At 52.4% G+C, this 69,863-nt stretch overlaps 4 protein-coding genes across 4 annotated transcripts; 2 read left to right on the forward strand and 2 right to left on the reverse strand.

The window, feature by feature from the left end:
- Nucleotides 1-3,711: 3,711 nt before the first annotated feature.
- On the forward strand, nt 3,712-13,074 carry LOC126913726 (olfactory receptor 14C36-like). The gene is made up of 2 exons (XM_050716823.1): nt 3,712-4,557; nt 12,946-13,074. The coding sequence occupies exons 1-2, from the start codon at nt 3,712-3,714 to the stop codon at nt 13,072-13,074; spliced, it is 975 nt and encodes a 324-aa protein (XP_050572780.1).
- A 148-nt stretch (nt 13,075-13,222) lies between these two features.
- On the reverse strand, nt 13,223-14,451 carry LOC126913727 (olfactory receptor 14C36-like). Its single transcript, XM_050716824.1, has 3 exons — nt 14,158-14,451; nt 13,611-14,069; nt 13,223-13,240 (listed from the first exon to the last, which is right to left on the reverse strand). Exons 1-3 carry the CDS (start codon nt 14,449-14,451, stop codon nt 13,223-13,225), a joined length of 771 nt encoding a protein of 256 aa, XP_050572781.1.
- Nucleotides 14,452-50,874: 36,423 nt separating this feature from the next.
- Nucleotides 50,875-54,101, forward strand: LOC126913728 (olfactory receptor 14J1-like). Its single transcript, XM_050716825.1, has 3 exons — nt 50,875-51,372; nt 51,574-51,578; nt 53,771-54,101. Exons 1-3 carry the CDS (start codon nt 50,875-50,877, stop codon nt 54,099-54,101), a joined length of 834 nt encoding a protein of 277 aa, XP_050572782.1.
- A 1,109-nt stretch (nt 54,102-55,210) lies between these two features.
- LOC126913729 (olfactory receptor 14J1-like) lies at nt 55,211-56,058 on the reverse strand (the record flags this gene model as incomplete). The annotated part of the gene is made up of 2 exons (XM_050716826.1): nt 55,211-55,228; nt 55,600-56,058. Coding segments are annotated over 2 exons (477 nt in total), but the record flags the coding sequence as incomplete, so codon positions are not given.
- Between the last annotated feature and the right edge of the window lie 13,805 nt (nt 56,059-69,863).

Raw genomic sequence — 69,863 nt, forward strand, 5'->3', positions numbered from 1 at the left:
TACCTATACTAGGGACTCCTTGTCCTCACTGCCTCTCACTTGAAACACAAAGCCATGAGCAGAACCAGACTCCGAGTCACCACAGCACTGCCCTTGGAGTGGTATTTCTTTCTCCTCGTCACCACGCCAGACCTCCAAAACAGCAGACTGTGGTGGCTTTCCTTTCTCATGTTCTTTCCCTCTACCCAAAATGGGCCATCATCTCTGAAAGCAGATTTCCAGCTCTCAGGAGCTCCTACAAGAATGCCCTGAGCCTGTGCTTCACCAGGCCTAGGAAGCGCAGGTCTCAGCCTCCTCACCCATGACCCATAGCCCCGGATTGGCACACCTGCTATGAAACCTTTATGAAACCTGCTATGAATTCCTTTAGAAAAGGAGCCCCACACCACGAAGTATTCTTCCAGTTAGGGCCACACCAGTGTGGAGTCATGGAAGATGATAATTGCCTTGCCTGCGTGAACAAACTCCTACTAGTGCAGCCCAAAGTGGACATGACCATATTCGTCTTTAGCACTGCCAGCTCATATGGCATCCCTGGTTGTGCCCAGGCTCTTCTCCTCCAGGTTGCTCTTCCTGAAGTCTGGTCCAAGCCTGCTGTGGTGTATGGAGCTGTTCTGACCCTGATGCAGAGCATCGCAAGATGGGAAAGAGGCTCTCTTCTCCTTGGAAGACGGAATGAGATTTATTCACCAAATCCTAGATTTTCACAAGTTCCTCTGCAAGGAAGACCTACCCTTGATGGACGCGTCTCAGGTTAGGAACCATGTAAAGAAACTGGGCATCCTGAAGTGCATGGGTCCTGATGGGATCCCCCACGAGTGCGGAGTGTGGTGGAGGAGCTCTTTCCCCAGCTCAGCTGTACTTCAGGGTTCACTCCTGTTTTGTTGTCCCTCTGTTGTCAGTGGGCAAAAGACATAACAGGTGAGAATGAAAAGACACTGCCTGATTGTGTCTTGGACCCTGTGACCTAGATCATAGCTTAATATCGGAAATACCAGAACTGCACATTCTGGAAGGTACCAGAATAGAACTGGTCATGGAGGTCATCTTCAAGCATGTGGAAGATATGTTGATCAGGAGTAGTCAGGATGGATTCCCCAAGGGGAAATCATGCTTAACCAATCCAATAGCCGTCTGTGATGAGATGACTAGCTGGGTAGATGAGGGGAGAGCGGTGAATGTGGTCTACGTTGACTTCAGCAAGGCTTTTGACACTATCTCCCATAACATCCTCATAGACAAGCTCAGGAAGCACAGCCTAGATGAGTGGACAGTGAGGTGGATTGAAAATTGACTGGATGGCAGAGCTCAGAGGGTTGTACTCAGTGGTGTGGAGTCTGGTTGGAGGCCTGTAGCTACCGGTGTTCCCCAGGGGTCAATACTGGGTCCAGTCTTATTCAACTTACTCATCAATGACTTCATTTTCTTTTGGCTCTGTATCAAGACCTGCCTTTGTCCCAGCAGCTGCGGTGCCTTCCGAGGGGCGGGGGCTGTGGTGGCCATGCCTCGAGCTCTACAGCAGCCTGTGGCAAGGCAACCGTGAGTGCAGCAGCCGTGAGCCCTGCCTGCCCTCCTCCTGCCACGCTCCGTCAGGCGGCTGCAGCAGAGGGGACCCACAGCCAGCCCCTGGCTGGGCTCTGCCACCCGCCTCTCCAGTTCCAATCCCTGCTGCCTTGGGGTGCTCTGTGACATACTGAGTGACCTCACAAGGCCTGCCGGCCAGCACATCTCCTGCGGGGCAACCAGGCCGCACAGCGGCAGGGACCTCACCACCGCCCTTCCAGCCCCCTCCCCTCCCCTCATCCCCGGCCTTTTCTCTGCTGGCAGGAGCGGCCTTGGGAGGCGCTTCCCAGCCTCCCCTCAATAGCGAGCTGAAAGGAAAAATGGTCTCTTCCTTGACAGAACAATGGAGTCAAATTTGAAAAGCTTCATTAGCAGATAGGTCAAACCTTTACTATATTTTGTTAGATAGAAGGAAGTTTAGAAACTTTGTATCCCTGATGTTACCTTAGTCACTAGTCAGCTTTATCTATGAGAGCCTACAGACTTGTATCTCAGAATGAGGGCAAGGTGACCCAGGCCTGGAGGATGTGCCAGAAGAAGATTAGGTGAGGAACTCATGTTGTGCATATGTCCTTGGATGTGCAACCGACTAAGCTTTGTATGCACGTCTAAGATGAAAGAATAAGAGAAGAAAGATTTAGATGATTTGAGCATGGACAAGAACTGGGTTCAACTAGCAAACATAGTGAGGAAGACTACCAATGACCACCAGAGAACCCTGAAAGACAGCGGAAACAAATGTGCATGTGTCAGAGTCATTTACATATTTTAATGAGTTACTGGAAATAGTATGAATATGTTAATCTTTTTTTTTTTTTGAAATCTGATTAATATGTATGTTTTGAATGTATATAACCCCTATAGCTTGAACAGTTCTGTATGCACACTAGGTGGAGTGATACTCAGTGTGTCCAGCACGGCAGTAAAAGAATGAATGCTTTCTAAACCTCCAAATTGAGTCTTAGAGAATTTCTTGACTGGCTCGTACAGTATCACCCTCGCCTCCTGCCAGCTGTTACCCACTCAGGCTCCTGGCACAAACATGGCCCCCCCACCAACACCACCACTCATGCTGCCTTTGCTGCTTTACCCTGACCTCTCCCTCAACTCTTTGTCTCTGCCAGGCCCCATGTTCCCCACCCAAATGCATCCCTTTGCTGTCACCACCCTGGCACTCATTCTCTAGGGCATTTGAGCCATTTCCTGGGGTTCCTGCTGGGCTGCAGCCTTCCTCCCGAATGACACAGCTCTCCCATGGCATCAGATTAGATATAAGGAAGAAATTCTCTCCTATGAGGGTGGTGAGGAACTGGGATAGGTTGTCCAGAGAAGTTGTGGTTGTCCCTTCCCCGGATTGTTTCAGGGATGAGGCCTTGGGGAACCTGGTCTAGTGGAAGGTGTCTTTGCCCATGGCAGGGGGTTGGAATTAGATGATCTTTAACGTCCCTTCCAACCCAAACCATTCTATGATTCTATTATTCTATGATCTCCATAGGATCTAGGAGTCCCAGGGACGTCTCAGATAAACTGCTGTATGTATGCATCTGCAACGATCCCCCTGTGTCCTTACCTAAGAGAAGAGAGGTGAGTTCCTTCTTGGGTAAAATGAGAGAGGGTGAGGAGTCTGTTGATCTGCATTTTGAAACTGTTCTGAGGGTCAGTCCCTTGGCCTCTCAACACCTTTCTTTTGAAGGTCAGCAGAACTGCCAAGGATTTCTGCCTAAAAAAAAAAAAAAAAAAAAAAAAAAGCCTCCTCTGTTATGGTGGGGAAAAAGGAGCAAAAGAAAAAATACAAAATCCCCATGGTCCTGCTCTGCAGTTGGTTGAATTGGGATGGCAAATGCTAAAGAGACCTTGAGTATCACGGGTGGATTTAATCTGAGATCAACCCTTGTTTCTATTTGCCTGTTGCTGTAGAGCGGCACTGACGCCTTCTGTGCCATTGGCAGAGTCCCCAGCTTCCTGTGTCTCCTTCTGCCAACACCGACCAGAGCTTCTGAAAGGGACCTGCCAAAGCCCTTCCTGAGAGAGAGCAAGTATTTTGGTGAGTTAGATGAGGAATGGAGTAGTTTTTATCTTAGAGAAGTCTGCTGGAAGTTCTCATTGCCTTTTCCTCCTTGAACAGGCTCTTGTGCCCAGTGGCACCAAATGTCCAAGGACAGCAGCTCCATCACCGAGTTCCTCCTCCTGGCATTCGCAGACACGCGGGAGCTGCAGCTCCTGCACTTCGGGCTCTTCCTGGGCATCTACCTGGCTGCCCTCCTGGGCAACGGCCTCATCATCACAGCCGTAGCCTGCGACCACCGCCTCCACACACCCATGTACTTCTTCCTCCTCAACCTCGCCCTCCTTGACCTGGGCAGCATCTCCACCTCTGTCCCCAAAGCCTTGACCAATTCCCTCTGGGACACCAGGGTCATTTCCTATGTAGGATGTGCTGCACAGGTCTTTCTCTTTCTCTTCTTCATTGGAGCTGAGTTTTATCTTCTCACTGTTATGGCCTATGACCGCTACGTCGCCATCTGCCAGCCCCTGCACTATGGGACCCTCCTGGGCAGCAGAGCCTGTGCCACCATGGCAGCAGCTGCCTGGGGCAGTGGCTTTCTCAATGCTGTCCTGCACACGGCCAATACATTTTCACTGCCTCTCTGCCAGGGCAATGCCCTAGACCAGCTCTTCTGTGAAATCCCCCAGATCCTCAAGCTCTCCTGCTCAGACTCCTACCTAAGGGAAGTTCGAGTTCTTGTTGTTAGTGCTTTTTTCTTTTGGGTGTGTTTTGTTTTCATTGTTCTGTCTTACGTGCAGATCTTCAGGGCCGTGCTGAGGATTCCCTCGCAGCAGGGACAGCACAAAGCCTTTGCCACGTGCCTCCCTCACATCGCTGTGGTCTCTCTGTTCCTCGGCACTGCCATGTTTGACCACCTGAAGCCCCCCTCCATCTCTTCTCCGTCTCTGGATCTGGCAGTGGCAGTTGTGTACGCGGTGGTGCCTCCAGCATTGAACCCCCTCATCTACAGCCTGAGGAACCAGGAGCTAAAGCATGCCCTCAGGATATTGATAACTAGTGTTTCAAAAAGAACAAGCTACTTATCTTGTTACAAGCCACAAAAATGGCTTGTAATGTAACTTATTACAGGACTACCTGTCTTCTGTTGGTATTGTAGTTGTCTTAATTCTTGATTTTGCTTTCCTTAGTTTTTGTTGTGGTTTAGCCCGGCTGGCAGCCAAACACCACACAGCCGTTCGCTCACCCTCCCCCCTCCCTCTCCGGGATGGGGGAGAGAAACGGGAAAGTGAAGCCTGTGAGTTGAGATAACGACAGTTTATTAAGACAGGAAAAATAATAACAATAATAATAATAATAATAATAATAGTAATAATGTGTACAAAATAAGTGATGCACAATGCAATTGCTCACCACCCGTTGACCGATGCCCAGCCTATCCCCGAGCAGCCGGCCCCCCCACCCCGGCTAGCCACCCCTATATATTGTTCAGCATGACGTCAGATGGTATGGAATACCCCTTTGGCCAGTTTGGGTCAGCTGTCCTGGGTCTGTCCCCTCCCAGCTCCTGCTGCACCCCCAGCCTGCTCACTAGCAGGACAGAGCGAGAAGCTGAAAAGTCCTTGGCTTGGTGTAAGCACTGCTCTACAACAATTAAAACATCAGCATGTTATCAGCGCTCTTCTCATCCTAATCCAAAACATAGCACCCTGCCAGCTACTAGGAGGAAAATTAACTCTGTCCTACCTGAAACCAGGACAGATATCCACCCCTTATTCCATACCATTTATGTCATGCTCAGGTTACACTCTTTCCAATACCTTCTAATTAGTCACCATTTTCATCTGTGATATATAGCAACCATGGTAGTGATGACATACAGTGTTATATGATAATTAACATACTACAATTCAACTCATGGGCTATTCTCACCCAGTATTAGGTCCCCTTGAGGTACACACCGAACCTCCCCATTCTTTTGCATTACCCACCAAGTGCATCCAGGTCCCTGGGCAAAAGCAATCCCACGAATGGGCTTGCCTTTTCCTGAGGCAGGAGTAGCCCAGACTGTCTTACCCAGCATGTTTCTTACGTGCACTACAGGAACTTTATCCCCTTCTACAGTGCGTAACAGGTTTGATTGGGCAGGTCCAGCTCGGTTGGCAGATCCTCTAGTATTGACTAACCAGGTGGCCTTTGCCAAATGTGTTTCCCAATTTTTGAATGTCCCAGCACCCATCGCTTTCAGTGTAGTCTTTAACAGTCCATTGTATCGTTCAACTTTCCCGGAGGCTGGTGCATGATAAGGGATGTGATACACCCACTCAATACCATGTTCTTTGGCCCAAGTGTCTATAAGGTTGTTTCGGAAATGAGTCCCATTGTCTGACTCAATTCTTTCTGGGGTGCCATGTCGCCATAGGACTTGCTTTTCAAGGCCCAGGATAGTGTTCCGGGCGGTGGCATGGGGCACAGGATATGTTTCCAGCCATCCGGTGGTTGCTTCCACCATTGTAAGTACGTGGCACTTGCCGTTGCGGGTTTGGGGGAGTGTGATGTAATCAATCTGCCAGGCCTCTCCATATTTGTATTTCAGCCATCGTCCTCCATACCAGAGAGGCTTTGACCGTTTGGCTTGTTTAATTGCAGCACATGTTTCACAATCATGAATAACCTGTGCTATAGTGTCCATGGTCAGGTCCACCCCTCGGTCACGAGCCCATCTATATGTTGCATCTCTACCTTGATGGCCTGAGGTGTCATGGGCCCATCGGGCTATAAATAATTCACCTTTATGTTGCCAGTCCAGGTCCACCTGAGCCACTTCAATCTTAGCAGCCTGATCCACCTGCTGGTTATTTTGATGTTCTTCAGTAGCCCGATTCTTGGGCACATGAGCATCTACATGGCGTACCTTTACAACCAGGTTCTCTACCCGGGCAGCAATATCTTGCCACAATGCAGCAGCCCAGATGGGTTTGCCCCGGCGTTCCCAGTTGTTCTGCTTCCATTGCTGTAGCCACCCCCACAGGGCATTTGCTACCATCCATGAATCAGTGTAGAGATAGAGAACTGGCCACTTTTCTCGTTCAGCAATATCTAAGGCCAGCTGAACGGCTTTCACTTCTGCAAACTGACTCGATTCACCTTCTCCCTCAGCAGCTTCTGCAACTCGTCGTGTAGGACTCCATACAGCAGCTTTCCATCTCCGATGCTTTCCCACCATACGACAGGACCCATCAGTGAACAGGGCGTATTTCTTCTCATTTTCTGGTAGCTTGTTGTACAGTGGGGCTTCTTCAGCACGGACCACCTCCTCCTCTGCTGATATCCCAAAGTACTTGCCTTCTGGCCAGTCCATAATCACTTCCAGGATTCCTGGGCGACTGGGGTTTCCTATTCGAGCCCGCTGAGTAATCAGTGCAACCCACTTGCTCCATGTAGCATCAGTTGCATGATGTGTAGAGGGGACCCTTCCTTTGAACATCCAACCCAGTACCGGCAGTCGGGGTACCAGAAGGAGCTGCGCTTCAGTACCGACCACTTCCGAAGCAGATCGAACTCCCTCATATGCTGCCAATATCTCCTTTTCGGTTGGAGTATAGCGGGCCTCAGATCCTCTGTATCCCCGACTCCAAAACCCCAGGGGTCGACCTCGAGTTTCCCCAGGTTCTTTCTGCCAGAGGCTCCAGGTGGGACCATTCTCCCCGGCTGCGGTGTAGAGCACATTCTTTACGTCTGGTCCTGTTTGGACTGGCCCAAGGGCTACTGCATGAACTATTTCCTGTTTAATTTGTTCAAAGGCTTGTCGTTGCTCAGGGCCCCATTCAAAAGCATTCTTCTTACGAGTTACTTGGTAGAGCGGGTTTACAATCAGACTGTAATTTGGAATATGCATTCTCCAAAACCCCACGACACCTAGGAAAGTTTGTGTTTCCTTTTTGCTAGTTGGTGGAGACATAGCTGTTATTTTGTTGATCACATCCATTGGGATTTGACGACGTCCATCTTGCCATTTTATTCCTAAAAACTGGATCTCTCGTGCAGGTCCTTTGACTTTATTTTGTTTTATGGCAAAACCGGCCTTCAGAAGGATTTGGACTATTTTCTTCCCTTTCTCGAAAACTTCCTCTGCCGTGTCACCCCACACAATGATGTCATCGATGTACTGCAGGTGTTCAGGAGCCTCCCCCTGCTCCAGCGCAGACTGGATCAGTCCATGGCAAATGGTAGGGCTATGTTTCCACCCCTGGGGCAGCCGATTCCAAGTGTATTGGACTCCCCTCCAAGTGAAAGCAAACTGTGGCCTGCACTGTGCTGCTAGAGGGATGGAGAAAAATGCATTAGCAATATCAATTGTGGCATACCACTTGGCTGCCTTTGATTCCAGTTCGTACTGGAGTTCTAGCATGTCCGGCACTGCAGCACTCAGTGGTGGCGTGACTTCGTTCAGGCCACGATAGTCCACTGTTAGTCTCCACTCACCATTAGACTTTCGCACTGGCCATATGGGACTATTAAAAGGTGAATGGGTCTTGCTGATCACTCCTTGGCTCTCCAGTTGACGAATTAGCTCGTGGATGGGAATCAGGGAGTCTCGGTTGGTGCGATATTGCCGCCGGTGCACAGTTGTGGTAGCGATTGGCACTTGCTGTTCTTCAACCCTCAGCAGCCCCACAACAGAAGGGTCCTCTGAGAGACCGGGCAAGGTAGACAACTGTTTAATGTCCTCTGTCTCTAAGGCAGCTATGCCAAAAGCCCAGCGGAACCCTTTTGGGTCCTTGAAATATCCTCTTCTAAGATAGTCTATGCCAAGGATGCACGGAGCATCCGGGCCAGTCACAATACGGTGCTTTTGCCACTCATTTCCAGTTAGACTCACTTCAGCTTCCAATACAGTTAACTGCTGGGATCCCCCTGTCACGCCATAAATACAGATGGGCTCTGGCCCTTTACAGCTTGATGGCATTAGAGTACATTGTGCACCGGTGTCTACTAAAGCCTTATACTTCTGTGCGTCAGACGTGCCAGGCCATCGAATCCACACAGTCCAATAAACTCGGTTGTCCCTTTCCTCCCCCTGGCTGGAGGCAGGGCCCCTCTAGTCCTGGTCAGAATCTGCGTTTCTGTGTTTAAAAGACTGCCTGCTAGAAGTTGGAGCAGCAAACTTTTCAGAGAACCCCTTTCTCCCGATTGTTTTCTTTTGCAACTCACGTACCCGTGCCTCTAGGGTCTCAGTAGATTTTCCATCCCATTTTCTCATGTCCTCTCCATGGTCACGTAGGTAGAACCACAGGGTGGCGCGGGGTGTGTACCCACCATATTGTCTTCTTTGCACGGATGCGCGTTTACCCCTAATAGCCGAGACGCTGGTTCGTACAGGTGGGGAAGAAAATACACTCTCTTTAAGTTGGTGGACCTCTTCAAAAAGTTTCTCCAAAGTATTCTCTTTTAGTTGGTGGCCACTGGTTCGTTCAGATGGGGGGGAATATAGATTCTCTTTAAGTTGGTGGACCTCTTCAAAAAGTTTCTCCAAAGTATTCTCTTTTAGTTGGTGGCCACTGGTTTGTTCAGGTGGAAAAAATAATAACAATAATAATAATAATAATAATAATAATAATAATAGTAATAATGTGTACAAAATAAGTGATGCACAATGCAATTGCTCACCACCCGTCGACCGATGCCCAGCCTATCCCCGAGCAGCCGGCCCCCCCACCCCGGCTAGCCACCCCTATATATTGTTCAGCATGACGTCAGATGGTATGGAATACCCCTTTGGCCAGTTTGGGTCAGCTGTCCTGGGTCTGTCCCCTCCCAGCTCCTGCTGCACCCCCAGCCTGCTCGCTAGCAGGACAGAGCGAGAAGCTGAAAAGTCCTTGGCTTGGTGTAAGCATTGCTCTACAACAATTAAAACATCAGCATGTTATCAGCGCTCTTCTCATCCTAATCCAAAACATAACACCCTGCCAGCTACTAGGAGGAAAATTAACTCTGTCCTACCTGAAACCAGGACAGTTTTGGTAAGTTTTCAATTATTGTTGGGATTTTTTTTTTATTTATTTTTGGTGGTGGTTTTTTTGTTTGTTTTTGTTTTGTTTTGTTTGTTTTTCCTTTCAATATATAGTTTTTTGATTCTCATAATGTTGCCCATTAAAATGTCATTATTCATCACACTCCCAGTTCAGTGTCTACCTGTCTAGAATAGCCCAGATGTTACTCTAAAAGAGGAGTCTTTGTGAAAATAAACAAAACTTGCATGGACTTGTTTGTCGGACATCCTTTTTGTGAGGCCATTTCTGTATCTGCAGGGACAGTGCCTATATGCAGAGGAGGAGGGGAAAAGAGTCGGGCCCAGCAGCACGGCCAGGGAGCACCAGCACTGGGTCCATGCAGAGCTGCTCCCTTGCCACTGCCACCCTCTCCTTCTGAGCCCTGCTGGTGGTGTAAGGCCTGGCTGCTCCTGCAGCTTGCTGCCAGTGCTGCTGTGTGGCCGTGCTGAAAATGACCGCAGGCAGGGACAGGCAGTGGGCACTGCAGTGACACACCTGGCCTACAGAGAATCATTTCTCTCCTAAAAGGGCCGTGCCTGAAGGCTCACGGCATCTTCTGGAGTTGCTGTCAGATCCGAACGTGCCCAAGGAAGAGCGTGCAAAGAGGCTCCTCACTCTGCCAGGCTGGGCACCTCTGAGCACCCCATGGCCACAGAAGAGCTGTGGGAGGTGGTCAGTGGCAGGGCCCCCACCAGCTGGCTCTGCCCCCCAGCCTGACCAGCACGGCCCTGCAAAGTGCCCCCGTGCCCTGGGCACCACAGCCCCCTCGCTCTGCAGAGCAGCACTGCCAGCTGGAGCTGTGGGGATCATGGCCAAGGGCTGCAGCAGTGGCTGGCCAGGCCAGCACAGACGTGCTCACCTGGGAGAGGCTCCCTGGGAGATGGGGTGGCTTAGAAGAAGAGCAGGGGCCTGTGTGTGTGCAGGGGAGACACGGGAACAGAAATCCTTTGCTGCTACTGCTGCCAGCAGGCAATTCGTATGTATGTGGAGAGAGGGAAATGAGTGAGCACAAAGGCCATCAGATATCCCTAGGGGTGTCATGAAGGTCAGTGGGGCAGACAGCGTCTTCAGGTCCCTTCATTGTAGCATAACAGCCACGGGGCTTCTGCCTGAATAACACAGAATAGTTCAGCTGGAAGGCGCCTTCAGAGACCGTCTAGTTCAAAGTGCAAGACCTGAATGCAGCTCTGCGATGTGCTTCCTTGAAACTCCAAGGTCCATGTGCCCAGTCCTCATGCCTTGGGGCATCCCAGAAGAGGGCAGAGCATGGCGATGCACCCACCACAGGGCTGAGGTGCCTCCCAGCCTCTGGCAGTGTTAGCGTACATGAAAACACATAATCCACAAAGTGATTATATGAAGGAGCTTTATTAGGCACCAGAAGTTAGGGGCATGCCTGCCCAAATCTAACTTTGTCCGATTTGTTCACTCAGTTCTCTTTTATCTCCTAAAATATTACATATGCATTAAGTTTCACAACACATCTATGCATATTCATTTCCTAGCTCCGCCTAGCCCCGCTTCGTATGCTAATTATCTTCTCAGTCCTTCTACGCTTGCGTATCACTCTCTGGTGGTCGTCCGGGTGGTCGTCGGGATGAAGTAAGATGTCTTCATCAGAGTTGAACTTTTCAACCTTTTCTTCTTACGCATGCTCTCTGAGCCCTTGGTCTCAGTCCAAACCACAAGGTTGGTTCGATCCAGTTCTCGGGGTCCGAGAGGCCTCAGTTATCTAGATGTCTTGCAATTTTGGCATTCTTTTAGTCCTCCTTACTCCTCATCATGAATCGGTGCATTCTCTCATGCTATCCTTGCACATATATTTTGTATCTTCCAAGCGCAGCCCCGGAACAGTACATCGCAAATGTAACACATTAAGCAATATTGTATTATTTCATCTTCTATTACCAACAGCAGTGGTACCAACTGCAGGAGCAGTTACCAACTGCAGGAGCCGGAGGGACCCTGCAAGTGCTGCAGTGCACTGTCAGTGTGTGTGCAAGGCAGGGACTCGCGTCTCTGAGCAGCCCTGTGTGTATGAGCAGTGCACGAAGCCGGCTCAGATGTGGGCACCTCACAGAGCCGCTGACATTACTCTGGATGGGTCTCTAGAAACAACCCCCAGCGTTCCTGTGAGATTTCTGCCACCCTTCTTGCACAGGTTCATTGTGAATGCCCTTCTCTGCTATGTCACGCTACCCTGCCTTTCTGGGCTGGTGGTGACAGCCAACACGGCTTCACTAAGGCAGATCGTGCCTGACAAATGTGGTGGTCTTCTACAATGTGCTTACAGCATTGGTGGTACAACATCTGTCGGGGACATGGACAGTGTGATTGAGTGCAGTCTCAGTGAGTTTGTTGATGACACCAAGCTGGGTGGTGCAGCTGACATGTGGCAGGGAAGGGATACCATCCACAGGGACCTGGACAGGCTTGAGAGGGGGGCTTGTGCAAAACTCATGAGGTTCAGCAAGGCTAAGTGGAAGTATTAGAACGAGTCTAGAAGAGGCCAAAAAGATGATGACTGGGGCACCTTTTCAATGAAAGCTGTTTCTTTTCAGCCTGGAGAGACCATAAAGCAGCCTTTCAGTACCTAAAGGGGGCCTACGGAAAAGCTGGGGAGGGACCTTTTCTCAGGGACTATCATAATGAGACAAGGGGTAGTGTTTTAAACCTGAAGGAGGGTACTTTTAAATTAGATATAATCGGTAATAGATTCCACAATCGCTAATAGTCTGAGGGTTGAACCAAGCTGGGAAGTCTCCTTGTGATGTCCTTAACCTGGGCCCCAGGAAGGCAGCAGACTTCCCTTAGAGGAGGGTCCCCTCTCTGTATTGGACCCTCTGTTCCCCCGATTGTGGAATCACCCCCAACTAAAACCTGCCTTTTCTTCCTCCTGCCTGTGGTCACTATACAGGGGGTTGGCCTTTCCAACCCTAGCAATATCTCTGGTGGAAGAGGGATCGTCACCTTCTCCATCCATCGACTGCCTTTCAGCCTCCAGGGCCTTATACTTGTTGCTCAGGTCTACCTTTTGTGGCAGGATTTTGCCTGCCACCTCGAGCCTGGACTTGTTTCCACTCATTCATATCCTTGTAGCTTCTGCCTTGTGTCTGCTGAGGGATGGATACTGCATTCTCTTTGTGTTGGGGAATTCCTGGTGCCTGTTCTTGTTCCGCAGAGGCCAGAGTTAGGCATCAACAGTCTATCTCCCTCTCTGAATCCTAGATGTTCATAAGTTTTTCAACCTCTTTTCATAGCTCAGCTACCATGCAGAGCAGGTCTTCCACCTGCTCACGTCTCACGCAACTGCTGTCTCTGCAGCTGCCCAACGGTGGTGTGAAGCTTTGGCATTCCCTGCAGCCTGACACCTGGACAGCTGCGTACTTTTTTGGAAGCTCAGTTTGGGTCCCCACCTCCTTTTTGGCAAGTGTGGAGGTGGCCTTCTGCTGACCGTTTGCCAGGACTGGTCTGTCACGGGAGCTCGCTGCAGCACCCTGCCTGCATGAACTGCCACGCAGACTGCCGTGCCGTACCCTGACCGATGCCCCACGCCCTGTTTGCCTGCTCTGTTCGCAGCACTCCTGGTCGCTCGTGCTCCCTAGGGGCTGCCTTCGTCCTACAGAGGGGGGCGCTCCTGAAGGGAAGCCCCTGCACACTGCCATCCCCCGCTCCTATGCAGAAGGTGTCTGCACCGGAGCCAATCACCTCGGCGAGTGAGAGTCATTATAATTGGTTTAAATTGTTTTAAATACACAGGCACAATGAATAATGAGGTCTAATGGTGAACAACAATTCTAATAAAACTGGGAAAAAAATACCACAAGACAAGAATATAAAACAGGCTTGGCTTATCATGAGTAACATTACGAGAGATTTTCAGAAAAATGCAGTCAGCTTATGGCTTATGAAATACACCTAGTCATCAGTTTCCACATTACATCCTTGAGGTCCTGGTTCCTCATGCTGTAGATGAGGGGGTTCACTGCTGGAGGCACCACTGAGTACAGAACTGCCAGCGCCAGGTCCAGAGAAGGGGAAGAGATTGAGGGGGGCTTCAGGTGAGCAAACATGACTGTGCCGACAAACAGTGAGACAATGACCAGGTGAGGGAGGCACGTAGAAAAGGCTTTGTGCCGTCCTTGCAGCGAGGGGATCCTCAACACAGCCCTGAAGATCTGCACATAGGACAGAGCAATGAAAACAAAACACCCCAGCATTAGAAAAGCAGTAAGCACAATCATCCCAGCTTCCCTTAGGTAGGAGTCTGAGCAGGAGAGCTTGAGGATCTGGGGGATTTCACAGAAGAGATCCTGGGCATTGCTTCGGTCGAGAGGTATTGAAAATGTATTGGCAGTGTGCAGCAAAGCGTTGAGAAAGCCACTGCCCCAGGCAGCTGCTGCCATGGTGGCACAGGCTCTGCTGCCCAGGAGGGTCCCGTAGTGCAGGGGCTGGCAGATGGCAACGTAGCGGTCATAGGCCATGATGGTGAGAAGAGAAAACTCTGCTTAGAAAGAAAAAGAGTAGCAGAAAGACCTGTGCAGCACATCCTGCATAGGAAATGGTCCTCATGTTCCAGAGGTCATTGGCCATGGCTTTGGGAACAGAGGTGGAGATGCCACCCAGGTCGAGGAGCGCAAGGTTGAGGAGGAAAAAGTACATGGGTGTGTGGAGGCGGTGGTCGCAGGCTACGGCTGTGATGATGAGGCCATTACCCAGGAGGGCAGCCAGGTAGATGCCCAGGAAGAGCCAGAACTGTAAGAGCTGCAGCTCTCGCGTGCCTGCAAATGCCAGGAAGAGGAACTCTGTGATGGAGCTGCCATTACACATTTCCTGCCTCTGGGCAAGGGAGCCTGACAAAAGGAAGAAATGACAGTGCAAAATTTAAGGACTTCTTTGACTAAAATCCACTACATATCTCAACAAACACCCCACAAAGCAAAACACTGCCTCATTCAGTTCAGGCAGATCTTTCTGCCGTTCCTTGTCTTATGTCTGGTTGGTGCTCTGAGGGTGCCACAACAAGCAGGGGGCTCTGCTGTGGGCTCTGCGGCAGTCAGTCCTGGTCTGCAGCAACAGGTAGAAGGGAACCCGGAGTGATCTGAGAAGTCTGCTGGCCAGGGACATCTCCCCGTTTGCAGGTCATGAGGAGAAGGTCAAATAATTCCTCAAGAAACAACAAAGGTAATGTTGGTACTGTCTGTACATTGAGGTGTGCGAGGTGCCTCATATCTACAGCAATGCTCAAGGAGCCTTAGTTTCTAATACAGAAACTACAGCTCCATTACCATCCCTCTGACTCACAACACAGGCAGGAAAATGGAAGCAGAGATTGTAGAAGGTGCACTGCCTTCTGGTAGGTCTTGCCTTGCAGTTCTGCTGTGCAGTGCCCTGGGGAGGTGTGGGGCTGTGAGCAGCCAGCAGCAGGCTCTGGGCAGCAGCAGGACCCTGCCCTGCCCTGCCCTGCCCTGCCCTGCCCTGCCCTGCCGTGCCGGGGGGGCTCCTTCCACCCGCAGCTTCTCCCTGCAGCCCCCGGGCAGCTCCCCGGGCAGGATGAGTGCTGAGCCTGGCAGGCGGCAGAGGCCCTGCCCCGGCACACAGCCCCTGGGGCACAGCAGGGACCCTGCTCTGCACCACAGCCCTGGGCACCCCTGCCTGCACCCCCGGCTGCACAGCCTGCAGCCGGCCCCAAGAGAAGGGAGCCCTCGGGCCCTGCACGCTGACCCTGCAGCACAGCAAGCCCTGCGTGCCCTTCAGCTCCAACACCGAGCGTCCTCCTGACAGCTCCCATCGGCTGAGGGCTGTGCCAGCTCCAGGAGAGCCTGGCAGGGTGCGCAGCGGCATTGCCCTGCACCCACACACTTACCGTGGGGAGGTGGCTGTGAGGATTTCTCCCTCTGCCAGCTCTCCTCTGCCTTCCCCCCCCAGGCTGCCCTGAACCTCTCTCCCCCTTCTCTCCTCTCCCCATGCCAGCTGCAGGCAGTGCCCCCAGCCCTGCTGCGCCTGGCAGAGGAGCTGCTCCTGGGCAGAGCTGTCTCTCTGCAGTGCTGCCCGCTTGCCAGGAGCTCCCTCCCTCCATCCCACGAGCCGTCCCAGCTCAGCAGCACAGGCCCAGCCCAAGGCTTTTTACTGACCCCCCCGGTGGGCTGGGGCAGAGCCCAGGAGCCTCAGGCACTCAGAGGAAATGGAAGACCTTTCTCAAGTAGAGAACGCAGATGCAAACACCAAAGCCTCTCACAGCGTTAATGAGTCCCACTGAGGGACATTACTGACAAAGCCTCCCCATGGCCTTCTTTGAGCAGAAAAGTGCAGGCGGTGATGATGGGGAGACCAAGGCCAAGGAAAGGTGGCCCTGATGCTGAGGAAACCTTGATGTGTGCCATGAAGTCCAACAGTCGGGCCCTGACCTCAGCTTCTGGGAAGGGAGATCCTGTCCCTCCGGCGGGGTTTAGGGCTCTTCTTGGGTCAGTTCAGTGTGGGGATGGGCAATGCCAAGTACAAGGCTACAGGAGGACATCTCCCAGGCTCCCCAAGGAGGATGAGGAGGCAATGAGACTGTAATGCTTTAAGAAGAAGGTGTCTCCTCATAGGCATCCGTGAGAGAGACTAAAGCCAGAGCCCAGCAGACAAAGCTGTTGGCTCTGTTGAAGGCTTTCAACCTTGCAAAATATCCCTGACCATAACCACCACAGGGTCTTCTATGGTATCCCATGCCTGTGCACCTGTTTCCTTCTTTGCTGGCCCCTGTCATCCACCCTGCTTTTCACCTTGCCCTCGCCTGAGCACCTTCCTGCCTTGACTGATGTCTCTCCATCTGCCCTGAGAATTCCACAAAATACAAAGCCAAGGGGTTATCCAGAATTCTTCTGGGGGAGCTGTTGCACCACAGCTCTGCTCTTCAAAAAAGATTTCTCCTCAGACCCAATCTCAATGCCCCAGGCCGCACTTGATACACTTGGTGTTTCTTATACTCTTTCCCACTAGAAAGAAAAGCTCCACCTGCTCTGAGACCAGTTTCAGCCTCCTCCTCTACTGCCTCCATGCCACAGGCCCAAAGAAGCCCCGGTCCCTCAGCCTCCCCACACAGATGGGGAGCTTCAAACACTGAAGCCCTTCCTGGCAGACCTCCCTTCCACATTCTTCAGTTCCTCTGCACTCCTCCAAAACCAGGAGCCGCACCCTGGGACACACTGCTCCAGAGGTAGCCACAGCAGCACTGAGTCGAGAGGGACGATAACCCAAGTAGCCTGGGTGGCTCCCGCTGCCCCTAGTGCAGCCCCGTAAGGAGCTGGCCTTGCTCCCTGTCAGCATGTCCCACTGGCTCCTATGGTGTCCTCATAGCACCCAGGCTCTTTTCTCCAGGGTCCCCTCTCAGCTGCTCACATCCAGCCCTGCCCTGATGGATGCAGGTATTCTGCCCCACGTGCAGCACTGGCCATGTCTCCTTGCCACCTTCAGGGGCTTTCTGTTGGCTGAAGGCTGGAGATTCCCAAGGTCCCCCTGCCCTGAAGCTCCGTTTTGTCACCTGTTCATGGCTGGGTGCAGATGGCTCACTCTGACTGTGGTGACTCTCATTATGTAACACCATGAGGAGTGTCAGGACTCTAGAGGCACTAAGGGAGGTACTTGTTTAGCGGAATTTCCGACCCAGGCAAGAATTACCATGAGAACCATCTCTGAAACACCCAATGACAGTACAAAGCAAGCAAAGCCTGGACCAGAGTCAATGAATGTTGGGCTGTTCGTATGCTAGGGTATTTTCTGGGGAAATATATACCTCTACAGACACACATGCAATGTGGATTCTTCCAGCAGCTGGTCTTGGACCCTGTGTAAAGCCAGGAGCAGGGCCCAAGATCCTCTCACGTTCCCCGAGCAGATAACTTCCAATGGGAATCTCCCACATAGAATCACTGAACCTCTGTCAGCATCAACGATAATGGAAGGCACCCAGATGCAATGGTTTAACTGCTTCCTTCTTCTCTCTGGTTTTGGTTAGTAGCTCCTTTCTCATCCATGACAGGCTCCTGCCACTTTTTCTTGACTTCATTTGTGTCTGGGTGGACGGCACTTGGGTTCAAAGAGAAGATCCTCAAGCATTAAACTGCTCCTTGCACCACTCCTCTCTGCAGTGCCATATCCCATGGGATTCCTCCAAGCAGGTCCACCAACAGGTCCAAGTTTGCTCACCTCAAGGCCTCCGCTCTGCCTTGTTCCCCTCTCTCAGCAGCCTCAACTCTACCTTCTCATCCCTGCCTTTTACACCCCTGAGCACCTCATCTTGGTTTATAACAAGAGGTCCTGCAGGGCTCCCCAGTCTTCCATTCCATCAAGATGTTATCAAGAAGCTCCCAAATCCTCCTGGATGTTTTGTGTAAAGGGATGCTGAAGCAGAGGACCTGCTCCTTCCAGTCTATCTGGTCAAGGACCTCTTCCAATGCACCAAGAGATGACGTAAGGGAGGCAGTGACGGGCACCAAACCTGGTCATTTGTGCCAATTGATAAGGAAAGAAACAGCATGTGGGGAAGTGAACACAACACAGGTCTTCTACACACCTTGCTTGACCTCTTTCTCGTCAGGATGCATCGATCCTGAGCTTAGAGGAAGTCTAAGTCCCCCAGCGACATTCTTAGATGTTTCAAAAAAGTTGCTTGCATGTTCCAGGGAGGTGCTTGGATGCCATGGGGAGATGTTTGGGTGCTGCAGGAAGGTGCCTGGGTACTCGATGGGGATGCTTCTGGGGGAAATACTTATTTCTCCAGGAAGATGCTTGTTGTGCAGAGGTGCTTGGTGCCTCAAGCGAGGTGCTTGTTTCCCTTGGGAAGACGATTGGGTGCCCTGTGGAAATGCCTGGTTACCCCCAAGGAGGAACCTTGGCTCCTCCACGGAGATGCTTGTCTACCTTTTGGATAAGCTTGCCTGCTCCAAAGAGATGCCTGAGTGCCCCAGAGACATGAGGTGTACCCAACTAAGGGGCTTAGGGAGTCCACGGAGGTTTGAGGGTGACCCAGGCAGATCCTTGGCCATCCCAGGAAGATGTGTGGCTTCTCCTGAGAAGTGTTTGATGGCTGTAGGGAGGTGCTTGGGAGCTCCAAGGATGTTCATCCATGCCCTATGGAGATGCTGGGGTGCCCATGAGTGATGCTTTTGTGCCCCCTGGAGGTGCCTGGTTGCTGCAGGCTGTAGCAATTCCCTGTATGCTACAATCACCTCACTTAGGCAGGCAGCAATTTCCCAGGGAACTCAGGCATCTCCACACTTCTCTGATTCTCTCATCCATCGAGGTGCTTGTTGGCCCCACGGCGATTCTAGCTTTCTCCAGTGTGGACCTTGGGTGTTCCAGGGAGATGCTTGTTGAGTCAGCAAGAAACTAAGCAGCCGTAGGGAGATGTCTGAGGACATCAGGAGGAGCATGATTTTCCTGGGGATATGCCTAGGTGCCCAAAGAGGTGCTTGTGTTCCCCCAGAGGTGCCTGGGTGCTCCAGGGCAGGAGCCTGCTTCTTAAAGATTGAGTACTCCAGGGAGATACTTGTATGTTCAGGGAGACAGTCAGGTGCTGCAATGAACTGCTTGGGTGCTCCAGGGTGGTGCCTTCTTTTCCCCAAAGGTGCTTGGGTGCCCTGGACTGATAGTGGAGTCCTCAAGTGAGGCCATTTGTTCCTCAGTAAAGCTGCTTGCATTCTCTGGGGAAATGCCTGAGGTGTTTGGGTGCTTGAAGGATGTTCCTTCGTGCCCTGGGTAGATGCTTCAGCGCTCTTGTTAGGTTCTTGACTTTTGTAAACAACTCTTCAGTTGTCTGGGAGAATTTTTCAGTGCATCTGGAGTGAGATGCTTGAGTGCTAAGAGGGAATGCATGAGTCCCCCACTAAAATGCTGGTGTCCCCTGGGGAGATGCCTGGGTGCCTTGTGGACGTACTTGAATGAGCCTGGCAGGTACTTGTGCACCCCACGGAGGCTCGTGGGAGCCAAGGGAGGTGCTTCCCATCTCCAGTGAGATATTTGTGTGCCCCAGGTGGTGTTTTGGAGCCCTGGGGAGATGCTTGGGTTCTCCACTCAGATGGAGGTGTGCGGTGGGGAGACTCTTGGATACTCCAATGAGGTGCTTGGGTGTTCCAGGCAGGTGCTTCTGTGCTGCAGGGAGATGCTTGGGTGACAGGGGCAGAAACTTTTATTATGAGGGAAGAAATCTGTGTGCTGCAGGGAGGCTTTTGCTTGTGCCCCAGGGATATACTTATATGCCCTGGGGAGAAGAAGCTTGTGTTCCCTGAGAATATCTGGGGTTTCTTGGAAGATGCTCAATTCCACGTGGCCACTTGGATCCCCCAGGAGATGCTTGAGTACTGCAGAGAGCAGTCTGTGTCCTACAGGGAGGTGCTGGAATGCACCAAGTTTTCAATTGTGTTTCATGCCTTAGGGAGGTGCTTGTCTGTCCCTGTGAGATGCTTGGGTGCTCCAGAGAGGGGCTTGTGAACCACAGGAAGGTACCGGTAGTCCCCAGAGAGGTCCTTGGGTGCCTCTGCAGGTGCTTGTGTGCCATGGCAAAATGCTTACATACCCCGAGAAACTCCTTGGGTCTTCCAGGAAGGTGCTTTCCTTATCCGGGGAGATGCTTGTGTACCCAGGGAGACGATTGCTTGACCCTGGGTGATGTATGCTTTCTCCAGAGAGGTGCCTCATTGTTGGAGGGACATTCCTGGGTGCTTGAAAGATGTTCTTGGGTGACCTATGCAGATGCTTGGGCACCCATAAGTTTATTCTACTGCTCCTCAGGGAGGTGTTTCGTTCTTCCAAGATGGTGCTTGGGTTCTGTATACAGGTGCCTGGGTTCTTCAAAGTAATGCTTCCATGCCTTTGCGCAATGTCTTAGTACATCAGGAGGTGATGGGTTCACAGTGGAAATTCTTCAGTGCTCCAGCAAGACACTTGAGTGCTGTGGGGAGGTGCGTGAGTCCTGCTGGAAGATGCTTGGGTTCCCTGGGGAGAAGATTGGCACCTCAGGGATGATATAACTGTGTTCCCAGGGAAATGTGAGAGAGCTCCACGGAGACGTTTGGGTGCTCTAGGTAGATGCTTGTGTGTCCTGGGGATGTATTTGTGTTGTCAAGAAAAAAGTTGGAGTTCCCAGGGGACAGTTTAGGATGCACCAGGAACTTGCTTGCGTGTCCAAGAGGATGCTTTGTTCCTCAAGGAGGATGCTTATGTTCCCTTGGGAGATGCTTCTTTTCCCCAGAGAGATGCTTGGATGGACAGCGTGATGCTCGCCTCCTGCAATGAGGTGCTTGTGTTCCCCATGGATATGCTTGTGTGTCCAAGGGAGGTGCTTGGGTATACCAAGGCGATGCCTGAGTTATGCAGGAGGATCTCTGTGTTCCCTGAAAGATGTCCTCAATGGGTCCACAGTGGAGATGCTGGGGTGACTCAAGAAGATGCTTGGAATCTCAAAGGATCTCTTTGGTTGCCCCGGGAAGGTTCCAGGGTGCTCCAGGGAGGTTCCTGAGTAACCTGCTGAAGAGCCTGGTGTGCCCAGGGAAATCCTTGTCTCCTGGAGGGCTCTGCAGGGCAGATCCAGGGAGTATGCCCTGGGGACATGCATCAGGGCATCCAGGCCCCTTCCTGGAGCCCAAAGTCTTCTCCCAAAGGCAACCAAGAACATTCCCAGAGCACTCAAATTTCTATCGATTTGGTGCAACAAAGCACAACACTGGGGCACCCAGGCATGTCTCGGAAGCACCCAAGCATCTCCTTCGTGCACCATAGCATCTCCCCAGGGTACACAAGCACCTCCAGGGGCATCCAAGCACCTGCCTGGGGACCCCCAACACCTCTCTGTTGTTCACAAGCTCCTCCCAGGGGTACACAAACATGTCCCCAGTAAACCAATGCTTCTCACCTGAGGAAACATCTCTCCAAAGCACTCAAGCTCCAGTCTGGAGCACTCAGTCACCTCCTGGGAGCACCCAAGCATCTCATAGGGGCAAACAAGCACCTGCCCAGGGAACTCAACAGCACTCTTGGAGCACTCCAGCACCTCTCTGGAGGACACAAACTGCTCTCTGCTGTACCCAAGCACTTCCTGGGACACCCAATTACCTCCCAGGGGAATAAGAGCATCTTCCTAGGGAGCCCAAGGATATTCCCACGACACACAAGCACCTCCCTCCCCAGGGCACAGAAGAATATCCCTGCTGCACCCAAGGTTCTCCCGTGGTCCATCAAGCATCTCCCTGCAGGTCCTAAGCATCTCGGTGGAACACGCAAGCACCTCCCTGGGCACAACACCCATCTTCTTGGAGCAGACAAGCAACTCCCCTGGGAATCCAGCACCTTCCTGGAGCACCCAGCTTTCTTACTCGGGGCAACCAAACACCTCCCTTGACATCGAAACATATCCCTGGAGAACCCATGCCTCTTCCCGGAGCAACCAAGCGTCTCGCCAGGATACCCAAGCATCTTCGCAGGACACCCAAAAACCTTCATACCACCACTTGGGTGGAAGGTCTGCAACACCGTTTCTGCAGCAAACACTTGGTTCCCGTTGTGCTGTGGGGGCTGCTCAAAGCCAGCCCCTGCTCGAGCAGCTGCTGAGCTCCAGCCCCTGCTCGGGCTGCAGCGGGACTCTAGCCCTGCTCAGCCTCAGACATTCCTCTGCTCCAGGGGAATGCCTGGGACCCCAGGGGGATGCTTGTGTTCCAAGGGGGATGCCTGGGTGCTGCATTCCTGTCATTGCTTGTGTTCCCTGGGATCATGCTTGTGTGCCGGGTGCTCCATGGAGCATTCCCCAGTGACATGCTGGTGTTCTCAAAGCATGTGCTGCTGTGCGTGCTGGAGACGCTTTTGTGCACCCCTGAGGTGCCTGGGTGCCTCAGGAGACGCTTTCTTGCTCCGTGGAGGCTCATGGCTATGCCAAGAACAACCTGGGTGCTCCCCAGGCTTCTTAGCTGCTGTGTGCAGATGCTCCCTGGGTGCGCAGGGAGATGCTTGGTTTCTCCAAGACGACAGCTGGGTGAAGTTTGTTTGATCTGGGGTAAAGCATTGTTTCTCCCGGGGGATGCTTGTGTTCCCTTGTGTGATGCTTAGCTCCAGGGAGATGCTGCAGTGCCGTGGGGAGATGCTTGGTTCCTGCAAGATGGTGTTTGTGTTCCCTGGGGAGATGCCTGGGTGCCCACGGGGACACACTCAAATGACACCGCCGCGTGTTTTTGCACCCCATGGAAGCTGTTGCATGCTAAGAGAGGTGCCTAAAATCTTCATGAGTGAGATACTTGTGTTCCCCAGGTGATGTTTTGGAGCCCTGGGGAGCCCTGGCTCTCTAGGAAGATGCTCAGTTCCCCTGGGGGACTCTTGGATGCCCCAGGAGGCGGTTGGGTACTGCAGAGAGCAGTTTGCGTGCTCCAGGGAGGTGCTGGAGTGCTCCGAGTGTGCTGCTGAGTGCCTTAGAGAGCTGCTTGGTTGCCCCTGTGAGATGCTTGGTTGCCCCTGGATGTAATTGTGATGCATAAGCAGACAATTGAGGTGCCAAGGGAGGTGCTTGTGTGCCCCAGGAGGTGCTTGTGTGCCGTGGGGAAATGCTTGCATACCCCAAGGAACATCTTGGGTCCTCCAGGAAGGTGCCTGGATTCCCCAGGGAGATGCTTGTGTACCAGAAGAGATGTTGGCTGACCCAGGGCCATGTATACTTTCTCCAGAGAGGTGCCTCATTGCTGGAGGGACATTCCTGGGTGCTTGAAACATAGACTTGAGTGACCTATGCAGTTGGTTGGGCACCCATGGGGTTTATTCTAATGTTCCCAAGGGAGGTGTTTCATTCTTCCAAGGAAATGATTTGGTTCTCTCTTCAGGTGCCTGGGTTTTTCAGAGGAATGCTTGTATGCCTTTGGGAGATGTCTTAGTGCGTCAGGAGGTGATGGGTTCACGGTGGAAAATCTTCAGTGCTCCAGTGAGGTGCTTGAGTGCTGTGGGGAGGTGCATGGGTCCTTCTGGAAGATGCTTGGGTTCCCTGGGGAGAAGATTGGTACCTCAGGGATATAACTGTGTTCCAGGAAGACTTTTTAGAGCTCCAGATACATGCTTGGCTGCTCTAGGTAGATGCTTGTGTGTCTTGTGCATGTAATAGCGTTTTCATGAAAAATGTTTGTGTTTCCAGTGGACATTTTAGGATGCTCCAAGGAATTTGCTTTGCTGTCCAAGAGGATGCTTGGTTGCAAGAGGAGGATGCTTGCTGCTAAGTGTGATGCTCGCCTCCTGCAATGAGGTGCTTGTGTTCCCCATGGATATGCTTGTGTGTCCAAGGGAGGTGCTTGGGTATACCAAGGCGATGCCTGAGTTATGCAGGAGGATCTCTGTGTTCCCTGAAAGATGTCCTCAATGGGTCCACAGTGGAGATGCTGGGGTGACTCAAGAAGATGCTTGGAATCTCAAAGGATCTCTTTGGTTGCCCCGGGAAGGTTCCAGGGTGCTCCAGGGAGGTTCCTGAGTAACCTGCTGAAGAGCCTGGTGTGCCCAGGGAAATCCTTGTCTCCTGGAGGGCTCTGCAGGGCAGATCCAGGGAGTATGCCCTGGGGACATGCATGAGGGCATCCAGGCCCCTTCCTGGAGCCCAAAGTCTTCTCCCAAAGGCAACCAAGAACATTCCCAGAGCACTCAAATTTCTATCGATTTGGTGCAACAAAGCACAACACTGGGGCACCCAGGCATGTCTCGGAAGCACCCAAGCATCTCCTTCGTGCACCATAGCATCTCCCCAGGGTACACAAGCACCTCCAGGGGCATCCAAGCACCTGCCTGGGGACCCCCAACACCTCTCTGTTGTTCACAAGCTCCTCCCAGGGGTACACAAACATGTCCCCAGTAAACCAATGCTTCTCACCTGAGGAAACATCTCTCCAAAGCACTCAAGCTCCAGTCTGGAGCACTCAGTCACCTCCTGGGAGCACCCAAGCATCTCATAGGGGCAAACAAGCACCTGCCCAGGGAACTCAACAGCACTCTTGGAGCACTCCAGCACCTCTCTGGAGGACACAAACTGCTCTCTGCTGTACCCAAGCACTTCCTGGGACACCCAATTACCTCCCAGGGGAATAAGAGCATCTTCCTAGGGAGCCCAAGGATATTCCCACGACACACAAGCACCTCCCTCCCCAGGGCACAGAAGAATATCCCTGCTGCACCCAAGGTTCTCCCGTGGTCCATCAAGCATCTCCCTGCAGGTCCTAAGCATCTCGGTGGAACACGCAAGCACCTCCCTGGGCACAACACCCATCTTCTTGGAGCAGACAAGCAACTCCCCTGGGAATCCAGCACCTTCCTGGAGCACCCAGCTTTCTTACTCGGGGCAACCAAACACCTCCCTTGACATCGAAACATATCCCTGGAGAACCCATGCCTCTTCCCGGAGCAACCAAGCGTCTCGCCAGGATACCCAAGCATCTTCGCAGGACACCCAAAAACCTTCATACCACCACTTGGGTGGAAGGTCTGCAACACCGTTTCTGCAGCAAACACTTGGTTCCCGTTGTGCTGTGGGGGCTGCTCAAAGCCAGCCCCTGCTCGAGCAGCTGCTGAGCTCCAGCCCCTGCTCGGGCTGCAGCGGGACTCTAGCCCTGCTCAGCCTCAGACATTCCTCTGCTCCAGGGGAATGCCTGGGACCCCAGGGGGATGCTTGTGTTCCAAGGGGGATGCCTGGGTGCTGCATTCCTGTCATTGCTTGTGTTCCCTGGGATCATGCTTGTGTGCCGGGTGCTCCATGGAGCATTCCCCAGTGACATGCTGGTGTTCTCAAAGCATGTGCTGCTGTGCGTGCTGGAGACGCTTTTGTGCACCCCTGAGGTGCCTGGGTGCCTCAGGAGACGCTTTCTTGCTCCGTGGAGGCTCATGGCTATGCCAAGAACAACCTGGGTGCTCCCCAGGCTTCTTAGCTGCTGTGTGCAGATGCTCCCTGGGTGCGCAGGGAGATGCTTGGTTTCTCCAAGACGACAGCTGGGTGAAGTTTGTTTGATCTGGGGTAAAGCATTGTTTCTCCCGGGGGATGCTTGTGTTCCCTTGTGTGATGCTTAGCTCCAGGGAGATGCTGCAGTGCCGTGGGGAGATGCTTGGTTCCTGCAAGATGGTGTTTGTGTTCCCTGGGGAGATGCCTGGGTGCCCACGGGGACACACTCAAATGACACCGCCGCGTGTTTTTGCACCCCATGGAAGCTGTTGCATGCTAAGAGAGGTGCCTAAAATCTTCATGAGTGAGATACTTGTGTTCCCCAGGTGATGTTTTGGAGCCCTGGGGAGCCCTGGCTCTCTAGGAAGATGCTCAGTTCCCCTGGGGGACTCTTGGATGCCCCAGGAGGCGGTTGGGTACTGCAGAGAGCAGTTTGCGTGCTCCAGGGAGGTGCTGGAGTGCTCCGAGTGTGCTGCTGAGTGCCTTAGAGAGCTGCTTGGTTGCCCCTGTGAGATGCTTGGTTGCCCCTGGATGTAATTGTGATGCATAAGCAGACAATTGAGGTGCCAAGGGAGGTGCTTGTGTGCCCCAGGAGGTGCTTGTGTGCCGTGGGGAAATGCTTGCATACCCCAAGGAACATCTTGGGTCCTCCAGGAAGGTGCCTGGGTTCCCCAGGGAGATGCTTGTGTACCAGAAGAGATGTTGGCTGACCCAGGGCCATGTATACTTTCTCCAGAGAGGTGCCTCATTGCTGGAGGGACATTCCTGGGTGCTTGAAACATAGACTTGAGTGACCTATGCAGTTGGTTGGGCACCCATGGGGTTTATTCTAATGTTCCCAAGGGAGGTGTTTCATTCTTCCAAGGAAATGATTTGGTTCTCTCTTCAGGTGCCTGGGTTTTTCAGAGGAATGCTTGTATGCCTTTGGGAGATGTCTTAGTGCGTCAGGAGGTGATGGGTTCACGGTGGAAAATCTTCAGTGCTCCAGTGAGGTGCTTGAGTGCTGTGGGGAGGTGCATGGGTCCTTCTGGAAGATGCTTGGGTTCCCTGGGGAGAAGATTGGTACCTCAGGGATATAACTGTGTTCCAGGAAGACTTTTTAGAGCTCCAGATACATGCTTGGCTGCTCTAGGTAGATGCTTGTGTGTCTTGTGCATGTAATAGCGTTTTCATGAAAAATGTTTGTGTTTCCAGTGGACATTTTAGGATGCTCCAAGGAATTTGCTTTGCTGTCCAAGAGGATGCTTGGTTGCAAGAGGAGGATGCTTGCTGCTAAGTGTGATGCTCGCCTCCTGCAATGAGGTGCTTGTGTTCCCCATGGATATGCTTGTGTGTCCAAGGGAGGTGCTTGGTTGTACCAAGGAGATGCCTGGGTTATGCAGGAAGATCTCCGTGTTCCCTGAAAGATGTCCTCAATGGGTACACGGTGGAGGTGCTGGGGTGACTCAAGAAGATGCTTGGAATCTCAAAGGATGTTCTTGGTTGCCCCGGGAAGATTCCAGGGTGCTCCAGGGAGGTTCCTGAGTAACCTGCTGAAGAGCCTGGTGTGCCCAGGGAAATCCTTGTCTCCTCCAAGGTTCTGCAGTGCTGAGCCAGGGAGTATGCCCTGGGGACGTGCTTTGGATCTCCAAAGGAATGCGTGGGTTCTTTGGGACCATGCTTGGGAGATCCTGTGGTGGTTCAGCAACATGTTGTGTTTCCCAGAAGACATTTGAGGTGCCACACTAGGTGCAACAAGATCCATCCTGAAGAAGCAAAGCATTGCTCTGGTTCACACCCTTAGGTACACAAGCACGTCCCGAGGGTAGCCAGGCTTCTCCATGCAGCACACAGGCACCTCCCTGGAGCACCCAAGCATCTCCCCAGACCACCCAACTATCTGACTAGGAGTACCCAAGCACCTCCCCAAAGCACACGATCTTTCCCAAGGAGCATTCAGGTACCTCCCTGGAGAAACCACGTACCTTGCTAGGGAAAGCACGAGATCCCTACAGCACCCTGAGCACCCAAGGTTCAGGTTGAGTAACCCAGACATCTCTCTGGAGAATCCAAGCATCTTTGCAGGGCAACCAAGCATTCCAGAGCAGGAGCAAAGCATCTCCCCAGGAACACAGATATTTCCCTGAGGCACCCAACCATCACCCCTGAGAACCCAGGCATCTTCCTGGAGGACCCACGCAGCTCCCCACAGCACTCAGGCACCCCACTGCAGCGTTATTGAAACAGCTCCCCAGGGAAGCCAAGCACATCCCAAGGTACTTTGATGTCCCTCCGGAGCTCCCAAGCAAGTTCTTTCAGCAACTCGATCATTCAAAAAGCACCTCTCTGAAGCATGCAGAGACCTCTCTGGAGTACCCTAACTTCTCCCTGGGCTAGGAGAGTTAGATGCCCAGGATCCCCAAGCATCACTCTGTGTCACCCATCACATCCTTGGTACACACAAGCACCTCCCCGTGCTGCACAAGCAATTTGCTGAGGCAGCCAAAGATCTCCCCAGAGCACCCAGTCACCTGCCTGGGGTATTCAAGAACCTCCCTGGAGCACCCAAGTCTCTCACCAAGCCACCCTGGTGTCTCCTTGGAGCATGCAAACCTCTCTGTGCAGCACCCAAGCGTCTGCCCCAGGCATACTTGCACATCCTAGAGCCTTTTCCTGGAAACACAAGCACCTCCCTGGGAGCACCCAAGCATATCCCCAGGCCACCCAAAGCGCCTGCCTGAACACCCAAGCATCTTCCTGTGGCAGCCAGGCATCTCCCTGGGGAAACCAAGCACATACTTGGAGAGCCCAAGCATCCTTCTGAGTCTCCATCTTTTCTCCGGGAGCAAACCAAGGGGCACCAAAGGATCACCTGGGGGCACCCAAGCTTCTCCATGGGGCACCCAGGAGCATCTGAGGAACACCCAAGCACCTCCACACAGCAGCCATGCACCTCCCTGGAGAAAGCATGCGTCTCCCTGGGGCACAGAAGTGTCGTCTTGGAGCTCCACAACATCTCCCTGCATTCTTCAAGCATGTCTCTGCAGCACCCAAGCAGCTTCCCACATCCCCAAGCATTTCAGCACGTCACTCAAGCACCTCCCTGGATCCCACAGGCATCTTCCCCAGGTAGCCAGGCATTTCCCAGGGATCTCAGGCATCTCCCAGAGCACTCCAGCATCTCCACAGGCCACTGGGAGGTGCTTGCATGCCCTGGGGAGACCCTGGTGTGCCCAGGGAGCTTCTTGTCTCCTCCAAGGCTCTGTAGGGCTGATGGAGGGAGGTGCTTGTGTGCCCCAAGGCCATGTTTGGTTTCTCCAAGGAGGACCTTGCGTGTTTGAGGGGGATGCTTGGTGAATCACCCAGACACTGAGCAGACGTGGGGAGATGTCTGTGTGCCTCAGGAGGTGCTTGGGTTCCCAGGGGAGATGCTGCGGTGCTGCAGTGAGATGGTGGAGTTCTGTCGGGAGGTGTGTTGGTCCTCCAGGCAGATGTTTGGGTCCCCTGGGGAGATGCTTGGGTTCCTCACGGAGGTGCTTGGGTGTTCTAGGCAGGTGTTTGTGTGGCTTGGGGAAATTCTGCTTATGTGCCCCAGGGACACATTATTTGATATGTATTGTACCCCAAGGGAGGAGCCTTGGGGCTTTTGGAAGGTGTAGGGGTGAGCTGGATGGATGCCTGTTTGCCCCGGGGAGATGCTGGGATGTCCAGGAAGATGCTTGGGTGAGCAGGGAGATGCTTGGGTGATAGATGGGCATTGATTAATATCTCCAGGGAGGTGCTTGGCTTCCCTGGGGAGATTTTTGGGTAATTCAAAGGAGAGGCTTGTCTGTTCCAGGGAGGTGTTTGGGTGCCCTGAGGAAGTGCTTGGGTGATCCCAGGGAGGTGCTTGTGATCCCCAGGGAAATGCCCAAGGAGGTGTTAGTATGCCTGGGGGAAATGCTTGGGTGCTGCACAGAGCTGTTTGCATGCTCCAGGAGACACCAGGGTGGCTTGGCGGGACAGCTGCGTGCTCCAGGGAGGTTCTTGAATGCCCTGGGCGTGGGGGTTGGGTGTCCTGAGGACATGCATGGCTGTCCCAGCAAACCAGGTAAATGCCTGGGTACCCTGGGAAGATGGTTGCTTGCCCCACAGAGAGACTTGGGTGACCTAGGACGTGGTAAGGTTCTTGGGGGTGATGTTGGGTGGCTCCAAGGAGAGGCTTGTTTTCCTGGCGAGAAGCTTGGGTATTCCTATGAGGTGCTTGCATGTCCTTGGGAGATGTTTGAGTGTTTCAGTGCCCGGAGGAGCTGCTCAGATACTCAATGAACTTGCTTGGGAGATCTGGGGAGACATCAGAGTACTTCAGAAGATGCTTGGGTGCCTGGGGAGATGCTTTGGTGCTCCAGCAAGATGCGTGAGTGCTAAGGGGAGATGCATGGCTCTTCCATGGAGATGCTCTTTGGAGACTGTTGGCTACAAACATTGATGTTGTTCAGCCCCAGGGAGGTGCTTGGGTGCTCCTGGGAGTTTCTTGGATTCTATGGAGGGTTCTCCAAGAAGATGCTTGTATTCCCAGGGGAGATTTTTGCTTTCCCAAGGAGGTTCTTGACTTCTCCAGGGAGGTGCCTGAATGCTCCGTGGAAATCTCTTGTGCTTTCGACAGGTGTTTGGGTCCTCCTAGTAAGATAGGTTGGTGGTCTGGGGAGATTCTTGGGTTGTCTGGGGAGATTCTTGGGTGCTCCAGGGAGAAGCCTGTGTACTCTTGGGATGTGCTTGTTTGCCTAAGGGAGATGTTGGTGTGAACCAGGGCAATGCTTTGTTTGCCTGGGAGGATCTTGGGTGCATCTCCCTGGGGCACCCTCAAATATATTCTGGGAACCCAGCATCTTTCTGAACCACCAAAAGATCTCCCAAGCATGGTTCCAAAGAGCCCAAGTATTCCTTTGGAGATCCAAAGCATGTCCCCAGGGCATACTCCCTGGATCTGCACTGCAGAACCTTGGAGGAGACAAGGATTTCCCTGGGCACACCAGGGTCTTCAGCAGGTTACTCAAGCACCTCCCTGCAGCACCCTGGAATCTTCCCGGGGCAACCAAGAACATCCTTGGAGATTCCAAGCATCTTCTTGAGTCACCCCAGCATCTCCACTGTGGACCCATTGAGGATATCTTTCAGGGAACACAGAGATCCTCCTGCATAACCCAGGCATCTCCTTGGTACAACCAAGCACCTCTCTTGGACACAGGAACATGCCCAGCAGGAACAAAATCATACCATTGCAGGAGCCAACAATTACTGTTCTGATTGAAGCACCTCTCTGAGGAACTTCAATATACTCCCAGTGGAAACAAGCATCTCTGCACAGCACTCAAGCATCTCTCTGGAGCCTCCAAGGATCTCCAGAGGGGACTGAGGCATCTCCCCTGGGAACCCAAGCACCTCCTGAGGCACACAGACATCTCCCCACGTCTGCTCAGTGTCTGGGTGACACCAAGCATCCCCCTGGAACATGCAATTTCCTCCTTTGGAAACCAAGCCTGGCCTTGGGCACACAAGCACCTCCCTCCATCAGCCCTACAGAGCCTTGGAGGAGACAAGAAGCTCCCTGGGCACACCAGGGTCTTCCCAGGTTACTCAGCAACCTCCCTGGAGCACCCTGGAATCTTCCCGGGGCAACCAAGAACATCCTTTGAGATTCCAAGCATCTTCTTGAGTCACCCCAGCACCTCCACTGTGTACCCATTGAGGACATCTTTCAGGGAACACGGAGATCTTCCTGCATAACCCAGGCATCGCCTTGGTATACCCAAGCACCTCCCTTGGACACACAAGCATATCCATGGGGAACACAAGCACCTCATTGCAGGAGGCGAGCATCACACTTAGCAGCAAGCATCCTCCTCTTGGAACCAAGCATCCTCTTGGACAGCAAAGCAAATTCCTTGGGGCATCCTAAAATGTCCACTGGAAACACAAACATTTTTCATGAAAACGCTATTACATGCACAAGACACACAAGCATCTACCTAGAGCAGCCAAGCATGTATCTGGAGCTCTAAAAAGTCTTCCTGGAACACAGTTATATCCCTGAGGTACCAATCTTCTCCCCAGGGAACCCAAGCATCTTCCAGAAAGGACCCATGCACCTCCCCACAGCACTCAAGCACCTCACTGGAGCACTGAAGATTTTCCACCGTGAACCCATCACCTCCTGACGCACTAAGACATCTCCCAAAGGCATACAAGCATTACTCTGAAAAACCCAGGCACCTGAAGAGAGAACCAAATCATTTCCTTGGAAGAATGAAACACCTCCCTTGGGAACATTAGAATAAACCCCATGGGTGCCCAACCAACTGCATAGGTCACTCAAGTCTATGTTTCAAGCACCCAGGAATGTCCCTCCAGCAATGAGGCACCTCTCTGGAGAAAGTATACATGGCCCTGGGTCAGCCAACATCTCTTCTGGTACACAAGCATCTCCCTGGGGAATCCAGGCACCTTCCTGGAGGACCCAAGATGTTCCTTGGGGTATGCAAGCATTTCCCCACGGCACACAAGCACCTCCTGGGGCACACAAGCACCTCCCTTGGCACCTCAATTGTCTGCTTATGCATCACAATTACATCCAGGGGCAACCAAGCATCTCACAGGGGCAACCAAGCAGCTCTCTAAGGCACTCAGCAGCACACTCGGAGCACTCCAGCACCTCCCTGGAGCACGCAAACTGCTCTCTGCAGTACCCAACCGCCTCCTGGGGCATCCAAGAGTCCCCCAGGGGAACTGAGCATCTTCCTAGAGAGCCAGGGCTCCCCAGGGCTCCAAAACATCACCTGGGGAACACAAGTATCTCACTCACTAAGATTTTAGGCACCTCTCTTAGCATGCAACAGCTTCCATGGGGTGCAAAAACACGCGGCGGTGTCATTCGAGTGTGTCCCCGTGGGCACCCAGGCATCTCCCCAGGGGACACAAACACCATCTTGCAGGAACCAAGCATCTCCCCACGGCACTGCAGCATCTCCCTGGAGCTAAGCATCACACAAGGGAACACAAGCATCCCCCGGGAGAAACAATGCTTTACCCCAGATCAAACAAACTTCACCCAGCTGTCGTCTTGGAGAAACCAAGCATCTCCCTGCGCACCCAGGGAGCATCTGCACAGAGCAGCTAAGAAGCCTGGGGAGCACCCAGGTTGTTCTTGGCATAGCCATGAGCCTCCACGGAGCAAGAAAGCGTCTCCTGAGGCACCCAGGCACCTCAGGGGTGCACAAAAGCGTCTCCAGCACGCACAGCAGCACATGCTTTGAGAACACCAGCATGTCACTGGGGAATGCTCCATGGAGCACCCGGCACACAAGCATGATCCCAGGGAACACAAGCAATGACAGGAATGCAGCACCCAGGCATCCCCCTTGGAACACAAGCATCCCCCTGGGGTCCCAGGCATTCCCCTGGAGCAGAGGAATGTCTGAGGCTGAGCAGGGCCAGAGTCCCGCTGCAGCCCGAGCAGGGGCTGGAGCTCAGCAGCTGCTCGAGCAGGGGCTGGCTTTGAGCAGCCCCCACAGCACAACGGGAACCAAGTGTTTGCTGCAGAAACGGTGTTGCAGACCTTCCACCCAAGTGGTGGTATGAAGGTTTTTGGGTGTCCTGCGAAGATGCTTGGGTATCCTGGCGAGACGCTTGGTTGCTCCGGGAAGAGGCATGGGTTCTCCAGGGATATGTTTTGATGTCAAGGGAGGTGTTTGGTTGCCCCGAGTAAGAAAGCTGGGTGCTCCAGGAAGGTGCTGGATTCCCAGGGGAGTTGCTTGTCTGCTCCAAGAAGATGGGTGTTGTGCCCAGGGAGGTGCTTGCGTGTGTTCCACCGAGATGCTTAGGACCTGCAGGGAGATGCTTGATGGACCACGGGAGAACCTTGGGTGCAGCAGGGATATTCTTCTGTGCCCTGGGGAGGGAGGTGCTTGTGTGCCCGGGGAATGTCCTTGGGCTCTCTAGGAAGATGCTCTATTCCTCTGGGAGATACTTGGGTGCCCCAGGATGTGCATGAGTACTGCAGAGAGCAGTTTGTGTGCTCCAGGGGGAGGGGCTGGAGTGCTCCAAGAGTGTTGTTGAGTTCCCTGAGAAGGTGTCTGTTTGCCCCGCTGAGGTGCTTGCATGCTCCAACGAGACTGCTGAGTGCTGGAGAACGATGCGTGGGTGCTGTGGGGATGTGTGTGTTTCCTCAGGTGAGAAGCATTGGTTTCCTGGAAAGAAGCTTGTGTCCCCCTGGGAAGTGCTTGTGGACCACAGGGAAGTGCTGGGGGTCCCCAGGAAGATGCCTGGATGCCCCTGGAGGTGCTTGTGTACCCTGAGGAGATGCTCCCTTGCACGAAGGAGATGCTTGGGTGCTTTCGAGACATGGCTGGGTGCCCCTGTGTTGTGCTTTCTTGCTCCAAATCGATGCTTGGGTGCCCTGGGAATGTTCTTGGGTGCCTCCAGGAGAAGACTGTGTGCTCGTGGAATGTGCTTGAACGCCCTGAGGAGGTGCCAGCATGGCGTGGGAAAATGCTTGGGTCCCCCAGGGAGATCTTTGGTCTTCAAGGGAGGTGATTGCGTTCCCCAGCAAGGTGTTTGGCTGTCCCTGGGAAATGGATGGTTTCTCTCGGAACATGTTGGTTTGCCTTCAGGAGATGCTTGGGTCCTACAAGGATGTTCCTGGGTGCCCCTTTGAGACAGTTGGATGCCCACAGTTGATGCTACTGTTTCCCAGGGAGATGCTTGTGTCCTCCAATGAAATGCTTCTTTTCTAAGGGGAGATTCTTTGGGGTAATGCAAAGACGTGTTGGGATGCAACAGGAGAGATACTTGAAGGACGTACTTGGGTGCCTAGGGAGATGCTTCCGTGCTCTAGGTAGATTCCTAACTTCTCCAAGGAGATGCTTTTGTGGTGTGGAAGAATTTTTCAGTGCATCCGGAGTGAGATGCTTGAGTGCTAATAGGAGATACATGGGTCCACCAGGAAAATGCTGGTGTCCCCTGGGGAGATGCCTGGGTGCCCTGGATGGACATACTTGAATGACCTAGGAAGGGGCTTCTGCACTCCACGGAAGCTCTTGGGTGCCAAGGGAGGTGCTTCCCATCTCCAGTGAGATGTTTGTGTGCCCCAGGTGGTGTTGTGGAGCCCTGGGGAGATGCTTGCATTCTCCACTCAGATGCAGGAGTGCTGTGGGAAGAGTCTTGGGTACTCCAGTGAGGTGCTTGGGTGTCCCAGGGAGGTGCTTCTGTGCTGCAGGGAGAAGCTTGAGTGACTGGGGGAGAATCTCATGTGATTAGGGGGTAATTTTGTGTGCTCCAGAAAGGATTTTCTTGTGCCTTAGAGATACGCTTTAGAATCATAGAATCATAGAATCATAGAATGGCCTGGGTTGGAATGGAACTCGAGGATCATCTAACTCCAAACCCCCTGCCATAGGCAGGGACACGACCCACTAGATCAAGTTGCTCAGGCATTCATCTAACCTGGTTTTGAACCAGCTAACCCGGTCATTTAACCTGGCCTTCTGTGTACTGGGGAGAAGCTTGTGTGCCCTGGGAATATCCTTGGGATCTCTAGGAAGATGCTCTATTCGTCTGGGGTCACTTGGGTGCCCAAGGAAGTGGTTGGGTACTGCAGAGAGCAGGAAGGTGCTGCAGGAAGGTGCTGCAGTGCTCCAGTTGTGCTCTTGATTGCCTTAGGAAATTGCTTGGGTGTCCCTGTGAGATGTTTGAGTGCTTCTGGGAGGAGCTTGTGACCCAGAGGCAGGTGCTGGCAGTCTCTAGGGAGGTGCTTAGGTGCCACTTGCGGTGCTGGTGTGCCATGGGAAAATGCTTGCATACCCCGAGGAGCTCCTTGGGTCCTCCAGGAAGGTGCTTGGGTGCCTCAGGGAGAAGCTTGTGTACCCAGGGAGATGTTGGCTGACCCAGGGCAATGTATGGTTTCTCCAGAGAGGTGCTTCATTGCTGGAGGGAGGTTCTTGGGTGCTTGAAAAGTATTCTTGGTTGCTCCCGAGAGGTGTTTACGTGCCCCAGGCATATGATTCTGTGCCCATAGGAGATGCCTGTGTGCCCTTGGAAATGCTTTTCTGCTCCTGTTGCTTGCTTGGGTCCTGAAAATATTCCTTCTTGGGTGCCCAGCAATAATGTTTGGGTGGTCCAGGGAGATTTCTGGGGCCTTCAGGGACACACAAAGTGCCTTGGAATGCTCCTTGGGTGGTCCAGAAACATGCTGGGAACACCGTGGGAGATTCTAGGATCCCCCGGTGGTGACATTCTTACATGTCCCAAAAAGTTGCTTGAATGTTCCGGGGAGGTTCTTGGATACCCTGGGGAGATGCTTGGGTGCTGCAGAAAGGTGCTTGTATGCCCTGATGGAGATGCTTCTGTGTCCTGGGGAGGTGCTTGATTGATTGCTCCAGGGGGATGTTTGAGTATTGCGCAGAGATGCTTGGTGCCTCAAGAGAGCGGTGCTTGTTTCCCTTGGGAAGATGATTGGGTGCCCCGTGGGAAATGCCTTGCTACCCCAAGGAGGTCCTTCGCTCCTCAAGGAAGATCCTTGTCTACCCTTTGGATAAGCTTGGGAGCTCCAAAGAGATGGTTCAGTGCCCCAGAGACATGTGGTGTGCCAGGCTGAGGGGCTTTGGTAGTCCATGGAGGTTTGTGGGTGACCCAGGGAAATCCTGGGCATCCCAGGGAAATCCTGGGCATCCCAGGGAGATGTGTGTCTTCTCCTGGGAGATGCTTGATGGCTGTAGGGAGGTGCTTGGGAGCTCCAAGGATGTTCATGCATGCCCTATGGAGATGCTGGGGTGCCCATGAGTGATGCTTTTGTGTGCCATGGAGGTGCTCACTTGCTCCAAGCTCAAGCAACTCCCTGTATCCCACACTCATCTCACCCAGGTACTGAGGCATTTCCAAGGGAAATCAAGCATCTCCACAACATATTGGCATCTTGCTTTGGCACCCAAGCATCTCCCTTTGGCAACCAGGTCCATGCTGTGAGAAGCCAGGCATCTCTGCTGGGCACACAAACATTTGCCTGGGGAACCCACGCACCTCCTGAGGCACTCAGAAATCTCCACAGGGCACCCAAGCACCTCTTTGCGGAATGTGAATGCTTACCTGCAGCACCCAAGCATCATCCCAAGGCACCCAAGCACCCCTTTGGAGTTCCCAAGCATATCCCCAAGACTTGGAAAGAAAACCTCCTTGGATGACACAAGCCTTTTGTAACAGCACAGAAGCGTCTTCCTGGAAAACACAAGGATCTTTGTGGTGCACCCAAACCTTCCCAGGCATCCAAACAATCCCCTCATGCTCCAAAGCACATCCCTTGACATGCAAGATTCAAGCTATGCAACCTAAGCACCTCCTGAAGTCATCATGACAGGACGCACAAGCATCTCCTTGGAGACATCAAGCACCTACCCAGAGCATTGAAGAATCTACCCTAGATAAGAATATCCTTCAAGCACCCAAGCATTCTCCATAGTTCTATCTAATACCTTCTTGGAAGACCCAAAGCACCTCTCTGCAGAAGAGTAGCATCAACCGTGGGCACCCAAGTATCTCCGTGGGACACCCAAGAAAATCCTTGAAGGACCCAAGCATCTCCACACAGCCATGAAGTACCTCCTTGGAGAAACCACACAAGCACCTCCCTGGGGAACACAAGCACCTTCCTGGAGGACCCAAGGATCTCCCTGGAATCCCCAAGCATTTTTCCAGGGCACGCTGGCATCTCTTCGCTTGAGCCAAGCAACATTCCTGGAGCACACAAGCATCTCTCTGGACCACCCAAGCATCACCCCAGAGCATCCATGCGCTTTTGTGAGACATGCAGGTTCCTCCCATTGATGACAAACACGTCCCAGGGCACACAGGCACTACTTTGGGCACCCAAGTAATTCCCAGATCACACAAGCATCTCCCAGAGGCACCCAAGTACATTCTGAGAACACGCAAGCACCTAATTGGAGCAATAAAGCACTCACTGCAGCACCCAGGCATGTCCCTGAAGCACCCAGACGTGCCCCTGGGGCACCCAGGCACCTTCTTTGAGCATTGTAACATCTCCCCAGGGCACACAAGCACCTCCTGATACAAACAAAGATTGCCCTGGACACCCAAGCCTTTACACGGAACTCAGAAGCATCTCCCCAGGGTACACAAGCACCTCAAGAGACAGCTGAGATCCCCCGTGAGGACCTCCAGCCCCTCCCCATGGTTCACAAAAACCTCCCTGGGGTACACAGGCATGTCTCTGGGAACGCAACGCATCTCTATAGAGCACCCAAGGTTTTCTCTGGAGCACTAGGAACCTCCTTGGGGTTATAAAAGCAATACAGGGGCACCCAAGAACCTCCCTGAGGCACCTAAGCATATCCCTGGGGCACACTAACATCTCCCTGGTGCACCCAACGTTCTCTCCTTGTCACACAAGGTTCTCCTGTGGTCACCCAAGCTCCTCCCTGGAACACCAAAGCACCTCATTCGAGTCCCCAAGAATCTCCCCACTGCACTCCAACGTCTGAGTGAAAAACCCAGGCATCTCCTCAGGGATCCAAAACACCACCTGGAGCACAAAGGCATCTCATGGGAGCTTGTCAGAAACTCCCTCCAGTAGCCAAGCATCTCACAAGGGTACCCAAGCACACTGCATCACCCAAAAAACTACTCTCTGGAGAAACAAACAAACAAGAGGGCCTCATCTGCTTGCTCTTCCTGATCAGGTGGCCTGTAGCAGACCCCCACTCCAAAGTCCCCTGCCCCTGCCCTCCCTGTGATCCTGACCCATCAGCTCTCTCTCAGCTCCTCGCCCACCCCCAGGCAGAGCTCCAGGCACTCCAGCTGCTCATTGACAGGGAGGGCGATGCCCCCTCCTCGTGTCCCCAGCCTGTCCTTCCTCAGGAGCCCGTGCCCTTCCATTCCAACATGCCGGTCATGGGAGGCATCCCCCTGAGCCTCCTCAGTGTCAAAGAGGTCATTTCATAGCAGCGGGCACAGATTGGGCTGAGGGACTCAGTGCCTTCTTTTTGCCTTAGTGTTTGCCAAAAATCTCCCTCTCCTCTGTGCTCAGGGATATGGGAGAGAATCAGAAAATGGAAAAAAACTGTGGGCTGAGGTAAAAACAGTTGAAGAGGACAGAAAAGGAAGGCAGAATAATAACAAAGAATTTAACAAGCTGGTTCTGTCCCCTCCCAGCTTCTTGTGCACACTCAGCCTCCTTGCTGGCAGGGCAGCATGAGAAGCTGAAAAGTCCTTAGTTCAGTGTGAGCACTGCTCAGCAACAACTGCAACAATCAGTGTGTTATCAACATTACTTTTCTCCCACATGCAAAAAAAGAGCACAATACCAGTCACCAGGAAGAAAATTAACTCTGTCCCAGCCCAAACCTGGACATCTCATCAAGGCAGGTGCCAGTTTGTGGCCCTGAGGGGACCACCCCTGGACGTGGCACAGGCTGGGGGCTTTCTGGCTGGGAGCAGCCCCGTGGGAAAGGTCTTGGTGGGAAGGGAGCTGGGCAGGAGGCAGCCGAATGCCCTGGCAGCAAGGAGAGCCGGCAGCGTCCTGGGCTGTGTGAGCCGGGGAATGGCCAGGAGATGCAGGGAAGGGATGATCCAGAAGATGGCATCGAGATTTCAGGTCCCCAGGACAGGAGGGATGTCAGCAAGCTGCAGCGGGGTTAGCACAGGGCCCCAGGATGCTCTGCAGCACTCTTCCAGTGAGGAGAGGCTGAGGGTGCTGGGCTTGTCCCGCCTGGAGAAGGGCAGGATGAGGGGGACCTCCTCTGGCTGTATCTCTGAGGGGGTTGTGGAGGGTGCAGAGCCAGGATCTTCAGCTGGGTTCAGGGTGGAAGGACAAAAGACAACAGCTGTGAAGGTGAAAGAGGAGAGCTTCAGGCTGGAGAGAAGGCAAAAAGCCTTTTCACCGTGAGCTCAGCCAGGCGTCACCCAGAGGCTGTGCAGTCTCCGCTTTGCTTGTTTTGCAAAGTGCAACAGGATCAGGCCTTGAACAGCCTGTTCTGACCCCGTGCTTGTGACAACGTGGGCTGGAGGCCTCCTGAGGTCCCTGCCAACATGCCTTATGGTCCTTTGACCTCAGGCCCAATTTCTGGTGGTGACAGAGGAGATGCTGTGGGGCCTGAATCCTCTGTGCTGTAGGGGACCATCTAAAGCCAGACAGGTGAACTCCTTCTCTTCTCCCTTGGCTGTAACTGAAGCCTGGCAGGCACTGCCTCAGCCATCTCTGCATGACACCTCAAGCTCCTATCTTCCAGCGCTGAGCACCTGAAAGTCCATTGCCTGGATGTGCGCTGAGATGTGGGAAGAGATCTGGGCTTTTCTGGGGTGTTAATTCTCTCCCTCTGCATTCTGCTTCTCTCCAAGATGGTGTCATTTTTCACCTTCTTTCCTACCTGAAGGGAAATGTATAGTCTGTCCTGGCCATAAAGGACAGCTGAGCATGTTTTCTACTTCCATCACACATCCAAATCTCCTGCACTCTTCACCAGGAAAGCTGAACATTGCATGGATGTTCATAGCCATACTTTCCTCCATCTGTGCAGAGAGGTCAACATCTCGGTGTGATTTACTTTTTTGCAAACACTGTGAATTGTCATGGACCTTGCTGGGCAGATAGGTTTTTGGGGGGCCACAGAGCTTTGTACTGGACACAAAATAATCTTATTTAAGGGTGTTGGCCTAACAATACTATAAATGTTTAGAAAACGTCAATAAAAATGAAAACAAAACAAAAAAGAAATAAAGGCAAAGTTCTAAAGCATTGGTACTTGCACATTTCAGCTTTTACAAATTTTGGTGATTTTGTTTTCTTTTACTCTAATACTTAAAAATGGCCAGTGTTGATGCTTTGAGACACTGTCAAGCCTCCACCTGCAGCTTTTGAGGGCCTCTGGTCTCCCACAGGTCCTCTTGGCAGCTACCATCCCCAGGCAAACACCTCCAGTACACTGGGGCCTCTGAACATGGCACTGGATGTTTGTGGTCAGACCAACACGGTCTGCCTGGAAAAGTGAACAAATTATTCCAACACAGGAAAAAAAATACAAATAAAACAGAGCACATGTTCATCACTTCAAACACTTGAGCTCTTTTTATGAAATGGCAATATTTTCTCACCATGCCAGACAGGGAATTACCAAGAAGTGCATGAATTGTATGAGAAATATCAATCTTCCCCTCTCCTTGCATTACCACTACTGTGTCCTGTGTCTGTTCTGATGTGAGTCCTGTCGCCCCCACCTTGCAGGTGTTCCCATCTCTCCTGATCAAATGACCATGTTTAAGGTGTTTTTTTTTAATTATTTTTTATTTTTTTGAAGACTCCCTTCCCATTGCTCTCGATGGGAAGCCTGTCCCTCTCCATTGCTCTCAGTGCCTGTGGCCTGTGTGCAGGCAGTTCTGTGGTGAAAAGGGATATGAGTTGGTGCAAAGGAGCTGTAACATGCAGCTGCAGCCCTGAGTGGAGAAGTCTGATGGGAGGAGAAGTGCTGCAAGTCCCAGGTGGCTCCTGAGAGAAATGATAGGGTTGGGGAGGTAAGGAGCAAGGCTGCCCACAGAGTGTCTGGCCTCAAGGGACTGCTTTTCCAAGATGACCAGGCCTCCTTAGGAGACCCTCTAGATCAATAGCAACAGGAGAGGTCAGGCAATTGAAATAAATCAATAAAGAATTCAACTTGAAGGACGACTCCCTTATTATCAACTCCTCATTGAAATCTGCCTCATTAACTACCCTCCGGAAATCTCCAAAATTAGATGTACAAGCCCTGAAGCCTTGAAGGAAATGCTGGGAAGAAAGAGGGCACAGGAGGGCTCTCTGCATTGTACTGAGCCCCAGGGTGTGTTTGGTGCTGAGTCCATGGAACTCTGATGCTGAGATTACACAGGCTGCTCAAGAAGGGAAGGCCAGAAGAAACGCTGAAGTTTCTGGGAGCGTTAATTGTTCCCACTGGGGGCCATTACCACCACAGCTCCCCTATGGACTTGTTAGTGAAGAAGATGGGAGGCAGTGACGACAGACAGGCAAAGGCAAAGTAAAGGTGGCCCTGACACTGAGGAAACCTTGATGTGTTTTATCAAAGCAAACACCAAGGCCTGACACCCAGCCTCTGGGAAGAGAGCTTCTGTCCCTCACACTGCTCTTCAAGGGGCAGTGGGATATGGGGTGCGTGATGGCAACTAAAGGACAATGGTACAACACCACTGGACGGGGCTGCAAGGAGGCCACATGGTTCCAGTGCCAGGAGCACAATGTGTCATCTCGTAGGCCCCAGTGGCAGAGACAACAGCCATAGCTAAGGGGACAAAGACCTCTGCTCTGTCAGGGCCTTCCAGCCCTGTCAGTGCCCTTGGCCGTCTCCCCACACAGGTTGTCCTACTCCTGAACCATTTTCCCTGCAGCCTGGAGACATCCAACCTGCTTCCCCACCACAGCATCTCCCTACCTATACTAGGGACTCCTTGTCCTCACTGCCTCTCACTTGAAACACAAAGCCATGAGCAGAACCAGACTCCGAGTCACCACAGCACTGCCCTTGGAGTGGTATTTCTTTCTCCTCGTCACCACGCCAGACCTCCAAAACAGCAGACTGTGGTGGCTTTCCTTTCTCATGTTCTTTCCCTCTACCCAAAATGGGCCATCATCTCTGAAAGCAGATTTCCAGCTCTCAGGAGCTCCTACAAGAATGCCCTGAGCCTGTGCTTCACCAGGCCTAGGAAGCGCAGGTCTCAGCCTCCTCACCCATGACCCATAGCCCCGGATTGGCACACCTGCTATGAAACCTTTATGAAACCTGCTATGAATTCCTTTAGAAAAGGAGCCCCACACCACGAAGTATTCTTCCAGTTAGGGCCACACCAGTGTGGAGTCATGGAAGATGATAATTGCCTTGCCTGCGTGAACAAACTCCTACTAGTGCAGCCCAAAGTGGACATGACCATATTCGTCTTTAGCACTGCCAGCTCATATGGCATCCCTGGTTGTGCCCAGGCTCTTCTCCTCCAGGTTGCTCTTCCTGAAGTCTGGTCCAAGCCTGCTGTGGTGTATGGAGCTGTTCTGACCCTGATGCAGAGCATCGCAAGATGGGAAAGAGGCTCTCTTCTCCTTGGAAGACGGAATGAGATTTATTCACCAAATCCTAGATTTTCACAAGTTCCTCTGCAAGGAAGACCTACCCTTGATGGACGCGTCTCAGGTTAGGAACCATGTAAAGAAACTGGGCATCCTGAAGTGCATGGGTCCTGATGGGATCCCCCACGAGTGCGGAGTGTGGTGGAGGAGCTCTTTCCCCAGCTCAGCTGTACTTCAGGGTTCACTCCTGTTTTGTTGTCCCTCTGTTGTCAGTGGGCAAAAGACATAACAGGTGAGAATGAAAAGACACTGCCTGATTGTGTCTTGGACCCTGTGACCTAGATCATAGCTTAATATCGGAAATACCAGAACTGCACATTCTGGAAGGTACCAGAATAGAACTGGTCATGGAGGTCATCTTCAAGCATGTGGAAGATATGTTGATCAGGAGTAGTCAGGATGGATTCCCCAAGGGGAAATCATGCTTAACCAATCCAATAGCCGTCTGTGATGAGATGACTAGCTGGGTAGATGAGGGGAGAGCGGTGAATGTGGTCTACGTTGACTTCAGCAAGGCTTTTGACACTATCTCCCATAACATCCTCATAGACAAGCTCAGGAAGCACAGCCTAGATGAGTGGACAGTGAGGTGGATTGAAAATTGACTGGATGGCAGAGCTCAGAGGGTTGTACTCAGTGGTGTGGAGTCTGGTTGGAGGCCTGTAGCTACCGGTGTTCCCCAGGGGTCAATACTGGGTCCAGTCTTATTCAACTTACTCATCAATGACTTCATTTTCTTTTGGCTCTGTATCAAGACCTGCCTTTGTCCCAGCAGCTGCGGTGCCTTCCGAGGGGCGGGGGCTGTGGTGGCCATGCCTCGAGCTCTACAGCAGCCTGTGGCAAGGCAACCGTGAGTGCAGCAGCCGTGAGCCCTGCCTGCCCTCCTCCTGCCACGCTCCGTCAGGCGGCTGCAGCAGAGGGGACCCACAGCCAGCCCCTGGCTGGGCTCTGCCACCCGCCTCTCCAGTTCCAATCCCTGCTGCCTTGGGGTGCTCTGTGACATACTGAGTGACCTCACAAGGCCTGCCGGCCAGCACATCTCCTGCGGGGCAACCAGGCCGCACAGCGGCAGGGACCTCACCACCGCCCTTCCAGCCCCCTCCCCTCCCCTCATCCCCGGCCTTTTCTCTGCTGGCAGGAGCGGCCTTGGGAGGCGCTTCCCAGCCTCCCCTCAATAGCGAGCTGAAAGGAAAAATGGTCTCTTCCTTGACAGAACAATGGAGTCAAATTTGAAAAGCTTCATTAGCAGATAGGTCAAACCTTTACTATATTTTGTTAGATAGAAGGAAGTTTAGAAACTTTGTATCCCTGATGTTACCTTAGTCACTAGTCAGCTTTATCTATGAGAGCCTACAGACTTGTATCTCAGAATGAGGGCAAGGTGACCCAGGCCTGGAGGATGTGCCAGAAGAAGATTAGGTGAGGAACTCATGTTGTGCATATGTCCTTGGATGTGCAACCGACTAAGCTTTGTATGCACGTCTAAGATGAAAGAATAAGAGAAGAAAGATTTAGATGATTTGAGCATGGACAAGAACTGGGTTCAACTAGCAAACATAGTGAGGAAGACTACCAATGACCACCAGAGAACCCTGAAAGACAGCGGAAACAAATGTGCATGTGTCAGAGTCATTTACATATTTTAATGAGTTACTGGAAATAGTATGAATATGTTAATCTTTTTTTTTTTTTGAAATCTGATTAATATGTATGTTTTGAATGTATATAACCCCTATAGCTTGAACAGTTCTGTATGCACACTAGGTGGAGTGATACTCAGTGTGTCCAGCACGGCAGTAAAAGAATGAATGCTTTCTAAACCTCCAAATTGAGTCTTAGAGAATTTCTTGACTGGCTCGTACAGTATCACCCTCGCCTCCTGCCAGCTGTTACCCACTCAGGCTCCTGGCACAAACATGGCCCCCCCACCAACACCACCACTCATGCTGCCTTTGCTGCTTTACCCTGACCTCTCCCTCAACTCTTTGTCTCTGCCAGGCCCCATGTTCCCCACCCAAATGCATCCCTTTGCTGTCACCACCCTCTCCTCTGCCCAGCAGGATGGCAGAGCCAGGGCAGGACATGGTAGAGTTAGGCCCTGTAGTGCCCATGCAGAACACTTGTGGCAAAGTGGGAGCTGAGACTGGGTTCTTTGGTACGGAGGAGGCCCCATGCAGAAAAGATGAGGTTAAACAGCAACTTTGCAGCTGGGGTCTCCATCTTGGTTTGTCACGGGAGGCTTCTGGCCACGAAGGGGCAAGGGATGGGTCAGCCACAACTTCTCTGGGCACACTGTTCCAGTGACCCACCACCCTCAAAGGAAAGAATTTCTTCCTTATATCTAATTTAAAAGTACCCTCCTTTAGGTTTAAAACATTACCTAAAGGTCCCCTTTAGGTACTGGAAGTCTGCTATAGGGTTTCTCCAGGCTGAAAAGAACCAGCTTTCTCAGCCTGTCTTCATCGAAAAGGTGCCCCGGCCTTTCTATCATCTTTTTAGCCTCTTCTAGACTCGTTCTAGTACTTCTATGTCCTTCTTGAGCTTGGGGCCCCAGAACTGAATGCAGAACTCCATGTGGGGTCTCACAAGAGCAGAGTTTGGGGGGAGAATCACCTCCCTTGACCTGCTGGACAAACTTCCTTCAGTGCAGCCCAGAATATGGTTGGCTTTCTGGGCTGCAAACTCAGATTGGCAGCACAGGTTGAGTTTCTCATCCACCAACACCCCAGGTCCTTCTCCTCAGAGTTGTTCTCTATCCATTCTCCACCCAGCCTGCATTTGTGCTTGAGATTGCCCCCAACCCAGTGCAGGACCTTGCACTTGGCCTCGTTAATCCTCATGAGATTCTCACAGTCGTACCTCTCAAGCCTGCCTAGGTCCCTCTGCATATTATCCCTTCCCTCCCACATGTTGACTGTACCACGCAGCTTGGTGTCATTGGCAAACTTGCTCAGGTGCACTTAACCTCACTGTCCATGTCACCGACAAAGATGTTAAAATAGTGCCAGACCCAATAATGTCCCCTGAGGAAGACCACTCATTAATGATCTCCACTGAGACATTGAGCTGCTGACCACAGCTCTCTGAGTGTGACCATAGAACCAATTCTTTACTAGCCAAGTGGTCCATCCATCACATCCATGTCTCTCCAATTGAGAGATAAGGATGTGATGTGGGACACTGTCAAATGCTTTGCACAAATCAAGGTATATGATGTGAGTTGCTCTTACCCTGTCCACCAGTAACCCCATCACAGAAGGCCACCAGATTTGTCAGGCACAATCTGCCCTTAGTGAATCTATCACCAACAGCCACCAGTTGGCTGTCACCAGCAATCCAGAAAGGCAGGGTTGCAACACAGAGCAGTGAACCTGTGCAAGGGGGGTGACAGAAATCTCACGGGAAAACTGGGGGTCATTTCAGGAGTCCTACAAAGAGAAATCATAGAATCATAGAATAGCCTAGGTTGGAAGAGACCTTCAAGATCATATCGTTCCATCACCCCTGCCATAGGCAGGTGTGGGATATGTAATCATATAGAAAATGTAGACTTAATTAGCAATGTATATGGATAAATTGTGGGAAATGTAGAAAAAGTAGGTTTAATTAGGAATGTGGATAAGACTTGTGAGAATCCAGGAAGGGAGTTCTGGAAGACAAGAGAAATGTGGAGGATGAGAGACACCATGGAGCCTGAGGCATACATAAATAACAAGAGAAGATAACTACAAAGACTGTTACGAGGCCCAGGAAAGAGGAAAGTAACCAAGTGTTGACCAAAACCTCGAACGGGAAAGGAGGTTGCAATAAGGTACCTAGCAGCCTGAGAAATACAAGGATCAAAGGACTGTAAAGGAGGACCGGAGGGTTTTTTGGAAGGAAAACCTCTGGAAGGAAAGTGTATAAAAGGAGCATAGCCAAACTGCAATAAAGACACTTACTTGCTCACAAAAAGAGTCCATGCATTCAGTCGCCACAGGCAGGGACGCCACCCACTGTAACAGGTTGCTCAGGGCCTCATCTAACCTGGTGTTGAACACCTCCAGGGATGAGGCATCCACAACCTCTCTGGGCAACCTGTTCCAGAGCCTCACCACCCTCTGAATGAAGAATTTCCTCCTAACATCTAATCTAAATCTCCCCTCCACTAGCTTAATGTCATTCCCCCTTATCCTATCACCATCTGTCCTTGTACAAAGTCTCTTGCCATCTTTCAGATGAACTCTTTATAAGTACTGAAAGGCTGTAATGAGGTCTCCCCCAAGCCTTCTCTTCACCAGGCGGAACATCCCCAGCTCTCTCATCCTTTCTTCATAAGAGCGGTGCTCCAGTCCTCTGAACTTCCTCGTGGCCCACCTCTGGACCCACTCTAACAGGTCCACATCTTTCTTGTGATGGGGGCCCCACACCCAGATGCAGCACTCCATGTAGGACCTCATAAGGGTAGCATATAGGGGGCATTCACCTCCTTCGACCCAGAGGCCATTCCTCTGTTTGATGCATCGTAGGACATACTTGGCCTTCTGGGCTGCAGGTGCACACTGCTGGCTCATGTTGAGCTTTACGTCCACCAGAACCTCCAGGTCCTTCTCTGAAGGGCTGCTCTCAATGAGTTCTTCACTCAGTCTGTCCTCATGTCTGGGATTGCCCTGACCCAGGTGCAACAACTTACACTTGGACTTCTTGAAAAATTATTAGGTTCTTGTGGGGACACTTCACAAGCTTGTTCAGGTCCCTTTCTTCTGTCATATCAACTGCACTGCTCAGCTTAGTGCCATCTGCAGACCTGCTGAGGGTGCACTTGATCCCAGAGTCTTTCATTTATAAAGATATTAAGGGTTGGTCCAAAGGTTTGGTCCAAAATGGACCCCTGAGGGATGCCACTAGGCCTCCACCCTGGACATACAGCCAGTGACAGCAACTCTCAGGCTGTGGCCATGCAGCCGCTTTACAGATCAGGATATCATGTGGAACCATGTCAAAGACCTTACAGAAGTCCAGATAGACGATGGATGTTAATCTACTCTTGATGGAGAATTGCCTCAATTGACTCAGATTTATCCCTTCCCTACCTAGTGGTAAAGGAGATCCCTCCTAGGCCCTGTCTGGGTCTCCTGCCTAATGATGGGACGAACAATGATGGTTCCCATGCCTAGGTCAGCTTCTGCGAGAAGAAATGACATTGCTGGACAGAAATGTCCCTGCTGAATGGGCAGAGACAACGTCAGTGATGACTTCAGTCTCTTTCCCAGGAGGTTTCTGGGGAGCTGCAGGGATGTCTGAAGGGAATTCAGGGTAGAGAGGGGAGGGTAGAGAAAGTGATGCCTGGCACTGGGATTGTGCTGCTGAGTGGGGCTGGGCTCCTGGGAGGGAGGGAGAGAGCTCCTGGCAAGTAGGCAGCACTGCAGAGGGAGAGAAACAAAGGGAAGTATAAGGCAGCCTGGAGTAGGTGTACAAAGGAGAGCAGATAGTGGCAGAAAGCTTCACAGACCTTGACAAAGTAAGTCTCTGCGTGCAGGGCAATAGAGCTGTGTTTCCTGGAGGGACCTCCTCAATGGAGCACATGCCACAGAGTGTGGGACCTGCAGGAAGGACTGTCACAGCTTGTTTGGTGCAGAGGAGGAGGACGTGCTCCGGGGCAGGGCTTGTGTGCTGCAGGGTCAGCGTGCAGGGCCCGAGGGCTCCCTTCTCTTGGGGCCGGCTGCAGGCTGTGCAGCCGGGGGTGCAGGCAGGGGTGCCCAGGGCTGTGGTGCAGAGCAGGGTCCCTGCTGTGCCCCAGGGGCTGTGCCGGGGCAAGGCCTCTGCCGCCTGCCAGGCTCAGCACTCATCCTGCCCGGGGAGCTGCCCAGGGGCTGCAGGGGGAAGCTGCGGGTGGAAGGAGCCCCCCTGGCACGGCAGGGCAGGGCAGGGCAGGGCAGGGCAGGGCAGGGTCCTGCTGCTGCCCAGAGCCTGCTGCTGGCTGCTCACAGCCCCACGCCTCCCCAGGGCATTGCACAGGGGACTTTTCCATAGGAAGGTCAAGGCACAGGCTGCCTTGAAGGGAAGGCCCTTGAGGAGTCTCTGCCTTCATTTTCCAGCTGCGATGAGGAGGAGTTTTGTGTGGTAATGGCATGGGGAGACGTGTCTGGGAGACTGAGGCTCCTAGAGCATTACACTGAGATACAGAGATTGTTGAGGAGCCTCTGAAAGTCCGTTTGCTCATCTCTGCTTACCAATGGCACCAACACCAGCTTTGTGCTGTCCTCAGGGCATTTCCAAGCTGCTTGTTAGGACCTGCAAACAGAACAACGTCCCCAGACCTTTCCCTATCCTAGGAGGTGTCTGCAGGGCACAGCTGAGCACACAGCGTGTGGGATGGGCTGTGTGAGCATGGACAGGGAGAAGAGGTCAGGGCAGAGAAACAGCTCCCAGTAGGGGCAGCTGCAGGCAGCAGAGACAGGAGAAGGGGATGAGAGGAAAGTGCTGAGAGCAAAGGCTGGGAGGGGGAAATTGGCACCTCCCTGCCAGCCCCTGCAGTGCAGGCGCCTTCCCTGGAACATTCCTCAGTCTCCCCTCCCTCACAGCAGAGCCCTTCTCCCTGAATCCCCTCCAGCAGGAGAAACACTTGAGTGTCCAGCTGTGTCTGCCCTTCCTGCCCATTACCTGGCCAATGTCCCCTCTGGTTCTTGTTGTTCCTGTCCTTGCCATTGGTCTCCTTGTGTGAGGATTCACCTGCAGCTCAAAAGCCAGTGCTCCAGGCCCTGTCATGCAGATATGCCGTGGAGGAACAACATCCATGTCCCCTTCTAAATGTTGGGTCTCTGGGAACAACAGTGTGGGGGGTTTAAAGGAGCTGACCCTCCCTTCAGGGCACTCATTCTCTAGGGCATTTGAGCCATTTCCTGGGGTTCCTGCTGGGCTGCAGCCTTCCTCCCGAATGACACAGCTCTCCCATGGCATCAGATTAGATATAAGGAAGAAATTCTCTCCTATGAGGGTGGTGAGGAACTGGGATAGGTTGTCCAGAGAAGTTGTGGTTGTCCCTTCCCCGATTGTTTCAGGGCCATGTTGGATGAGGCCTTGGGGAACCTGGTCTAGTGGAAGGTGTCTTTGCCCATGGCAGGGGGTTGGAATTAGATGATCTTTAACGTCCCTTCCAACCCAAACCATTCTATGATTCTATTATTCTATGATCTCCATAGGATCTAGGAGTCCCAGGGACGTCTCAGATAAACTGCTGTATGTATGCATCTGCAACGATCCCCCTGTGTCCTTACCTAAGAGAAGAGAGGTGAGTTCCTTCTTGGGTAAAATGAGAGAGGGTGAGGAGTCTGTTGATCTGCATTTTGAAACTGTTCTGAGGGTCAGTCCCTTGGCCTCTCAACACCTTTCTTTTGAAGGTCAGCAGAACTGCCAAGGATTTCTGCCTAAAAAAAAAAAAAAAAAAAAAAAAAAAAAAAAAAAAAAGCCTCCTCTGTTTATGGTGGGGAAAAAGGAGCAAAAGAAAAAAATACAAAATCCCCATGGTCCTGCTCTGCAGTTGGTTGAATTGGGATGGCAAATGCTAAAGAGACCTTGGGTATCACAGGTGGATTTAATCTGAGATCAACCCTTGTTTCTATTTGCCTGTTGCTGTAGAGCGGCACTGACGCCTTCTGTGCCATTGGCAGAGTCCCCAGCTTCCTGTGTCTCCTTCTGCCAACACCGACCAGAGCTTCTGAAAGGGACCTGCCAAAGCCCTTCCTGAGAGAGGGCAAGTATTTTGGTGAGTTAGATGAGGAATGGAGTAGTTTTTATCTTAGAGAAGTCTGCTGGAAGTTCTCATTGCCTTTTCCTCCTTGAACAGGCTCTTGTGCCCAGTGGCACCAAATGTCCAAGGACAGCAGCTCCATCACCGAGTTCCTCCTCCTGGGCATTTGCAGACACGCGGGAGCTGCAGCTCCTGCACTTCGGGCTCTTCCTGGGCATCTACCTGGCTGCCCTCCTGGGCAACGGCCTCATCATCACAGCCGTAGCCTGCGACCACCGCCTCCACACCCCCATGTACTTCTTCCTCCTCAACCTCGCCCTCCTTGACCTGGGCAGCATCTCCACCTCTGTCCCCAAAGCCTTGACCAATTCCCTCTGGGACACCAGGGTCATTTCCTATGTAGGATGTGCTGCACAGGTCTTTCTCTTTCTCTTCTTCATTGGAGCTGAGTTTTATCTTCTCACTGTTATGGCCTATGACCGCTACGTCGCCATCTGCCAGCCCCTGCACTATGGGACCCTCCTGGGCAGCAGAGCCTGTGCCACCATGGCAGCAGCTGCCTGGGGCAGTGGCTTTCTCAATGCTGTCCTGCACACGGCCAATACATTTTCACTGCCTCTCTGCCAGGGCAATGCCCTAGACCAGCTCTTCTGTGAAATCCCCCAGATCCTCAAGCTCTCCTGCTCAGACTCCTACCTAAGGGAAGTTCGAGTTCTTGTTGTTAGTGCTTTTTTTTTTTGGGTGTGTTTTGTTTTCATTGTTCTGTCTTACGTGCAGATCTTCAGGGCCGTGCTGAGGATTCCCTCGCAGCAGGGACAGCACAAAGCCTTTGCCACGTGCCTCCCTCACATCGCTGTGGTCTCTCTGTTCCTCGGCACTGCCATGTTTGACCACCTGAAGCCCCCCTCCATCTCTTCTCCGTCTCTGGATCTGGCAGTGGCAGTTGTGTACGCGGTGGTGCCTCCAGCATTGAACCCCCTCATCTACAGCCTGAGGAACCAGGAGCTAAAGCATGCCCTCAGGATATTGATAACTAGTGTTTCAAAAAGAACAAGCTACTTATCTTGTTACAAGCCACAAAAATGGCTTGTAATGTAACTTATTACAGGACTACCTGTCTTCTGTTGGTATTGTAGTTGTCTTAATTCTTGATTTTGCTTTCCTTAGTTTTGGTAAGTTTTCAATTATTGTTGGGATTTTTTTTTATTTATTTTTGGTGGTGGTTTTTTTTTGTTTGTTTTTTTGTTTTGTTTTGTTTGTTTTTCCTTTCAATATATAGTTTTTTTGATTCTCATAATGTTGCCCATTAAAATGTCATTATTCATCACACTCCCAGTTCAGTGTCTACCTGTCTAGAATAGCCCAGATGTTACTCTAAAAGGAGTCTTTGTGAAAATAAAACAAAACTTGCATGGACTTGTTTGTCGGACATCCTTTTTGTGAGGCCATTTCTGTATCTGCAGGGACAGTGCCTATATGCAGAGGAGGAGGGGAAAAGAGTCGGGCCCAGCAGCACGGCCAGGGAGCACCAGCACTGGGTCCATGCAGAGCTGCTCCCTTGCCACTGCCACCCTCTCCTTCTGAGCCCTGCTGGTGGTGTAAGGCCTGGCTGCTCCTGCAGCTTGCTGCCAGTGCTGCTGTGTGGCCGTGCTGAAAATGACCGCAGGCAGGGACAGGCAGTGGGCACTGCAGTGACACACCTGGCCTACAGAGAATCATTTCTCTCCTAAAAGGGCCGTGCCTGAAGGCTCACGGCATCTTCTGGAGTTGCTGTCAGATCCGAACGTGCCCAAGGAAGAGCGTGCAAAGAGGCTCCTCACTCTGCCAGGCTGGGCACCTCTGAGCACCCCATGGCCACAGAAGAGCTGTGGGAGGTGGTCAGTGGCAGGGCCCCCACCAGCTGGCTCTGCCCCCCAGCCTGACCAGCACGGCCCTGCAAAGTGCCCCCGTGCCCTGGGCACCACAGCCCCCTCGCTCTGCAGAGCAGCACTGCCAGCTGGAGCTGTGGGGATCATGGCCAAGGGCTGCAGCAGTGGCTGGCCAGGCCAGCACAGACGTGCTCACCTGGGAGAGGCTCCCTGGGAGATGGGGTGGCTTAGAAGAAGAGCAGGGGCCTGTGTGTGTGCAGGGGAGACACGGGAACAGAAATCCTTTGCTGCTACTGCTGCCAGCAGGCAATTCGTATGTATGTGGAGAGAGGGAAATGAGTGAGCACAAAGGCCATCAGATATCCCTAGGGGTGTCATGAAGGTCAGTGGGGCAGACAGCGTCTTCAGGTCCCTTCATTGTAGCATAACAGCCACGGGGCTTCTGCCTGAATAACACAGAATAGTTCAGCTGGAAGGCGCCTTCAGAGACCGTCTAGTTCAAAGTGCAAGACCTGAATGCAGCTCTGCGATGTGCTTCCTTGAAACTCCAAGGTCCATGTGCCCAGTCCTCATGCCTTGGGGCATCCCAGAAGAGGGCAGAGCATGGCGATGCACCCACCACAGGGCTGAGGTGCCTCCCAGCCTCTGGCAGTGTTAGCGTACATGAAAACACATAATCCACAAAGTGATTATATGAAGGTGCTTTATTAGGCACCAGAAGTTAGGGGCATGCCTGCCCAAATCTAACTTTGTCCGATTTGTTCACTCAGTTCTCTTTTATCTCCTAAAATATTACATATGCATTAAGTTTCACAACACATCTATGCATATTCATTTCCTAGCTCCGCCTAGCCCCGCTTCGTATGCTAATTATCTTCTCAGTCCTTCTACGCTTGCGTATCACTCTCTGGTGGTCGTCCGGGTGGTCGTCGGGATGAAGTAAGATGTCTTCATCAGAGTTGAACTTTTCAACCTTTTCTTCTTACGCATGCTCTCTGAGCCCTTGGTCTCAGTCCAAACACAAGGTTGGTTCGATCCAGTTCTCGGGGTCCGAGAGGCCTCAGTTATCTAGATGTCTTGCAATTTTGGCATTCTTTTAGTCCTCCTTACTCCTCATCATGAATCGGTGCATTCTCTCATGCTATCCTTGCACATATATTTTGTATCTTCCAAGCGCAGCCCCGGAACAGTACATCGCAAATGTAACACATTAAGCAATATTGTATTATTTCATCTTCTATTACCAACAGCAGTGGTACCAACTGCAGGAGCAGTTACCAACTGCAGGAGCCGGAGGGACCCTGCAAGTGCTGCAGTGCACTGTCAGTGTGTGTGCAAGGCAGGGACTCGCGTCTCTGAGCAGCCCTGTGTGTATGAGCAGTGCACGAAGCCGGCTCAGATGTGGGCACCTCACAGAGCCCTGACATTACTCTGGATGGGTCTCTAGAAACAACCCCCAGCGTTCCTGTGAGATTTCTGCCACCCTTCTTGCACAGGTTCATTGTGAATGCCCTTCTCTGCTATGTCACGCTACCCTGCCTTTCTGGGCTGGTGGTGACAGCCAACACGGCTTCACTAAGGCAGATCGTGCCTGACAAATGTGGTGGTCTTCTACAATGTGCTTACAGCATTGGTGGTACAACATCTGTCGGGGACATGGACAGTGTGATTGAGTGCAGTCTCAGTGAGTTTGTTGATGACACCAAGCTGGGTGGTGCAGCTGACATGTGGCAGGGAAGGGATACCATCCACAGGGACCTGGACAGGCTTGAGAGGGGGGCTTGTGCAAAACTCATGAGGTTCAGCAAGGCTAAGTGGAAGTATTAGAACGAGTCTAGAAGAGGCCAAAAAGATGATGACTGGGGCACCTTTTCAATGAAAGCTGTTTCTTTTCAGCCTGGAGAGACCATAAAGCAGCCTTTCAGTACCTAAAGGGGGCCTACGGAAAAGCTGGGGAGGGACCTTTTCTCAGGGACTATCATAATGAGACAAGGGGTAGTGTTTTAAACCTGAAGGAGGGTACTTTTAAATTAGATATAATCGGTAATAGATTCCACAATCGGTAATAGTCTGAGGGTTGAACCAAGCTGGGAAGTCTCCTTGTGATGTCCTTAACCTGGGCCCCAGGAAGGCAGCAGACTTCCCTTAGAGGAGGGTCCCCTCTCTGTATTGGACCCTCTGTTCCCCCGATTGTGGAATCACCCCCAACTAAAACCTGCCTTTTCTTCCTCCTGCCTGTGGTCACTATACAGGGGGTTGGCCTTTCCAACCCTAGCAATATCTCTGGTGGAAGAGGGATTGTCACCTTCTCCATCCATCGACTGCTTTCAGCCTCCAGGGCCTTATACTTGTTGCTCAGGTCTACCTTTTGTGGCAGGATTTTGCCTGCCACCTCGAGCCTGGACTTGTTTCCACTCATTCATATCCTTGTAGCTTCTGCCTTGTGTCTGCTGAGGGATGGATACTGCATTCTCTTTGTGTTGGGGAATTCCTGGTGCCTGTTCTTGTTTCCGCAGAGGCCAGAGTTAGGCATCAACAGTCTATCTCCCTCTCTGAATCCTAGATGTTCATAAGTTTTTCAACCTCTTTTCATAGCTCAGCTACCATGCAGAGCAGGTCTTCCACCTGCTCACGTCTCACGCAACTGCTGTCTCTGCAGCTGCCCAACGGTGGTGTGAAGCTTTGGCATTCCCTGCAGCCTGACACCTGGACAGCTGCGTACTTTTTTGGAAGCTCAGTTTGGGTCCCCACCTCCTTTTTGGCAAGTGTGGAGGTGGCCTTCTGCTGACCGTTTGCCAGGACTGGTCTGTCACGGGAGCTCGCTGCAGCACCCTGCCTGCATGAACTGCCACGCAGACTGCCGTGCCGTACCCTGACCGATGCCCCACGCCCTGTTTGCCTGCTCTGTTCGCAGCACTCCTGGTCGCTCGTGCTCCCTAGGGGCTGCCTTCGTCCTACAGAGGGGGGCGCTCCTGAAGGGAAGCCCCTGCACACTGCCATCCCCCGCTCCTATGCAGAAGGGTGTCTGCACCGGAGCCAATCACCTCGGCGAGTGAGAGTCATTATAATTGGTTTAAATTGTTTTAAATACACAGGCACAATGAATAATGAGGTCTAATGGTGAACAACAATTCTAATAAAACTGGGAAAAAAATACCACAAGACAAGAATATAAAACAGGCTTGGCTTATCATGAGTAACATTACGAGAGATTTTCAGAAAAATGCAGTCAGCTTATGGCTTATGAAATACACCTAGTCATCAGTTTCCACATTACATCCTTGAGGTCCTGGTTCCTCATGCTGTAGATGAGGGGGTTCACTGCTGGAGGCACCACTGAGTACAGAACTGCCAGCGCCAGGTCCAGAGAAGGGGAAGAGATTGAGGGGGGCTTCAGGTGAGCAAACATGACTGTGCCGACAAACAGTGAGACAATGACCAGGTGAGGGAGGCACGTAGAAAAGGCTTTGTGCCGTCCTTGCAGCGAGGGGATCCTCAACACAGCCCTGAAGATCTGCACATAGGACAGAGCAATGAAAACAAAACACCCCAGCATTAGAAAAGCAGTAAGCACAATCATCCCAGCTTCCCTTAGGTAGGAGTCTGAGCAGGAGAGCTTGAGGATCTGGGGGATTTCACAGAAGAGATCCTGGGCATTGCTTCGGTCGAGAGGTATTGAAAATGTATTGGCAGTGTGCAGCAAAGCGTTGAGAAAGCCACTGCCCCAGGCAGCTGCTGCCATGGTGGCACAGGCTCTGCTGCCCAGGAGGGTCCCGTAGTGCAGGGGCTGGCAGATGGCAACGTAGCGGTCATAGGCCATGATGGTGAGAAGAGAAAACTCTGCTAGAAAGAAAAAGAGTAGCAGAAAGACCTGTGCAGCACATCCTGCATAGGAAATGGTCCTCATGTTCCAGAGGTCATTGGCCATGGCTTTGGGAACAGAGGTGGAGATGCCACCCAGGTCGAGGAGCGCAAGGTTGAGGAGGAAAAAGTACATGGGGGTGTGGAGGCGGTGGTCGCAGGCTACGGCTGTGATGATGAGGCCATTACCCAGGAGGGCAGCCAGGTAGATGCCCAGGAAGAGCCAGAACTGTAAGAGCTGCAGCTCTCGCGTGCCTGCAAATGCCAGGAAGAGGAACTCTGTGATGGAGCTGCCATTACACATTTCCTGCCTCTGGGCAAGGGAGCCTGACAAAAGGAAGAAATGACAGTGCAAAATTTAAGGACTTCTTTGACTAAAATCCACTACATATCTCAACAAACACCCCACAAAGCAAAACACTGCCTCATTCAGTTCAGGCAGATCTTTCTGCCGTTCCTTGTCTTATGTCTGGTTGGTGCTCTGAGGGTGCCACAACAAGCAGGGGGCTCTGCTGTGGGCTCTGCGGCAGTCAGTCCTGGTCTGCAGCAACAGGTAGAAGGGAACCCGGAGTGATCTGAGAAGTCTGCTGGCCAGGGACATCTCCCCGTTTGCAGGTCATGAGGAGAAGGTCAAATAATTCCTCAAGAAACAACAAAGGTAATGTTGGTACTGTCTGTACATTGAGGTGTGCGAGGTGCCTCATATCTACAGCAATGCTCAAGGAGCCTTAGTTTCTAATACAGATACTACAGCTCCATTACCATCCCTCTGACTCACAACACAGGCAGGAAAATGGAAGCAGAGATTGTAGAAGGTGCACTGCCTTCTGGTAGGTCTTGCCTTGCAGTTCTGCTGTGCAGTGCCCTGGGGAGGTGTGGGGCTGTGAGCAGCCAGCAGCAGGCTCTGGGCAGCAGCAGGACCCTGCCCTGCCCTGCCCTGCCCTGCCCTGCCCTGCCCTGCCCTGCCGTGCCGGGGGGGCTCCTTCCACCCGCAGCTTCTCCCCGCAGCCCCCGGCAGCTCCCCGGGCAGGATGAGTGCAGAGCCTGGCAGGCGGCAGAGGCCCTGCCCCGGCACACAGCCCCTGGGGCACAGCAGGGACCCTGCTCTGCACCACAGCCCTGGGCACCCCTGCCTGCACCCCCGGCTGCACAGCCTGCAGCCGGCCCCAAGAGAAGGGAGCCCTCGGGCCCTGCACGCTGACCCTGCAGCACACAAGCCCTGCGTGCCCTTCAGCTCCAACACCGAGCGTCCTCCTGACAGCTCCCATCGGCTGAGGGCTGTGCCAGCTCCAGGAGAGCCTGGCAGGGTGCGCAGCGGCATTGCCCTGCACCCACACACTTACCGTGGGGAGGTGGCTGTGAGGATTTCTCCCTCTGCCAGCTCTCCTCTGCCTTCCCCCCCCAGGCTGCCCTGAACCTCTCTCCCCCTTCTCTCCTCTCCCCATGCCAGCTGCAGGCAGTGCCCCCAGCCCTGCTGCGCCTGGCAGAGGAGCTGCTCCTGGGCAGAGCTGTCTCTCTGCAGTGCTGCCCGCTTGCCAGGAGCTCCCTCCCTCCATCCCACGAGCCGTCCCAGCTCAGCAGCACAGGCCCAGCCCAAGGCTTTTTACTGACCCCCCCGGTGGGCTGGGGCAGAGCCCAGGAGCCTCAGGCACTCAGAGGAAATGGAAGACCTTTCTCAAGTAGAGAACGCAGATGCAAACACCAAAGCCTCTCACAGCGTTAATGAGTCCCACTGAGGGACATTACTGACAAAGCCTCCCCATGGCCTTCTTTGAGCAGAAAAGTGCAGGCGGTGATGATGGGGAGACCAAGGCCAAGGAAAGGTGGCCCTGATGCTGAGGAAACCTTGATGTGTGCCATGAAGTCCAACAGTCGGGCCCTGACCTCAGCTTCTGGGAAGGGAGATCCTGTCCCTCCGGCGGGGTTTAGGGCTCTTCTTGGGTCAGTTCAGTGTGGGGATGGGCAATGCCAAGTACAAGGCTACAGGGGGACATCTCCTAGGCTCCCCAAGGGGGATGAGGAGGCAATGAGACTGTAATGCTTTAAGAAGAAGGTGTCTCCTCATAGGCATCCGTGAGAGAGACTAAAGCCAGAGCCCAGCAGACAAAGCTGTTGGCTCTGTTGAAGGCTTTCAACCTTGCAAAATATCCCTGACCATAACCACCACAGGGTCTTCTATGGTATCCCATGCCTGTGCGCACCTGTTTCCTTCTTTGCTGGCCCCTGTCATCCACCCTGCTTTTCACCTTGCCCTCGCCTGAGCACCTTCCTGCCTTGACTGATGTCTCTCCATCTGCCCTGAGAATTCCACAAAATACAAAGCCAAGGGGTTATCCAGAATTCTTCTGGGGGAGCTGTTGCACCACAGCTCTGCTCTTCAAAAAGATTTCTCCTCAGACCCAATCTCAATGCCCCAGGCCGCACTTGATACACTTGGTGTTTCTTATACTCTTTCCCACTAGAAAGAAAAGCTCCACCTGCTCTGAGACCAGTTTCAGCCTACTCCTCTACTGCCTCCATGCCACAGGCCCAAAGAAGCCCCGGTCCCTCAGCCTCCCCACACAGATGGGGAGCTTCAAACACTGAAGCCCTTCCTGGCAGACCTCCCTTCCACATTCTTCAGTTCCTCTGCACTCCTCCAAAACCAGGAGCCGCACCCTGGGACACACTGCTCCAGAGGTAGCCACAGCAGCACTGAGTCGAGAGGGACGATAACCCAAGTAGCCTGGGTGGCTCCCGCTGCCCCTAGTGCAGCCCCGTAAGGAGCTGGCCTTGCTCCCTGTCAGCATGTCCCACTGGCTCCTATGGTGTCCTCGTAGCACCCAGGCCCTTTTCTCCAGGGTCCCCTCTCAGCTGCTCACATCCAGCCCTGCCCTGATGGATGCAGGTATTCTGCCCCACGTGCAGCACTGGCCATGTCTCCTTGCCACCTTCAGGGGCTTTCTGTTGGCTGAAGGCTGGAGATTCCCAAGGTCCCCCTGCCCTGAAGCTCCGTTTTTGTCACCTGTTCATGGCTGGGTGCAGATGGCTCACTCTGACTGTGGTGACTCTCATTATGTAACACCATGAGGAGTGTCAGGACTCTAGAGGCACTAAGGGAGGTACTTGTTTAGCGGAATTTCCGACCCAGGCAAGAATTACCATGAGAACCATCTCTGAAACACCCAATGACAGTACAAAGCAAGCAAAGCCTGGACCAGAGTCAATGAATGTTGGGCTGTTCGTATGCTAGGGTATTTTCTGGGGAAATATATACCTCTACAGACACACATGCAATGTGGATTCTTCCAGCAGCTGGTCTTGGACCCTGTGTAAAGCCAGGAGCAGGGCCCAAGATCCTCTCACGTTCCCCGAGCAGATAACTTCCAATGGGAATCTCCCACATAGAATCACTGAACCTCTGTCAGCATCAACGATAATGGAAGGCACCCAGATGCAATGGTTTAACTGCTTCCTTCTTCTCTCTGGTTTTGGTTAGTAGCTCCTTTCTCATCCATGACAGGCTCCTGCCACTTTTTCTTGACTTCATTTGTGTCTGGGTGGACGGCACTTGGGTTCAAAGAGAAGATCCTCAAGCATTAAACTGCTCCTTGCACCACTCCTCTCTGCAGTGCCATATCCCATGGGATTCCTCCAAGCAGGTCCACCAACAGGTCCAAGTTTGCTCACCTCAAGGCCTCCGCTCTGCCTTGGTCCCCTCTCTCAGCAGCCTCAACTCTACCTTCTCATCCCTGCCTTTTACACCCCTGAGCACCTCATCTTGGTTTATAACAAGAGGTCCTGCAGGGCTCCCCAGTCTTCCATTCCATCAAGATGTTATCAAGAAGCTCCCAAATCCTCCTGGATGTTTTGTGTAAAGGGATGCTGAAGCAGAGGACCTGCTCCTTCCAGTCTATCTGGTCAAGGACCTTTTCCAATGCACCAAGAGATGACGTAAGGGAGGCAGTGACGGGCACCAAACCTGGTCATTTGTGCCAATTGATAAGGAAAGAAACAGCATGTGGGGAAGTGAACACAACACAGGTCTTCTACACACCTTGCTTGACCTCTTTCTCGTCAGGATGCATCGATCCTGAGCTTAGAGGAAGTCTAAGTCCCCCAGCGACATTCTTAGATGTTTCAAAAAAGTTGCTTGCATGTTCCAGGGAGGTGCTTGGATGCCATGGGGAGATGTTTGGGTGCTGCAGGAAGGTGCCTGGGTACTCGATGGGGATGCTTCTGGGGGAAATACTTATTTCTCCAGGAAGATGCTTGTTGTGCAGAGGTGCTTGGTGCCTCAAGCGAGGTGCTTGTTTCCCTTGGGAAGACGATTGGGTGCCCTGTGGAAATGCCTGGTTACCCCCAAGGAGGAACCTTGGCTCCTCCACGGAGATGCTTGTCTACCTTTTGGATAAGCTTGCCTGCTCCAAAGAGATGCCTGAGTGCCCCAGAGACATGTGGTGTACCCAACTAAGGGGCTTAGGGAGTCCACGGAGGTTTGAGGGTGACCCAGGCAGATCCTTGGCCATCCCAGGAAGATGTGTGGCTTCTCCTGAGAAGTGTTTGATGGCTGTAGGGAGGTGCTTGGGAGCTCCAAGGATGTTCATCCATGCCCTATGGAGATGCTGGGGTGCCCATGAGTGATGCTTTTGTGCCCCCTGGAGGTGCTTGGTTGCTGCAGGCTCTAGCAATTCCCTGTATGCTACAATCACCTCACTTAGGCAGGCAGCAATTTCCCAGGGAACTCAAGCATCTCCACACTTCTCTGATTCTCTCATCCATCGAGGTGCTTGTTGGCCCCACGGCGATTCTAGCTTTCTCAGTGTGGACCTTGGGTGTTCCAGGGAGATGCTTGTTGAGTCAGCAAGAAACTAAGCAGCCGTAGGGAGATGTCTGAGGACATCAGGAGGAGCATGATTTTCCTGGGGATATGCCTAGGTGCCCAAAGAGGTGCTTGTGTTCCCCCAGAGGTGCCTGGGTGCTCCAGGGCAGGAGCCTGCTTCTTAAAGATTGAGTACTCCAGGGAGATACTTGTATGTTCAGGGAGACAGTCAGGTGCTGCAATGAACTGCTTGGGTGCTCCAGGGTGGTGCCTTCTTTTCCCCAAAGGTGCTTGGGTGCCCTGGACTGATAGTGGAGTCCTCAAGTGAGGCCATTTGTTCCTCAGTAAAGCTGCTTGCATTCTCTGGGGAAATGCCTGAGGTGTTTGGGTGCTTGAAGGATGTTCCTTCGTGCCCTGGGTAGATGCTTCAGCGCTCTTGTTAGGTTCTTGACTTTTGTAAACAACTCTTCAGTTGTCTGGGAGAATTTTTCAGTGCATCTGGAGTGAGATGCTTGAGTGCTAAGAGGGAATGCATGAGTCCCCACACTAAAATGCTGGTGTCCCCTGGGGAGATGCCTGGGTGCCTTGTGGACGTACTTGAATGAGCCTGGCAGGTACTTGTGCACCCCACGGAGGCTCGTGGGAGCCAAGGGAGGTGCTTCCCATCTCCAGTGAGATATTTGTGTGCCCCAGGTGGTGTTTTGGAGCCCTGGGGAGATGCTTGGGTTCTCCACTCAGATGGAGGTGTGCGGTGGGGAGACTCTTGGATACTCCAATGAGGTGCTTGGGTGTTCCAGGCAGGTGCTTCTGTGCTGCAGGGAGATGCTTGGGTGACAGGGGCAGAAACTTTTATTATGAGGGAAGAAATCTGTGTGCTGCAGGGAGGCTTTTGCTTGTGCCCCAGGGATATACTTATATGCCCTGGGGAGAAGAAGCTTGTGTTCCCTGAGAATATCTGGGGTTTCTTGGAAGATGCTCAATTCCCACGTGGTCACTTGGATCCCCCAGGAGATGCTTGAGTACTGCAGAGAGCAGTCTGTGTCCTACAGGGAGTGCTGGAATGCACCAAGTTTTCAATTGTGTTTCATGCCTTAGGGAGGTGCTTGTCTGTCCCTGTGAGATGCTTGGGTGCTCCAGAGAGGGGCTTGTGAACCACAGGAAGGGTACGTAGTCCCACAGAGGTCCTTGGGTCCTCTGCAGGTGCTTGTGTGCCATGGCAAAATGCTTACATACCCCGAGAACTCCTTGGGGTCTTCCAGAAGGTGCTTTCCTTATCCGGGGAGATGCTTGTGTACCCAGGGAGATGATTGCTTGACCCAGGGTGATGTATGCTTTCTCCAGAGAGGTGCCTCATTGTTGGAGGGACATTCCTGGGTGCTTGAAAGATGTTCTTGGGTGACCTATGCAGATGCTTGGGCACCCATAAGTTTATTCTACTGCTCCTCAGGGAGGTGTTTCGTTCTTCCAAGATGGTGCTTGGGTTCTGTATACAGGTGCCTGGGTTCTTCAAAGTAATGCTTCCATGCCTTTGCGCAATGTCTTAGTACATCAGGAGGTGATGGGTTCACAGTGGAAATTCTTCAGTGCTCCAGCAAGACACTTGAGTGCTGTGGGGAGGTGCGTGAGTCCTGCTGGAAGATGCTTGGGTTCCCTGGGGAGAAGATTGGCACCTCAGGGATGATATAACTGTGTTCCCAGGGAAATGTGAGAGAGCTCCACGGAGACGTTTGGGTGCTCTAGGTAGATGCTTGTGTGTCCTGGGGATGTATTTGTGTTGTCAAGAAAAAAGTTGGAGTTCCCAGGGGACAGTTTAGGATGCACCAGGAACTTGCTTGGGTGTCCAAGAGGATGCTTTGTTCCTCAAGGAGGATGCTTATGTTCCCTTGGGAGATGCTTCTTTTCCCCAGAGAGATGCTTGGATGGACAGCGTGATGCTCGCCTCCTGCAATGAGGTGCTTGTGTTCCCCATGGATATGCTTGTGTGTCCAAGGGAGGTGCTTGGGTATACCAAGGCGATGCCTGGGTTATGCAGGAGGATCTCTGTGTTCCCTGAAAGATATCCTCAATGGGTCCACAGTGGAGATGCTGAAGTGACACAGGAAAATGCTTGGAATCTCAAAGGATCTCTTTGGTTGCCCTGGGAAGGTTCCAGGGTGCTCCAGCGAGGTTCCTGAGTAACCTGCTGAAGAGCCTGGTGTGCCCAGGGAAATCCTTGTCTCCTGGAGGGCTCTGCAGGGCAGATCCAGGGAGTATGCCCTGGGGACATGCATCAGGGCATCCAGGCCCCTTCCTGGAGCCCAAAGTCTTCTCCCAAAGGCAACCAAGAACATTCCCAGAGCACTCAAATTTCTATCGATTTGGTGCAACAAAGCACAACACTGGGGCACCCAGGCATGTCTCGGAAGCACCCAAGCATCTCCTTCGTGCACCATAGCATCTCCCCAGGGTACACAAGCACCTCCAGGGGCATCCAAGCACCTGCCTGGGGACCCCCAACACCTCTCTGTTGTTCACAAGCTCCTCCCAGGGGTACACAAACATGTCCCCAGTAAACCAATGCTTCTCACCTGAGGAAACATCTCTCCAAAGCACTCAAGCTCCAGTCTGGAGCACTCAGTCACCTCCTGGGAGCACCCAAGCATCTCATAGGGGCAAACAAGCACCTGCCCAGGGAACTCAACAGCACTCTTGGAGCACTCCAGCACCTCTCTGGAGGACACAAACTGCTCTCTGCTGTACCCAAGCACTTCCTGGGACACCCAATTACCTCCCAGGGGAATAAGAGCATCTTCCTAGGGAGCCCAAGGATATTCCCACGACACACAAGCACCTCCCTCCCCAGGGCACAGAAGAATATCCCTGCTGCACCCAAGGTTCTCCCGTGGTCCATCAAGCATCTCCCTGCAGGTCCTAAGCATCTCGGTGGAACACGCAAGCACCTCCCTGGGCACAACACCCATCTTCTTGGAGCAGACAAGCAACTCCCCTGGGAATCCAGCACCTTCCTGGAGCACCCAGCTTTCTTACTCGGGGCAACCAAACACCTCCCTTGACATCGAAACATATCCCTGGAGAACCCATGCCTCTTCCCGGAGCAACCAAGCGTCTCGCCAGGATACCCAAGCATCTTCGCAGGACACCCAAAAACCTTCATACCACCACTTGGGTGGAAGGTCTGCAACACCGTTTCTGCAGCAAACACTTGGTTCCCGTTGTGCTGTGGGGGCTGCTCAAAGCCAGCCCCTGCTCGAGCAGCTGCTGAGCTCCAGCCCCTGCTCGGGCTGCAGCGGGACTCTGGCCCTGCTCAGCCTCAGACATTCCTCTGCTCCAGGGGAATGCCTGGGACCCCAGGGGGATGCTTGTGTTCCAAGGGGGATGCCTGGGTGCTGCATTCCTGTCATTGCTTGTGTTCCCTGGGATCATGCTTGTGTGCCGGGTGCTCCATGGAGCATTCCCCAGTGACATGCTGGTGTTCTCAAAGCATGTGCTGCTGTGCGTGCTGGAGACGCTTTTGTGCACCCCTGAGGTGCCTGGGTGCCTCAGGAGACGCTTTCTTGCTCCGTGGAGGCTCATGGCTATGCCAAGAACAACCTGGGTGCTCCCCAGGCTTCTTAGCTGCTCTGTGCAGATGCTCCCTGGGTGCGCAGGGAGATGCTTGGTTTCTCCAAGACGACAGCTGGGTGAAGTTTGTTTGATCTGGGGTAAAGCATTGTTTCTCCCGGGGGATGCTTGTGTTCCCTTGTGTGATGCTTAGCTCCAGGGAGATGCTGCAGTGCCGTGGGGAGATGCTTGGTTCCTGCAAGATGGTGTTTGTGTTCCCTGGGGAGATGCCTGGGTGCCCACGGGGACACACTCAAATGACACCGCCGCGTGTTTTTGCACCCCATGGAAGCTGTTGCATGCTAAGAGAGGTGCCTAAAATCTGGGTCGGAGAGGCGAGCTGTAGCAGTGCAAGTTGCCCCTGTAGAAAAGGTGAAAAAATGGTATAGAGACTCAGGTCGTTTAGAACTGCAGAAAGTCTTCTGCTAAGTCTGGGCATGGAGAAGACGAGGCTGGGCCATCAAGTGTGCAGGAGGATGAAGATGAGGATGAGGATGTCAGACAATCAACAGTAACTACCCGAACCCTATACCAGCGTGAGCTACGAGATGTGCGAAAAGATTTTGGTCGCTGTATAGGTGAACAGCTTGTCACCTGGCTGCTCCGGTGCTGGGACACTGGAGCCAATGGTGTGGAATTAGAGGGCAGGGAAGCCAAGCGGTTGGGATCCCTTGCTAGAGATGCAAGCATTGACAAAGCAATTGGAGATGGAGCACGATCTCACAGCCTCTGGAGGCGTCTCCTGTTAGCTGTGAAGGGAAGGTATCCCTACAAGGAAGAACTTGTATGTCTACCAGTCAAGTGGACCACCATGGAGAAGGGAATCCAGTACCTGAGGGAATTAGCCGTACGGGAAGTAATTTATAAGGACCTAGACAACGCACAAACATCCACAGATCCAGATGAAGTCCAGTGTACTCGACCCATATGGCGGAAGTTTGTACAGAATGCACCATCAACATGGGCCAGCACATTGGCAATAATATCCTGGAAAGACGGTGAAGATCCCACAGTGGGTGACATGGCTAAACAACTCCGGCAGTACGAAGGAAATCTCTCCTCTTCCCTACAGGCCTGCGTCTCGGCTGTGGAGAAACTCTCTGAAGAGTTCCACCAACTTAAAGAGAATTTATCTTCCCCCCCACCTGAACAAACCAGTGGCCACCAACTAAAAGAGAATACTTTGGAGAAACTTTTGAAGAGGTCCACCAACTTAAAGAGAATTTATATTCCCCCCCACCTGAACGAACCAGTGGCCACCAACTAAAAGAGAATACTTTGGAGAAACTTTTTGAAGAGGTCCACCAACTTAAAGAGAGTGTATTTTCTTCCCCACCTGTACGAACCAGCGTCTCGGCTATTAGGGGTAAACGCGCATCCGTGCAAAGAAGACAATATGGTGGGTACACACCCCGCGCCACCCTGTGGTTCTACCTACGTGACCATGGAGAGGACATGAGAAAATGGGATGGAAAATCTACTGAGACCCTAGAGGCACGGGTACGTGAGTTGCAAAAGAAAACAATCGGGAGAAAGGGGTTCTCTGAAAAGTTTGCTGCTCCAACTTCTAGCAGGCAGTCTTTTAAACACAGAAACGAAGATTCTGACCAGGACTAGAGGGGCCCTGCCTCCAGCCAGGGGGAGGAAAGGGACAACCGAGTTTATTGGACTGTGTGGATTCGATGGCCTGGCACGTCTGACGCACAGAAGTATAAGGCTTTAGTAGACACCGGTGCACAATGTACTCTAATGCCATCAAGCTGTAAAGGGCCAGAGCCCATCTGTATTTATGGCGTGACAGGGGGATCCCAGCAGTTAACTGTATTGGAAGCTGAAGTGAGTCTAACTGGAAATGAGTGGCAAAAGCACCGTATTGTGACTGGCCCGGATGCTCCGTGCATCCTTGGCATAGACTATCTTAGAAGAGGATATTTCAAGGACCCAAAAGGGTTCCGCTGGGCTTTTGGCATAGCTGCCTTAGAGACAGAGGACATTAAACAGTTGTCTACCTTGCCCGGTCTCTCAGAGGACCCTTCTGTTGTGGGGCTGCTGAGGGTTGAAGAACAGCAGGTGCCAATCGCTACCACAACTGTGCACCGGCGGCAATATCGCACCAACCGAGACTCCCTGATTCCCATCCACGAGCTAATTCGTCAACTGGAGAGCCAAGGAGTGATCAGCAAGACCCATTCACCTTTTAATAGTCCCATATGGCCAGTGCGAAAGTCTAATGGTGAGTGGAGACTAACAGTGGACTATCGTGGCCTGAACGAAGTCACGCCACCACTGAGTGCTGCAGTGCCGGACATGCTAGAACTCCAGTACGAACTGGAATCAAAGGCAGCCAAGTGGTATGCCACAACTGATATTGCTAATGCATTTTTCTCCATCCCTCTAGCAGCAGAGTGCAGGCCACAGTTTGCTTTCACTTGGAGGGGAGTCCAATATACTTGGAATCGGCTGCCCCAGGGGTGGAAACATAGCCCTACCATTTGCCATGGACTGATCCAGTCTGCGCTGGAGCAGGGGGAGGCTCCTGAACACCTGCAGTACATCGATGACATCATTGTGTGGGGTGACACGGCAGAGGAAGTTTTCGAGAAAGGGAAGAAAATAGTCCAAATCCTTCTGAAGGCCGGTTTTGCCATAAAACAAAATAAAGTCAAAGGACCTGCACGAGAGATCCAGTTTTTAGGAATAAAATGGCAAGATGGACGTCGTCAAATCCCAATGGATGTGATCAACAAAATAACAGCTATGTCTCCACCAACTAGCAAAAAGGAAACACAAACTTTCCTAGGTGTCGTGGGGTTTTGGAGAATGCATATTCCAAATTACAGTCTGATTGTAAACCCGCTCTACCAAGTAACTCGTAAGAAGAATGCTTTTGAATGGGGCCCTGAGCAACGACAAGCCTTTGAACAAATTAAACAGGAAATAGTTCATGCAGTAGCCCTTGGGCCAGTCCGAACAGGACCAGACGTAAAGAATGTGCTCTACACCGCAGCCGGGGAGAATGGTCCCACCTGGAGCCTCTGGCAGAAAGAACCTGGGGAAACTCGAGGTCGACCCCTGGGGTTTTGGAGTCGGGGATACAGAGGATCTGAGGCCCACTATACTCCAACCGAAAAGGAGATATTGGCAGCATATGAGGGAGTTCGATCTGCTTCGGAAGTGGTCGGTACTGAAGCGCAGCTCCTTCTGGCACCCCGACTGCCGGTACTGGGTTGGATGTTCAAAGGAAGGGTCCCCTCTACACATCATGCAACTGATGCTACATGGAGCAAGTGGGTTGCACTGATTACTCAGCGGGCTCGAATAGGAAACCCCAGTCGCCCAGGAATCCTGGAAGTGATTATGGACTGGCCAGAAGGCAAGTACTTTGGGATATCAGCAGAGGAGGAGGTGGTCCGTGCTGAAGAAGCCCCACTGTACAACAAGCTACCAGAAAATGAGAAGAAATACGCCCTGTTCACTGATGGGTCCTGTCGTATGGTGGGAAAGCATCGGAGATGGAAAGCTGCTGTATGGAGTCCTACACGACGAGTTGCAGAAGCTGCTGAGGGAGAAGGTGAATCGAGCCAGTTTGCAGAAGTGAAAGCCGTTCAGCTGGCCTTAGATATTGCTGAACGAGAAAAGTGGCCAGTTCTCTATCTCTACACTGATTCATGGATGGTAGCAAATGCCCTGTGGGGGTGGCTACAGCAATGGAAGCAGAACAACTGGGAACGCCGGGGCAAACCCATCTGGGCTGCTGCATTGTGGCAAGATATTGCTGCCCGGGTAGAGAACCTGGTTGTAAAGGTACGCCATGTAGATGCCCATGTGCCCAAGAATCGGGCTACTGAAGAACATCAAAACAACCAGCAGGTGGATCAGGCTGCTAAGATTGAAGTGGCTCAGGTGGACCTGGACTGGCAACATAAAGGTGAATTATTTATAGCCCGATGGGCCCATGACACCTCAGGCCATCAAGGTAGAGATGCAACATACAGATGGGCTCGTGACCGAGGGGTGGACCTGACCATGGACACTATAGCACAGGTTATTCATGATTGTGAAACATGTGCTGCAATTAAACAAGCCAAACGGTCAAAGCCTCTCTGGTATGGAGGACGATGGCTGAAATACAAATATGGAGAGGCCTGGCAGATTGATTACATCACACTCCCCCAAACCCGCAACGGCAAGCGCCACGTACGTACAATGGTGGAAGCAACCACCGGATGGCTGGAAACATATCCTGTGCCCCATGCCACCGCCCGGAACACTATCCTGGGCCTTGAAAAGCAAGTCCTATGGCGACATGGCACCCCAGAAAGAATTGAGTCAGACAATGGGACTCATTTCCGAAACAACCTTATAGACACTTGGGCCAAAGAACATGGTATTGAGTGGGTGTATCACATCCCTTATCATGCACCAGCCTCCGGGAAAGTTGAACGATACAATGGACTGTTAAAGACTACACTGAAAGCGATGGGTGCTGGGACATTCAAAAATTGGGAAACACATTTGGCAAAGGCCACCTGGTTAGTCAATACTAGAGGATCTGCCAACCGAGCTGGACCTGCCCAATCAAACCTGTTACGCACTGTAGAAGGGGATAAAGTTCCTGTAGTGCACGTAAGAAACATGCTGGGTAAGACAGTCTGGGCTACTCCTGCCTCAGGAAAAGGCAAGCCCATTCGTGGGATTGCTTTTGCCCAGGGACCTGGATGCACTTGGTGGGTAATGCAAAAGAATGGGGAGGTTCGGTGTGTACCTCAAGGGGACCTAATACTGGGTGAGAATAGCCCATGAGTTGAATTGTAGTATGTTAATTATCATATAACACTGTATGTCATCACTACCATGGTTGCTATATATCATAGATGAAAATGGTGACTAATTAGAAGGTATTGGAAAGAGTGTAACCTGAGCATGACATAAATGGTATGGAATAAGGGGTGGATATCTGTCCTGGTTTCAGGTAGGACAGAGTTAATTTTCCTCCTAGTAGCTGGCAGGGTGTTATGTTTTGGATTAGGATGAGAAGAGCGCTGATAACATGCTGATGTTTTAATTGTTGTAGAGCAATGCTTACACCAAGCCAAGGACTTTTCAGCTTCTCGCTCTGTCCTGCTAGCGAGCAGGCTGGGGGTGCAGCAGGAGCTGGGAGGGGACAGACCCAGGACAGCTGACCCAAACTGGCCAAAGGGGTATTCCATACCATCTGACGTCATGCTGAACAATATATAGGGGTGGCTAGCCGGGGTGGGGGGGCCGGCTGCTCGGGGATAGGCTGGGCATCGGTCAACGGGTGGTGAGCAATTGCATTGTGCATC

This window comes from Cygnus atratus, unplaced genomic scaffold, assembly GCF_013377495.2.
Source record: "Cygnus atratus isolate AKBS03 ecotype Queensland, Australia unplaced genomic scaffold, CAtr_DNAZoo_HiC_assembly HiC_scaffold_42, whole genome shotgun sequence".
NCBI lineage: Eukaryota > Metazoa > Chordata > Aves > Anseriformes > Anatidae > Cygnus > Cygnus atratus.

Coding starts and splice junctions, on each gene's coding strand:
- LOC126913728 (XM_050716825.1), top strand. CDS start 50,875: ATGGCCTATGACCGCTACGTCGCCATCTGCCAGCCCCTGCACTATGGG.
- LOC126913727 (XM_050716824.1), bottom strand. CDS start 14,451: ATGTGTAATGGCAGCTCCATCACAGAGTTCCTCTTCCTGGCATTTGCA. Junction 14,070..14,157: donor ATGCAGGATGTGCTGCACAG/GTCTTTCTGCTA, acceptor ATCTGCCAGCCC/CTGCACTACGGGACCCTCCT.
- LOC126913726 (XM_050716823.1), top strand. CDS start 3,712: ATGTCCAAGGACAGCAGCTCCATCACCGAGTTCCTCCTCCTGGCATTC. Junction 4,558..12,945: donor TGTACGCGGTGGTGCCTCCA/GCATTGAACCCC, acceptor CTGTCTCTGCAG/CTGCCCAACGGTGGTGTGAA.